This window comes from Arachis hypogaea, chromosome 9, assembly GCF_003086295.3.
Source record: "Arachis hypogaea cultivar Tifrunner chromosome 9, arahy.Tifrunner.gnm2.J5K5, whole genome shotgun sequence".
Classification (NCBI taxonomy): Eukaryota; Viridiplantae; Streptophyta; class Magnoliopsida; order Fabales; family Fabaceae; genus Arachis; species Arachis hypogaea.
The window spans coordinates 97503795-97575883 of NC_092044.1; the positions used below are offsets into that span (position 1 = coordinate 97503795).

Genomic DNA, 72089 nt, shown 5'->3' on the forward strand with positions numbered 1-72089 from the left:
AGAATTGCATCCACGAAATTTTATAGGGTAAGTTCAAGTTCCATCCCCTCCATACTTTTTACATCTGCCTGAAAATCTTCAAAGTGGAGCACATAATGAGATTGAATTATCTCAGTTTAAGTTCAGTTTTGCTAAATTCGTGACAAACTCGGATATGCAATTTCAACGATTGGTAATATATTTAAATTTTCTTATTTTAAGTTATTCATTATTAGAATAATTTTATAACATATTGTGATTTTTTTTCAGAAATTACCGACTTTTTTTTGTATGCATGCAATGCCATTGAGAGGAATAAGGGTTAGTTTGGTTTCTCGGTGTGGCAATTCTATACCTTACCGCATTGCATAGATAGCGGATGATGAAGCTTATTTAACAAGAGGATGGTTTGAATTTGCACGAATTCTAAATGTTGATATTTACGATGATATTTCAGTTGGTTATCGTTACGAGAATGACTCTATATTATACGTGACTAAGAACTAGAATAGATTCAATATTGTTTAAGGTTTTAATATTAGTATTTGATTAAATTAAAATTAGAAAATTTTAAATTATTGCTTCAATTTATATATTATGAGTATTTTTTGTGGATGTACTATTTTTAAATAATTTAATAATTAATAAAATGAAGTGGTGCCAGATATATTATTTAAGTTTATTTTTATCCTTTATTTCTTTATTTGTATTTTCATTATATTTGACAAAAAATCTCTACCTAAATATATAGTTTTCGTTGACCTAAACACAATTTAGTTGCCAATAAAAATCGATTTTATCTATAAAAAATAATGAAACATGTATTTTTGATATTATATTAATATAGTAAGTAGACATTATGATATAATAATATCTTTAATTGTATTATAATTAGCTCATAAATAATGTATGATTATATTATTTTAGAAAACTTTTTTCATTATAATTATATCAAATCAATATTTAATTATGATAAAATATGTTAATTATAATTATATCATAAAATTATAATAATTACGATAGTTATGTTATATATTTTAATCATTTATGTAAGTAAATAAACTAGAAAACAATCAAATCAAATCATGACGGTAAATAAATAATATAGAATAATATTATACATTTAATTGCATTATAATTAGCTCATGAATAATGTATGATTATATTATTTTAGGAAAATATTTTTATTATAATTATATCAAATTAATATTTAATATATTATTTAATTCTATTTTTTTATATAACAATAATATTATATATATTTATATATCACTTTTTTAAACTCATTCTTACAAATATTGGCATATAATTAATATAGATAACATATATACTTAATAAATATCTTTATTAAATTAATTATAACGATTAATACAAGATAATCTCATAAGTATAACCAAATTGTAGCAAGAATTTTCATAAAAATAATTGACTATTAATTTGAATATAATTGATATAGTTAAATTGATATAACCGATAAAATTGAGATATGTAGCAATTATAGCAATTATTATATCAATTATAATAATATATAATTCACGTGACTTCATATACAATAATTTTTGAATTATAATTGTCACATAATTATACTTAAATATTATTTAATTTTAGATGTTTTATAGGTAATATTCATTATCACATGAATTATCATCATTACTCAATAATAATAATAATAATAATAATAATAATAATAATAATAATAATAATAATAATAATAATAATAATAATTTGGAATTTATATAATTAATATAATTGATATAGTTCTAATTCTCATTTTTATGTAATAATTTTATTAGTATGTATTCACAGTTTTAATCAATACATAATAATAATAATATTATATGGACATAAAATTAATTAGTTAACAAATTGAATTTAGCTTATAAATTTTTATTTTCTACTCAAATTTTTAATTATTTTGATTGTTTTTTATTTTATTTATTTACAGTAAATTAAATTTGATATAATTATAGTAATATAGAACTGCTTCATATATAGCAATAATATTATAAAAAATATTATTGCACGATTGTAGAATAAAAAATAATCATATATATAAAACGAAATAATTATAACAAAAAAATTAATACATGTGATTTACATGTTTTTAATAGCTGGTAACATGGAGTTTAACAAAATATAATTCATATATTTTTTTATTTATGTATATGTATATAATTATATATATATATATAATTATTTAACAAAATTAATATATACGTATATATAAATAAAAAAATTATTATAATTTCTGAAAATTATACATGAATTTTTTTCTCAAATAAATTTATTTTAATTATATTACAATTAGCTCATGAATAATGCATGATTATATTAATTTAAGAAAATATCTTTATTATAATTATATCAAATTAATATTTAATGCGTTATTAAACTACTTATAAATCATCGATATTTTTAATCATTCTAATTTTATCAATTGATATAGTTCTAATTCTCATTCAGGTGCAATAATTTTATTAGGAGATAATTGATGCACACATTAATAGTGACCCATTTAATTTGTTATCAATTAGTGGATAATAATAATAATAATAATAATAATAATAATAATAATAATAATAATAATAATAATAATAATAATAATAATAATAATAAAGTCTACATGGTACATGCATTATATTTTAAAAAGGTAAAATATACTTTAAAAAATTAGAGTATTAATAATCAATTATGATTAATATCAATATCAATAATTAATTTTTATAATTATTTTTTGTACTACTAAAGACTACATATAGTGTTTTTCTTTTTTGTAGAATAAAAAAAGTTGTGATTCATAACATTTTTGTAAAGTTATATCGTATGGATACAAGATTAATTAGATAACAAATTGAATTTTAATTAATATGTTTTATTTTCTGTTCATATTTTTTTATTAATTATTTTACTTTTTATATTTACAGTAATATTGAGTGTAAAAAAGAAAAAAATAATATTGAATGTTATCTATTTTATTTATTTAGATTCATAATTAAATTTGATATAATTATAGCAAGTATCTAGGATTAATAATAATATGATAGTATAATTTTAAGTTGTATAACATAATAAAAAAATGTAGCAATTTATGTATGCTTCCTATATAGCAATAATATTATATATATTTATATATCTCCTCTTTTAGCTCTTTCCTAAAAATATTGACATATAATTAATGTCGATAACATATATATTGAGTAATTACCTCCATTGAAAATATTTGTTAACTATTACCGTATATAATTAGGGTGTGTGTGTATATATATAACGATTAATAGTGAATTGTTACAATTATTTATCATCTAGAAAATTCGTACCTCAGATATAGAACTTCTTCTGTTTATTATTTTTCATACCTAAAGGATACTAACTACGATTCTATCAACAGTATTACCTATGATAGATTATGTAATGAAAAAGTTTGAAAAATAAAAGCAAGAATTATAAGGTTATGAAAAGTCTCATCCAAATTTGACAAGAACAACACGACTTATATAGAAATAGTTCTTATGGATGATAAGGTAAGTTGATTATTTTTCATGATTCTTTCAAGTGATGCTAGGTCCATTTTATAAATATTTTTTGTTTATATTTTAAGTTTATTTGATAAATAAACCCTTGCACGAATTAAAGACAGTGCGATTTTATGATTTATAAGTGCGTGCCAATAGCCTTTTTATTTAATTTGCTTTAGAGTGTGATAATAGGCAATATGTTTCTGGGTAGATTTAGCTATTACTATATTATTTATGATCACATTCAGTATATATGTCTGATTTATTGAAGAAAGTAGATTATTAAAATCGATTAATAACTATTTTAGAGTTAATCTAATTAATACTAAATTAAAAAAAACAAACAATGCATAACATATTAATTTTTTATTAATCAAATTATTATAATTTAAATTAATTTTAAAAAATAATTTAAAATTATAATTTCAATCTTATTCCGTACATGGCACGGATAATTACACTTGTATATAATAAAAACGAGAAGTTAAAAAAAGAAGTCAACAGCTCCATTTTTGTTTCTTTTTTAAAAGATCTAGATTGACAATCAATAATACTTAAGCTAAATGGTGTACATTATTGGCATCTCTTATTCAATGACTAAAAGTTGATAGATCCTGTAATAAGAATATTTAACATGCTTTGAAATTTTGTCTTTGGAATCAGTAAGTTGAACATATATTTGTGAACGCACTATCAACAAATGAAAAGCTTAAATCGCAAATATATAAATACATATAAAATAATTTATTATATATTTTTAGAGATGATATATGTGACAATTATAACCACACTTTATATCTTTTGTGGCTGAAATGTATGTATCATGGTTTAGAAGATCCAGAATATCTGCAAAAAATGGAAATGTTCCTTTCCCTTTCTGATCTCAATCAATTAAGACGTTTGTTGTGTGGCAATATCATGGGAGTATAATTTGAAATTTTTTTTAAAAAAAAAATGCTATATTCTACATGTTTATTTTCTTTCCAAGACTCTTAGATGGAAGATCTTTGAATGCAAGTGGTCTCTCCTTTCAAATGCATCATATCGGCACTGATATTCTTTGTTTGCTAATCTCAAATAGTGAATTTCTTTCACTAACATCGTCGGCATATTCAAAAAGAATGAAATTAAAAGCATTCAGTATATATAAAAGAGAAATTAAAGTACAGCAAACCAACTTTTAGTTAGACATATATATTAGTCAATTTTAATATTTAGGTTTATAATTTAGAATTTAAGATTAAATATTTATAATTTAAAATTTAAAATTTAAAATAAATAAAACAATTTTAAAAAAATTAATTAATATTGGCTGAAAAAAATTGATAATCTAATCTTATTCTAAATAAAATAATTTAACATATGGATATGGGCCGATTTAATTTAATATAAAATAAATTTTAAGAATAGACAATTCTTAAGTGCCTTTTTATTATGATATCGAACTTACAGAATTTATCTTTTAAATTAAAGGTTAAATTATTTGATTAATTCTTATAATAATTTTATTAAATTTATAATTAAATTTTTATATTTTTTAATTAAGTTTTTAAATTATTTTAACTTTTTGAATTAGATCCCTATTAATAATAGAGAATAAAAAAAGATTTACAAGTTATAAAATTATTATTATAGCCAATTATCCGGCCCATTATGCTTTCATTTTATATAACCTTCCTACTTACGGGAGCCTAATCTCTTTCACCTTTTTTCCTTTCTCCTCTTCTTCTATTTCCTTCTTAAATGTTGTTAACTTGCTTCTGAAATTTACGATTATATACCATTTGTTTCTATACTAGGTATTCTGTGGCGATTATGAAATTTAATTAGCATTTTAATGAAGCACTACTTTTATAAATAATAATAAAATACTACAACAAAATACTAAATACGGTCGGACGTTAGTAGCAAATTTATCAATGAATTTGATAATAAATTTATTGAATAAAAAAATTATTAACAAATTCAATTATTTTACGGTAAAATTGCCAGTAAGATTGAGAGGTGAGAAAAATTAGTGCGATTATTATCGTGATAAAATTTAATTGATGAAACGTTGCGTTTTGATCACGCGTAATATATTACTGTTGGATTTATCCATCGTAAATTCAACAGTAAATTTGTCCTAAATTAAAATCTCGCGTCCTTTTCTTTTATTTTGAAAGGCTCTCTCTCTCTCATATATATATATATATATATATATATATATATATATATATGATGGCCCCCTTTGTTAACGCCGACGATACTAATAACCTCTAAAGACTGCATAGACTCCTTACATCACGTTAGTCGTTTTGTCGTTGTTGTTTTTGTTGCCCTTGCAATTGCTGCCACCGCCGCTACTACTATTGTTGTTTTCTGTGTCGCCAGAACTCCCTCCTTCCTCCCTCCAGGTAGGTTGTCCTCCTCCCTCTCGCTATTATTTTTTTGCAATTTATTTAGAAAAAAAAAACATAATGCAACTTGCTGGTTGGCCACCGCCATCGCTACTGTGCCATCCGTGCTACCATTGCGTCAAAAAAGTTCTCTGTGGCACTACTATCTCTGAGTAACTCACTCACTAATTAGTTTATAGTAGTTAAACTTTAAATCTTAATTTATGGTGTATGTCTCTACTCCTGTTTTATTTTGATTTTGTTCTATTTTTATTGGATTTTAGGATTTGTTCTGATTTTTTTGTTTATTGTGATTTGAATTTTAGGATTTATTTTGGATTCATTATTTTATTTTAATTTGAGAATTTTTTTATTTCTGAATTCATTATTTTCTGCTTTGATTTGTTCTTAATTTTTTCTGTTTCTTATTTTTGTTATGATTTTTAATTTGTTCTTTATTTTTGGTTGAGATTTTTTTTGTAGTTCTCCATTGTTCTCCAATTATCGCTTGCTATTCTTGGTTCTTAATTTTAGTTATGCTTTGTCACTGTTAGAGTTTTTCGTTGTAATTTTTTTTGTAATATTTTTGTAGTTTGAGTGTGAGAACATTAATGAATAGAATTGTGTTTTGATAAGATATTGACGAGACTTATATCATTATTTATTTAGTTTTAATCTACTTCTGTTTAGAACTGACATCCATATTGGCTTGGTAGTGGAAGCTAATGTTCGTTGATGGCTGATCTGCTGATTTGTGTATTAGAGCAGTGGCAGCGACTTTAGGTTTAATTTATTTCTTTGAGTTATTCTTAGTTTGTTAATTTTTCAAGTTAATTATTGTCTTATTGTTGTTAATTTTTTTAGTTTTTTGTTGTCTGAGCTAAGCGTCTTCTAATTTAATTAGTTGATTGTTGTTAATTCTCTGAGTTAATCTTATCTTGTTAATTTTTTGAGTTAATTAATTATTGTCTTATTATTGATTATTGTTAATTTTCTGAAGTAATTGTTATCTTATTGTTGATTGTTGTTAATTTTTTTGAGCTTATTGTTATTTGAGTTAATTATTTTTTGAGATAATTAGTTAATTGTTGTTAATTCTCTAAGTTAATATTAACTTATTTAAATTATGAGTTAATTATTGACTTATTATTTATTATTAATTTGTTAGTTTATTATTATCTTAATTAATTATTTTTTAAGTTAATTAGTGTTGTATTTTCTGCTTTAATAGTTTAGAAATTATTGAATTTAAATCTTTACAATTATATATTGAATTTTTAAACAATTTTTTTTTAAATTTAATTTAAGTTTACCGCCAGATTTACCCTTGGTTAAAACGGCCGATAGTTACTAATTTAATTATAATTAATAATATATACTGTCGGATTTATCGGGAGATACATCCGACGGTAAAAATTACTTGAAAAAAATTTTCGACAGTAATTAATGGCGGACGAAAAAATCCACCGACAAATAATTACCAACAAGGTTTATACTGTTGGATTAATTTTGACACTAAATCTAATGGTAAACATATTACTGGAAGATATTTTTGGTAAATTCGACGGTATCCGACAAATTTTTGTAATGAAATATTGATAGAGAAAACAAGTTCTTTTGTTCTCAAGTTAAGAAATAGATGGAAACAGTGTTTTTGACTCGAATCAAGACCCAACTTTAAACATTAGTATTTTTGATACAGTGGTATCGGAGATGATTTCTCGATCATGGCGGCAAAAGTCAGAAGGGGAGAACTTGCCATGGGAAGGAAATATGTCACCAAGGTGGTGGTGAAGGACGCCTTTGCTCTTGTGAATGGGGATATTATTGGTTGTGATTTTGAGGCCACTATAGACTTGCATTTTTTCGGAGTTATATGAGTTCAGAGAAGGGGATGTAGAGGAAGACAAGGTCGAGAGAGACGAGATTTGCTCGAGTTGGTGGCACCGATGATGATGATGACCTTGTCCTTGCATTGGTGAAAGGATGTGTCCATGTAGGGGGAGTGGGGTGTGGTTTTAATGATATTGGATGCGAAAGAAGAGGGTGTGAAGAGAGTGTAACAATGGTGGCAAGGTAAGAGTGAGAAAAAGGAGAGAAGAGAGGGTTATTTTATCATTCTGAAGAGAGAGAATAGGTCACTCTACCAAATTTTTTTGTCACCATGAAGATTTAATTAATAATATTTACACTATAAGAAAAATACTGAGTACCGTTGGAATATAAATAAAATTCGACAGTAACTAACTTACTGTTGGATTTATCATCGAAAGGAAACAGACAGTATAAACCTCGCCGGTAAATGGTTATCAACAGATTCTGCAATGGATTACCTGCCAATAAAACTATTTGGTTCTGGCGGCTTTTTCTGACGATAACATTAGCACCACAATATGTTATTTTTCACATTATTACTGTCGGATTATTTCCTCGATAAATCCGACGGTAATGTTAATATTTAAAAAAAAAAGTTGTGACGCAATTTTTTTAATTTTTCCTTTTTAATTTTAATTCTTTATTTAAATTTAGTTTTTATACAATTAATGGTCAATTTATAAATAATAGAAACTAATTATATAATATTAAATATAAAATATTCAAATAAATTAAATAAATACAATGAAACAATAAAAAAGTCCCAATCATAATTAATGGTCTATGTGCCACCAGCAGGGATGATGCCAATAGCACACATCTTATCCTGGTACACCTCCATCTGAACCTCCATCCGCTGAAGCCGCTCTAAGATACCTTTCCCGAGTCTCGGTCAGCTCCTATGCTTACTCGTGAAGGCTGCGGGTGAGCTCCTGCATATGTAGCCTCAAATCAATGCCTTCCTCGGACTTGACGGCTCGACTGGTGGCAAAGGTGGACGATGACCTCTACATGGAGGTGTGGAGACTGCTAGCAAAAAATGACTCTAGGCCGTATACGCAATTCTTGTACGGCGCTGAGGCAGTCTCGCGCCAAACTGCATCGGGATCGACGACTAAAGCAGTAAAGTCATCGGCATTCTCTCCACTTTGCTGAGATTGCTGAGTCGCGACCTCTAATCTATGTGTGTAGCACTCCTGTGTAACACATGTTATTATGATTAACGTCCCATATAAAATTCAGCTGCACAAAGAAACTTTAAAATTAGTTAACCAAAATACATCGTATTAAACAAAATCAAAGATACAAACAAGCTGAGAAGGTTTCAAACTAAAAAAAATTAATTACCACCCACTTCTAAAACTATCATTCTCTGGTCTCAGAGGGGGATCTTCTTGTAGCTCAGCCATACATGGTCGTACATTAGTTTGATTATGTTGGTTATCTCTTAAGTACATGCGTTGTTGTTTGGTGCAAACCTATCAACAATTCACAAACAAACCAATATGGCAATATAAATTAAAACTTCAGAAGCAAATAACCATAATATATAGAGATTTTTTTAGAAATTTTGACAGATTTTCATCCATAACTAGAATGCGCCACAAACTCTATCCATCAACAATCAATGAACAACAGACAGTAATCAAGAAGAAACATCCATAAATCTACTAAATCCACAAAACTAGAATCAATAATCAGAAACTTTTAGTAATTCAATAATCAGGTAATACCAAAGATTTTCAGCAATTCAAACCTTCAACCCTAAATCCACTAAAACTAGAATTAACTATAAAGAATCACTAATCACGATATATCAAACACTTTCAACAGTTCAAATCTACAACCCTAAATCCAGTAAACTAGAATCAATAATCAGGCACTTTAGCATATAGAGCACTTAAAGTGGTACTTACGTTGTTTTGCCATCAGGATTAATCATCAACCAATGATGGGAGGTGGTGGAGGAGCATCAGCTGGCTTAGTTCCATGAGAGAATTCTGGGGCCGCAGTGTCCGTCGCTGGAGGCGACGTTGCCGAGACATTGGGCTACTAAGCGGATGGAGGCGCATCATCGCCAAACACAGGGACGTAGTTAGGTTAGGGATCATGATGAAGGGATGGTCTGATAAACTCGCAACCTGTGACATCACTGGGGTAATCGAAACAGAGGGAGAGGATCCAAAATTTCCAGGGGTATCGGGAGAAACCCTCCCTCTATCACGACCATGACCAGTAAGCTAATCCGCAATATACCTCTACCTGTCGTCATGTCTACAAAGAGCATACCAATTAATTACATTAAACTTAGTTCAGAAATCCAACAAAGAAAACTAAATCAACACAAATCAATAATAATCAACATAATGATCAACAATAATAAAAAATTTAGAACAATAAATCAATCTTATAAATTATAATAACTAGTTCAGAACAAAGCAATAATAATCAAAACATATTTTAATTAGAATAAAAATAAATCAGACCTAAATAAAGAACAGAAATCAGAATATGTTATAATTAAAATTGAAATTAAATAAGTTCAGTATCCTAAATTCATAATTTTAGAAAATTCTAAATTCAAAAAAAATTCAGTACTCACAGTTCAGAATTAAATAAGGAACGAAAACCAGAACAAATTAATTTCAACATTTGAAATTTATTCCTAATATAACCCAAAACCAATTAAATATACAAAGTTGACCTAATCGGGTTAAAAAGGACCAACTTAATTAACATTGTACTATTAAATAAATACCTCAATCATCTAAAAATTCAAAAGTTTTGGTCATTAAAAATAAATCAAATTCCATCATCAATGCATAATAACAATCATAACATGCAAACGAGCATTGCTTTTCAAGAATTAGACCAAAAATTGCATTAAAAGCTCTGAGGCATATTGACGAACACTTGGCATGCACAAACATTAAACATGCAAAATCAAGATCAAATAGCAATAGACATGCTCAATTTCAAATCAACAATCAACAGCAGCAACAAATAATTCAAAACCACCAACAACTAAGTATAAACCAAATAATCCGAACGTTTTTCAGCAATTTAGAACCTAAAAACCTAATCTAACCTATTCTAACCACTTAAAATCCACTAACACAAATTAATTCTAACTAACTAACCAAAAATCAGATTAATAAAACTAAAATTAAAAACAGAGTAGTAACTTGCATTGCCAAAACAAAACAGAATAAAGAAGATAAAAGGAGTTGCAGCGGCACTATGATGTTACCGGTGCGAGAAGTGGCAAATGAATGGTCGCCGGAGTTAGAAGTTAGCCAGAACGAACTAGGAACAATGGCTGGGTGACACGGGCCGAGCTACATTGGGTTAGAAAGAGAAGGGAAGAAAGAGAAGGGAGAGGGGACGACTTAGGGTGGCCGGTGGTGACAGGGAAAGCGAGAGGGTTAGAGAGAGAAGGGGCAAAGGGGTAGAGGGGTAGAGAGATAGGGAGGCAAAAGGGTTAGAGAGAGAGAGGAAAATTTGAATGAGGAGAGAAGAGGGTTCGCGCTTTGAATTTACGGTCTAGTTACCATCAGAATAATTCGACAGTAAACCATTGTGGGTCACCAAAATGCAGCGTTTCACTAAGTGGGTTTGTCGTCGAATTTTTTTGACAGTAAATTTAACCCTAAAGGACACGCAAATTTATTTTTGTTTTCCCCTAAATATTGTCGGCAAATTTACTGTCGAAAACATAAATCCGTCTGTAATTACTTAACCTTATAAATTCGACACTGTTATCGCTGGTAAATCTACTGTTGTTCTGCAATTCTAAAATCCGACTGTACTTGTTTTTCTTGTAAATTGAAAGAAAAAAATATATGGATCTAATTATAAAATTTGGTAAACGATAAAGACGAATAGAATAATTAAACTTAAAATAAATATAAAATATCTAAAAATTAATTGTTTTTATACATTTTAAATTAAACTAAATATTGACTTTTAATTTTTTTTAACAAATTAAACAAAAAATTTTAAAAGACATATCAATCATTTTAACGGATACGTTGACAAATTATTTTAAGAGTAAATAAATAATAGTAGTACACACTAAAGATTATGAATAGGAGAAAAATATAACAAAATCTTTTAAATATTCCTTTATCTAATCTTCAGCTCGTCTAACATAAAGTTACAATTATGTATTTTTTAATCTTAAAATCATTTTTGATTTGCCTGCGTATAATTTTTATAATATATTAGACATTTTTCTAATTTTTTAGTATTTATTTTTATCTCATTTATATTTTTTTTAATGTATGTTTTTTCATTTACTCTTCTTTTAATAATAAATCATATAATTGTTTTCTATTTTGACGGATTTATTTATAATTTTTTAATTAACTTATATAATACAATAAGGTATTCAAATTTTTTATATCAAAATTCATTCAAATATTTCTATTTATAGTTTTATTTTATGGACATATTTTCTTTAGTTCTACTCAGAAATCAACTTTTCTTTTGTTAACAATTAGGTGATCAATATAAAGAATGCAAAAAATTAAAAGAAAAGGACAAATCGATCCGTGAGTCTAATTTGTTCAATTTTAAAGACTCTCTCACGTGTGTATCCGTATCAACCAGATCAGTACAATCTACAATGGGAGTTATGTTTGATTTTTTGGTTGAGTTTGACGGACCCAAGTGAATATGAGAGATCAATATGTCTAGATTTTGAAAAAGTCAAAGATTTATTTGTCTTTTTTTTTTAAATTTAATAATTTGAATTGTTATTGTATAAAGAGAAAGAGAATGAGAAATTAAAAAAATAAAATATTAATTAAAAAAATAATTCATAATATTTGTTTGCTTTTTGTTATTTCATGTGATTATTCATTTTGTTTTTGGAATATAATTATATAACTTTTAGTTAAAATTCATAAAGATTATTTCTATGCCTGTTTACTTAAAAATAACAATTCATATTGAAAATACTTAATAATATAATTACTTCTGTTATTTAGTGGTATTTAACAAAAAAGAAATTATTCTAAATAATATACCATAATATATTTATTAAGACTGTTCTTAATGATTGATGAATTAATTTCAATTTTTTTAAATAAAAATAAATTTTTGTACATGACGTAAATGCTCTTGTTACTTTTCAATTATCTTCTATTATTTTTGTTCTACTTTATTAATACATCGTAAGAAGTACCAAATATTCGAGTACTAATAAAATCTGTAATAGTTATATCAGTATTTTTAATTTATGGAATCATTCCCTTCTTAGTTATTAGCTTTATTCTGAAGACGATAAAACTAGCAAAACATCTGATATCCTCTTCCACATGCCATGGATACTATGTAGTCGTAAAAATCTATAGTTCAATAACAAGACTGAAGATTATTTTGTAAAATCAACAACAATGAAAATCACCTGCTTCTTGAAGAATAAGGTGAAGAACACCTAGAGCTATCAAAGAATAGGCTCTGTTAGATATAAATAGATTTCTCCGGCAGTTTATGTATTACCTGTACTCCAATAGTATTCATAAGTATTCCCAGAATTTGTGAAATCATCCTATATTCATCTATACGTGAGAATCATTTAAACTGATTCACAGTTTACTATTATGTAAGAATGTCTTTTAAGATGCGAATATCATCCGATAAAAGTAGGTTGTGATTTATGTTACTATCAACTTTTATTTATTTCTAATTTTGCATAGTATATTGAGAAGAATAAATTGAGCATAAAGTATTAGATTAAATACTTAAAATGACTTTTCTTATTCCAGCATGTTTACTAATGATCCCACATAAAATAACTGCTCAATTATCTAATTCTGTCATAATACGTTAAAATAATAGATCAGAAGTGACAGAAAAAATTGATATCTTATCTATCCAGTTTACATTCTTTTTAGTGCATCACAGTATTCCTAACTAAAAAATGTAAAAAGAAGAAACACACCATTTATTACTTGATTCTATTCTAAAAATTTCGTGTATAAACCTTACTAGGACAGAAAGTTAACTGTTACACCTCCAAACAAGGCTAGTTCTATGGTGGGAAAAGCATAATGTGGTCCTTTAAAGATCTGAGAAGTTTTATTAAATAAAGAAGTAGTAGGGATTGATTCAAAATTTTTTTTAACCAAATAATTTTAAAAACAAATTGACTATAAATAATACTTTTATAAAATAAAATTATTTAACTACAAAAATTTCACTAAAATTAAAATTACTATGTTTACAATAACTAATTATTTTATTATTATTATTATTATTATTATTATTATTATTATTATTATTATTATTATAATAGACACTTTGCTTGAGAGTTTTTTTTGTTTATACTTTTGTTTTGTGAGTTTTAATTCATAAACTATTAACGTAATAATTTTTTTTACTTATGTCCAATATTAATTTTATATATAAAGCTGAAATTGTTAGTTCTTTTTACGGATATCTATCAAAAATCCAAGTTGTAAAAAGTCCAAAAATCTAACCTCTCCCTAATTACATCCAAATAAAAATTCTTTCATTAATGATTCAGACTTTTTTGTAATTATTATAAATTTTGAATGAAAATATAAATTTACAAACTAATTTGTATGATTGAATTACAATCACACATTTAGAATCATTTTAAGAAGTCCTTTAAGAACCATTTTATACTTTCTCTACGATAACCAAATCCTCTAAACAAACTAAAACTTAATCTTTTAATACTGTAGAATATATCTGATATACAAGTCAATCTATTTATAAAATAACATTATTTAGTATTTTAAAATAAAATTATTATGTCAAATAAAATTATCCAAGTTAATTAACAAACAATTCATTTATTCTAAAATTAGATGAATATCTCTTACTTTAATATTGTTAATTTAAACGTTTCTAATTTTAAAAACAAAAAATATCATATATATCATATGTATATTATAAATCAACCATCAAATTATTTATATATAACTACACATGTTATTTTCTATATATTTTAATATATATTTTATATAAATAATTTATTTAGTAGTTTAGTGTATATATAATATACTTGCTCAAAAATAATTTAACAACTAATATTTTAAAAAGCTTCAATGGGCTAATTATGCAATTAATTTAACAAATTATCCAAAAAATAAAAAATAAAAAAACATCAACTTCCTGAATCATTTGAACAAATAAAGAAATAACAAACCCTTTTGCACCAAGAAAAAAATACTAAACAGTTTTATACATAGTCATCTTATATTTACAATAATAATAATAATAATAATAATAATAATAATAATAATAATAATAATAATAATAATAATAATAATAGTTTTTATTATTGGTTAAAGATAATATTTTGTTTTGGTTAGTTTTATTTATTTTTTCTCTAAACACATCTGATCTTATGCACATTATTAAACACTTAAGTAAATAAGACAACATCATTAGTTTTATTTTATATTTGAGTACACAAACAAACCAATTTGATTCACAGTTATCTTTCAAGTTCATTCTTTGCATGGTATTATTATCTTAACAATTGTCTGAAAAAAATTTTAATATTGGAGGCTAAATTATTTTTTATTTAAAATATTATTTTATAAATTAAATTTTAAATAATTAATTCATAGTATCATTATTTTTGTTTTTATTAGAATATAAAGTATGATAATACTTGTATAATTCTAGAATATATTTAATTATTTATGCTTTCTTCTAGAAGTTTATCCTTCTACAAATTTAAACCATAAGTTGAGTTAATTAAAAATGTATAAAATAAAAATATATGATAATTGCTTTTTTACTTTTAAATTTCTTAATGATACTAGAGCAATTACTTTTTATTTTTTTTTAGAATAAGTAACTGTATATATTATTATAATCATTGAATTTTTTTATATTAAAAAAATATATAAGTAAAAAAATTATCATTCAGATAATTTTTTTTACTCTAATTATCCTTTTAATTTGGTTTTTTCTCTAATGTAATGTTCTTTAATTTCATAGATAACATTAAATCTCATGCATAAATTATAAACTCATAGTTGATTTATGTGTGGCATGTATATACACAATAGTAATAATATCATCATATCTTATATATGAATGCTAGCACACATGATAGGACTACATTATATATATAAATACTTAAGATTTTATAACTCTATCATTGATAGGAGGTAATTCTAAATAAGGATAAGATTTTGGTTGATCTAGACCTTCATAAGAGGAAGTACTCCTAGTTATTAAAGTTAAGTAACATGCAACTGAAAAAAAAAGAAGAAACCATAAAGTATAGTAAATATTAATTGTTAATGCTTGAGTGCTCAATTTATGCTAATCATTTTCCCTTCTTTTTCTTGTTCAGCTCTTCAGACTCAAGAAGATCCTCCAACAGCTTATTATCATAGTACTCAATCTCAAAAGGAGGACCATGGTTAGAACCAGAATTAGAACTTCCACCAGCATGGCATTGAGGTGAATAAGAAGAAGAAGAAGAAGGTGATGCTAAATATGGTGGATATGGTGGTGAACCCCTTATTTGAGAGTAATACTCATTTGGGAAATTGAGGATTGCAAGGTGACCCCTAAGGTTGAAAGCTGCACGATCATAAGCTCTAGCTGCGTCCTCAGCTGTGTCGAATGTCCCCAACCACAACCTTGTCCCTTGCTTCGACGGATCCCTTATCTCAGCAGCATACTTTCCCCATGGCCGCCGCCGCACACCTCGGAACTTGACCTCTTCCTTTCCCTTCTCCTCCTTTCCTTGTTTCCCCTTGTGGTGGTCCTCCATATATATGAGGTGATGAATTTATGTATTTGCTAAGGTTAAATTGATAGCTTGTTTCTCTAGGTTTTGATAACCTACACTTGGCTTGTCTTAATAGAGTGTAGTTAATTAATTTCTTGGTTTGTTGTACGGTGAGCTTTGTGATTGCCTAGCTCCTTATATAGATAGGGGGAAAATTCTTATGTGCTAAAGTAGCACTTGTATTATATGCTCTCAAAATTCGATTCTTCATAAAAAATATTTATAGTTATTTAGTTTTTATGATTTATATATTTTTAAATATTATAAATAAAAATAAATAGTTATAAATATTTGTATTGTAAACATTAATATATTATATTTCGTTCTAAAAGGTATACAAATATTTTTTTAAATAGTAATAATTTATATCTTAAATAAAATCATTTTCCTATTACTTAAAGTGTATATATGCATAGTGTTTCATGAATATTATATATGAAACTATTGTTTTTATCTAACAACTTAAATTTTAGAATAAATAGTATTAGTCATATAATATGAAAATTTTATAACACTTTTTATAGTCTTATATAAAATTTTGGTGAAAGCATCAAATATAATTTTTACCTAGCTAGTAACCTAAATTTTGAAGAGAGGTGAATGAAGACTCAGAGAAAAAAAGAACAAAAAAAGTTCTTTAAACAGAGCGTGTGTGTGAAAATGTCTCACGTATTATAGGAAAACTATAGTAATTTGTTCTCCTCATTAGCTCTATTGTCAATCTAGGAACGTTGATGCATTGACCAAGATTTGGCTTCGGAGAAGGTTCCCTGTTGGAAATGAAAGTGTATAAATTCGATCCTTCGACTATGTCTATGTTTTTGTCATGACTTAACTCATCAACCGGAACAAAACCCACGTGGAGAGGGTACAAATCTTTCTCATCAAATATGCAACTTGGCAAAAATCTTTATTTTATTACATATTATGTTCCACTAGGTGCAAAAATTGGAATCATGGATTTTGTATGTGACACTATAGTTTGAGCCATTAGTAACATTGGGTTCTCTATTCATGTTTTTAGAATAGCACCATTTCTTTGTCTCATGGTGTATCTGATGGGGTGTGGCATGTGGTGGATATAACTTTATGCTCCATATATAGATTAACGAGAATCCACAAATCCACAATGCTACATATACTAAAACTATTACTATGCTATATATTATTTATGGATCAAATAAAATAACATATAGCTTTGATGTTAATAATTTTAATTCAAAAAATAGATTGACGACATAAGCTTGAATTTTGACCACAACTTTTTTCAATTATCTTTTTATTGGCATAACTTGTTATAGTTTAGTTTATTATTGATGATGACTACTCGATGATGCATCTAAAAAGAAAACTATGACTGAAACTAAGTGGGACGCTTATATCTACATGGGAATATGATGGGATTTTATTTTAAAGTGTTTTTAAATAAATGAACATAGTCTATTATTATATTCCTTGAATTATACTCCCTCTATTTTAAAAACCAATATAGATATATATATTTTAAAAAATAATATATAAATTTTAGTAATACTTGAAATTATATGAATAGAGAATATATATTAGTTTTAAATAAATAAGTATATGTAACTAATATTTAGTAATACATGAAATTATATGAATAGAGAATATTATTTTTAAATAAATAAGTATATGCAATTAATATTTGTTAACTATCAAAAAATGTAATTAATATTTATTCTATTATCACAATTAAATTAAATTTACTATTAAAAACGATAACATCAATTTTTTAATTTTTCACAAATATTTTTAAACAAAAAATATAATATTAATAATACGTAATTTTATTTTTATTTAAAGATTATAAATTACTATTTTTTTTTCTACGAACCTAAGAAGACAAGCTCAAAAGATACTATAAGTTGGAAAGAAGAGAATATCACGTAAGGAGCAAGTAAATAATGACCATATATTCCTTCTCTGTGGCAGTTAACTTTTGATGATGGTTAGAGATATAATTATTTATATTATTTTTTATTAATTTTAATTTTTGAAATAAATAATTTTATGATATGATATTAAAGTTAATATCCTAAAAGTTTAGAATTAATTTTGCGTAAATTTTAAAAATAAAAAATAAATAACATAAGAGTATAAGACAAATAAAAAAAACTAAAAAAAAAGGCTTGTACAAACATTAAACAAATTCAAACAAGTCTCTTAATTGAAAAAAAATGTTAAATATTAAGACATATAACTATTTATATTTTTTTATCAATTTAAATTTTTTAAAATGAATGATTTCGTAACAATCATTTCAATCCTAGCAATAAAAGAATATTAATCTTATTATTACCTAATAATATCATTTCAATCCTGCTATTTTGATATTATGTGATGTTCTATACTTCAAATTTTCTGAAGACATTGTAACGTGGATTCTATGGGAGCATATATAGAGTAGGCAAATTTTGCTTAGCATCAATTAGTTATTAGCAAAGAAACAAATTAAATTTGTTCTTTCCTTTGGTTTGTTGGTCGCATTTAATTTCTATATTTCTTTAATTTATATTGCCAAAAGTCTAATTAGAAGAAAAACGGTGACCAAATTCAAACTTTAAAAGTGGAAGCAATTGACTAAATTAATCATATCTATTATTCTCCTGTAACTCTGTAAGGACAACTAGAAACTACCAGTCCATGGAAAAAGAGAAAAACAAAGTGTTTTGGTATTAGTGAATACTAAAGTCCCTTTAATATTTGAAATCTATCATATTTATTTACTTCTATTTTAAAATATTCATTTTACGCAAACCCTTTCTATACTTAAAATTTGAGTAACATTTTTTTTACGAGTGCAATAAACATAAAGACTCAAAATTATATTTAAAAGAATTGTGAATTCGAGGATTTTGTTGTAATATTTTACAGTTATATAATTACATCTGTTTTTTTGGATGACTATTTACGCGGTCAATATAAAAAATAATTATTTTATTGATATAGTGTTATATAATTGGATGCACGTATAAAACTATTTTATACTGACAGTACATCAAAATTAAATTCTTATTTTTGAAGCTATTAAGGATCCTACTAAAAAAATGTTAAATTATAATTTAAATATATCTTTAAAGTAATTGTTCAAAATTTATATTTATAAAAGTTTTTCTCTATTTTTTATTTAATTCTCATACAATATATGTTAAACTCAGAGACTCATGAAGGATATAGCGAATATCATCAGTTTTTAAAAAAGGAAGAAGAGCATCCATCAATGATGGTCTTTTTTATTCTATGATAATGAATTCGTTGAATACTACCCATGATGTCTTCGAAGTAACTTTTTATCCCAAAGTTGATGATGAATTTGGTGATGTAAATTTTGTGGCAGAGGTTCTGATATTTTTTATTTCCTGGATTATTTAGGTGAATAGGTGTTGAGTTTTATCAAATTATTATTAATAAATCTTTCATCTTTCAAAATCAAGATTACCCATTTGTTCAACTGTTAATAGGAATTATATAGCGCAACCAAGACACCAATCGATGTGAAAGTTGTATTTTTTAAGTCATGATTTTTGTTTTACAAAATAATACAATTGGTTAAAAGAGAAATCAATTAATTATTTAATAAAAATCTAATCAGTTGAAAAAATCATCATCCAATCAATTATTAGATAGAAGAAAAATTAAATTGCTCTTTTTGTTTCATAAAACCAATCAATTTTATATTAAGCCAATCGAGCTACTGTAGCAATTCAATCTATTAAGTCTGCAGTGGAATTTTAATTTTTAATAGATATAAAATAATATAAAATTGAACATTATTTTCAATAATATATTTATTATATAGTTTGTAAAGACAAAAAATAATATGAAAGATTTCTTCTAACTAACTCTATAAGATGATGTGAATAAGGATATTGTTATTGTTATTGACTTCAATTACAATTCTAGAGGCGTATATATAGTATTTCTATGCTATAACTTCAACGAATAAAAATAAAATTCTCCGAAAAAACTCCTTACTAAACATTTTGAGTTCTCTCCTATTAAAACTCATTTATTTTACTTCCTAAAATTACTCTTATCCTTCTTTTATTCTCACAATTTTCCACCTCGATCACACTTTGAAATCTACTCAAATTTTGGACGATCAAAATATAGTATTCGTATCTCCATGCCTAATATGGAACAACATTGAGCAATTTCAAACAGTGTTAAAACTTGCTTCCTGACACTACTTTAGTCAGCATGTCTGCGGGATTTTCATCTGTGTGTACTTTTACAAGAGAAATTTTGCCTTTCTCTATAACATCACGCACGAAGTGATATCTTACATCAATATGCTTGGTACGAGTATGATGAACCTGATTTTTAGCCAAATGAATTGCACTTTGACTATCACAACTCAGATTCATACAATCTTGCTGAAACCCCAAATCATCTAGAAGACTCCTTAGCCATAATGCTTCTTTTACCCCTTCTGCTACTGCTATGTACGCAGCCTCTATAGTAGATAGTGCCAATGTAGCTTGTAACATCGATCGCCAACTAACTGGAGCACCTTATATTTTATATACATAACCGGTTGTAGAACATCTTCTGTCTAGATCACCAGCATAATCAGAATCAACAAAGCTGCTGATTTGACATGATTTTTCACTAAAGCATAAACCTATGTCAATGGTACTCTTCAAATACTTTAATATTCACTTGACTGCTTCCCAGTGTGTCTTACCTGAATTTGCCATGAACCTGCTAACAATACTGACTGCTTGTGAAATATCTGGGCGTGTACACATCATAGCATATATTAGGCTACCGACTTCACTAGCATAAGGTATATTTTCCATGTAAGCCTTATCTTCTACTGTTGTAGGAGATTGTTTACCAAAGAGCTTGAAATGTGGAGCCAACGGTGTTACTACTGGCTTAGCATTTTTCATTTCGAACCTTTCAATAACGTGCTCAATGTACCCTCTCTGGCTCAAGAACAATTTTCGGATTGATCTCTTTCTTTTAATTTTCATGCCTAATATTTTTCGTGCAACACCCAAATCTTTTGTTTCAAATTCTTTACCAAGTTGAACCTTTAACCTATCTATCTCCATCTTGCTCTTAGAAGCAATAAGCATGTCATCCACATACAATAGACGATAGATATAATCACTTCTAGAAAGCTTATGAATCTATACATAACTATCATAATTACTTTTGGAAAAACCTTATTTTAACATAAAGAAGTTAAATCACTTATACCATTGTCGAGGAGATTGTTTTAATCCATATAGCGATTTTTTTATGCAACCTACTTAATTTTCTTTACCCTTAACCTTGAAACCCTCAAGTTGATACATGTAAATTTCTTTCTCTAAGCCACCATGTAAGAAAGCTGTCTTTATATCTACCTGTTCCAACTCAAGATTACCCTTAGCAACAAGACTCAAAAGCACCTTTATGGAAGTATGCTTCACCATAAGAGAAAATATCTCATTGTAATCAACACCTTCTTTTTGTGCAAATCCCTTTGTTACTAACCTAATTATGAATCTTGTACCATCTGACTTAGTAGGATCTTCTTTTCTTTTATACACCCATTTACAACTAATTGCAGTCTTTTTCACGGACAATGGGACCACCTCACATATCTTGTTCTTATGGAAAGATTGCATATCTTCTTCCATGATGACCAACTAACTTTCTCTATCTTTTGTCTTTGATAGCAAGTTTGAAGGTGACCGGCTCATCATCCTCAACCAAGAGTGCATAATCTAACAAGTTTACCTGCTCATAATGTTTCAGAGGCTTATCTGACCCAAACTTCTGAACGAATTTATAATTTTTCTTTGGCCTAGTGGATGCCAAAGAATCTTGCTGCTGCTGTTGTAATGCATGTTTATTTTCTCGCTGAATCTCCTCATGATCAAGTTCATCTTCTGCATCATCTCGAATAGCATTAGGATGCTCCACCTGAACATTATTAGAATCTATTTGTTGGTATTTAGACTCTAACTCCACCACTTGATTATTTGAAGTTTTTCCAACATCAGCATCATCTGGCATCGTATCTTTAGACAAAGCTACCATAGATCGTTCATTAAAGGTAACATCCCTACTAATTACAAATTTAGAATCATTTACGCTCCAAAGACAATACCCTTGAACCCCTCTTGGATACCCCAAAAAGATTACCTTTTTAGCTCTATCATCAAGCTTATTATCTTTGACATGATAATAAGTTGTGCATCCAAAAACTCTGAGTTTCTCGTGATCTACATTTTCCCCTGACTACACTTTACAAGGTGTGTCTCCATCTAGAGAAGAATGTGGGAATCGGTTCACTATGTAGCAAACTATAGCAACTGACTCCGCCCACCACTCTCCGCCTAACCCATAATTAGAGCGCATACACTGTGCCTTCTCAAGTAGCGTACATTCAGTCGTTCAGCGACTCCATTCTATTGTGGTGTTTCTCTAATTGTCCAGTGTCTTACCATTCCTTCTCAATCACAGAACTCCTTCAAAGCCCCATCCATGTACTCTGTGCCATTATCTAATTGTAGAGTTTTCAGCTTTCTACCTGTTCGGTTTTCAACCATTGTTCTCCATCACTTAAAAGTGTCGAATACCTCATTCTTATGCTTGAGGAAGTAAACCCAAACATACCTGGAATAATCATCAACAAAAGTAACAAAATACCTGAAAGCATCCTTGGAAGTAACTTTAGACGGGTCTCAAACATCAGTATGCACGTAGTCTAACAACCCTCTACTTTTGTGCTTGCTTGTAGAAAACTTCACCCTGTGTGCCTTTTCATACACGCAATGTTCACAAAATTCCATTTGTGGTTTCTTCATATTCTTCAGCAAACTTTGTCCACAAAGCACTGATAGACCTTTCTCTGACATATGTCCAAGCCGCATGTGCCATATTCTTGTGCAATTTGTTTGATCTCTACTTCCACCGATTTCAACTGCTAACTGACCTGTGACTATTGTCCCCAAAAGAGAATAAAGATTACCGTGACGAACTTCCTTCATCACTACCAAAGAACCACGAACAACTTTTAGTACCCCATTTTCTGCAACTATTTTGCAACCATTTTTCTCCAACAAACCTATAGAGATAAGATTCTTTCGCAAGTCAGGAATATGTCTCACATCCTTTAAGGTTCTTACTATTCTATCATGTATCTTGATTCTTATAGTACCCAACTCCACAGTTTAACAAGCATGATCATTGTCCATTAAAACTGTGCCACTATTTATGCTTTAATAGGTAGCAAACCACTTTCTATTTGGACACATATGGTAAGATGCTCCTGAATCAAGAATCCACTTATCGAAGATTTCATCAGATTGTTCTGTCACAGAGTAACAGTCCTCCTCATCATTTGAGACGTAGCTTGCTTCTTGCTTTTTTTTTTAGTTGTCATTGTTCTGTTTCTTGAAATTTATCTTCTTATTTGGACAATTTACTTTGAAATGTCTAGGCTCTCCATATTTAAAGCATGTTCTCTCCGCGTGAGGTCTAGATTTTGCCTTAGACTTTCCATGTTTATTACCTTTTCCTCTTTCATTAGTCCTTCCTTTTGCCGCAAACAATCCTTGTGCTTGATCATTATACTCTCTTCCATTTGGAGATGACATTACACTTGTAGCAACCTTACATAGATCATCCGCTAAAAATGATGCTCTCGTCTCATCCATGGTCAGAGTGTCACCTACCAGCATCAATGTCTGCACCAGATTTTCATAGGACTTCGGTAATGAAAATAACAATATGAGTGCCTGATCCTCATCATCAACCTTCACATCTATATCCTTTAAGTTTGATATAATCCTATCAAACTTATTGATATATTCTCGGATCGAGGTACCTTCTTTCATCTTGCATGTATACAATTTGGATTTTAAGTAGATCCTGTTAGTTAGAGTCTTTGTCATGAAGTTACTCTCTAACTTTGCCCAAACGCCTGTTGCAGTTGCTTCTTCATTTACCAAAAAAGCAACATCCCTCTCAAGGCATAAGATTATTCAAGGCATAAGATTATTGCAGCCTATGCCTTAAGATCTAATTCTTCCCGATCTTCATCTTTCATTTCCTCCGGCTTTTTCTCTTTTCCTGCCAGTGCCTTATGTAATTTTTGTGATATAAGTAGATTTTTCATCTGCATCCTCCAATAAGAAAAATTATTTTTTTATTAAACTTTTCGATTTCATATTTTTCTACTTTGACATTACCACTAGTAGAAGCCATTATATTTAAAATTGAATTTTATCACGCAAATAATGAATAATATAACGTTGGCTTTTGATACCAATTGTTGAGTTTACAGCAAAATTTTGACTTCTAATAGATACAAAATAATATGAAATTGAACATTACTCATAATAATGCACTCACTATATATTTTGTAAAGAAAAAAATAATATGAAAGATTTCTTCTAACTAACTCTATAAGATGATGTGATTAAGGATATTGTTATTGTTATTGACTTCAATTACAATTCTAGAGATGTATATATGGTATCTCTATGCTATAACTTCAACGAATAAGAATAAAATTCTCCGACAAAAAACTCCTTACTAAACATTTTGAGTTCTCTTCTATTAAAACTCATTTATTTTACTTTCTAAAATTACTCTTATTCTTCTTTTATTCTCACACAATCAAATAGATGTAAAATAAAGAATTATTGATTATATACCAAAAATACTATTTTATAGTTTATGAATAATTTTAAACCAATCCAAAATATGGTAAAAAAATAAAATAAATTTTTTTAAAAGTGTTGGACTAAAAGGATGAAATCCAACAAAAATACTTTGAAAACTTGAATTTCTCTTTTAGTGAGAATTAAATTGGTGAAAGTGAATTAATTGGATTTTAAGTGTAAAAAATATCATCTAATTAGAAATGAATCAAATTAGATGTCTATTCACTTATGTCACATGTTATGAGCACCCATTTATTTGCACACCTCTTTGTCACGAACATTTCGAACAATGTTAAAATTGCTACCTTAATTTGTAGAGATAAACTTTTTTTTTATACTCATTTTTAGTTAAAGAGACTTAAAATAATGAGAACATCTAAAAGCATCTTTTGCTAATTATCCTATTTAGTAACAAATTATAAGAAAATGGATAAACTAAATATGACATTGTAATCATTGTCCAATGTACTCTCCTTTAAAATGACTTGAGACTATAAAAAGATTCAACTCATTTTTTTTAAAGAAATTTTTCTGAAATTTTGAGATCATGTTTCCTATGTTCTTCTCTAATTCTTTTCATTGTTCTTCATTTTATTCATAACTTTAAACAAAAAAAACTTATAAGATTATCATTCAAGTGTTTCAGTAATAGACCTGACAATCAATTTTACTTAATTCTTATCCACATTAAAAGAGTTTATTTATCCTCTCGTAATATTAGTAAATATCACAATACTTATTTTTTACTATTATTTTTTATTTTTAATTTTATTTTATTTATTTGTTACTAATAAAAATATTTTTTACAAGTTTATTTATCTTTAATTTTTTTTAATCTTTCTTTACTTTATCTATTTTTATAAAATTATACGCGAATCAATTATGTAGCTCACAGAATTATAACAATTAATTGATGTTATAAAAAAAACAATTGGCATGCAATAAACCATTGTTGGAGCAATCCAACTGATGAGTTTGGCAAATAGCACTTCACAGTTCACATAACCACCATACCAACACCGGCAGAAAAACATTGCTAATTTGCTACGACGAGCCTATGATACGCAAAAACAACCTCTTGAAGGAAAAGAGTACTTGGATAGATGTAATGATCATAGAATTTCAAGAATTAGTAAGAATTAGGAAAAACTAAAGTTTTTAAACCCAAAATAGAAATTAAGGAGATTTAGGATGAATACATCTAGAATATGAAATTGTTAATGATAAGATGGTAAATAAAAGATGAATGAATAATGAACAAATAAATAAATTAAAAATTAATTTTAAATTTAAATAATATATAAAGAATTACTTAATAAATAAATTAAAAAACTCTTTTACAATTATTAAAAAACTTGTGAAACGTGTTTTTTTTTTTAAATTAAGACGGATGAAAATCATAAATATTTTAGAACTATTTAAACTAAAGTCTTAAAAAATATATGAATGATTATAACTAAGATTATGAAAATTAAACAGATTGTCAAACTGATAAAGTTAAATATTAAAAATTTAACAAAGACTCAACTAAAATTGATTTGAATATAATAAAATAATATATTTATAATTGTCGAAACCATGATTATAAATCTAATATACTTGCTTGCATAAGAGCTTTTTTGCACTTGATTGTACATAGGTCTTTTTTCTTTTTTTTTTATAATATCATTTTGTTTTATGTTATTTTTTTGTTTTGAGTAATAAAGATTAGATTCTAAATCTTTTGATTATTAAAATATTTTAATATATATCATGTCACAAAATTATTTATATATCTTAAAAAAATTAAGCTAATAAAAATAAATAAATAAATAAATAATTGTATTTTTAAGAAAGTTGAAATGACATGTTACCAAGAGTTTAAGTTTGACTCTCAACTGGATTTTATCATGGCTAAAGTTTATGATATACTAATGCAATAGTTACAATAAATTTTTTTATAGTTATTAGCATAGAATTGCCCATTTTTTTTTATCACATCACTTAAATTATTTCCTGCCCGTGAGCCTGGAATTCAACGCAAGAAATTATGACTATATGGTCAAACATGCATAAGATCTATGTCATTTTAAATTGCCTTTTCGTTAGTAGGATCCTATTTGGTATTTAGAGTAATCCATATTGTATATTCTTTCTTAAAATTGTCACTTTCATATGATAGATTATCTATAATCTTAATATTGAAAAAAATAAGATTAGTATTTAAATTAAAATAAAAATTTAAAAATTAAAGATAATATTTTAAAGATAAGATAAATGAATAATAAAATAATAATTTATAAATACGAGGAGAAAAATTTAGAATAGCTTAACATATAACACAGTGCACAATTCAATTAAATTGGATAACACAATCAATTGATTGAATTGTAAAAACTCATATTATTTTAAAGATTTCAATTGATTGGTAATATAAACACTCGATTGAACAAGAAAAAACTCACATTTTAAGCACAATTCAATCGATTGTATAACAATTCTAATCGATTGGATTTTGAGAACCCATATTGCCGTGTAAAAATCAATCAGTTGTATTATACTTCCAATCGATTGAATTCTGAAAAAAAAACATACTGTCTTGAAACATTCAATCGATAGTATTGTACGTCCAATCGATTGAATTGTCAACAAACACCGATTTCACAAATCTTTACGAATGTAACGGATCAAAAATAAAATACTAATTGATTAGGATTGCCAAAATATTTATTACGATTAATGAAAATTTAATTCTGTAACACCCTAACTTTTAGCACGTCATGATCGTGCCAAAAGTAAGGCATTACTAACCTGTTTTCTTTATTAACTACTTAATACTGAGCCTTTACGTCGATATCGCGTTTCAGTTTATAAGAAAATACCATAAAATTATTTTTAGTAATTAAAATCACATAACAAAAGGTCTTCGAATAACAATAATCACATAATTATTAATAATAATAGATGCCTTACAATTAAATTCAATGTAAAACTCAAATACAATACCTATCCCTCTGGACAAAATAAAAATCCTGAAGCAACGAGGGTGAGGGAACTCTATAAAAAAAAACAGGAACCACAAATAAATCTACTACTCGTCTGTAGCTTCTTACTGAATCTCCGAACCTGTGTCACTGAAAGGGTGAAAGATTTTCGGGTGAGAACAAATCACGCGTTCTCAGTAGGGATTGGGAATGCCGTAAAAATAATGAATTCAATGCAAATAATTAACTTACTCAGTAAAACTATTTTGTTAAACCTTTGGAAATACTTTTATCTCTACTTCAGATAAATAATTACTTTTCTTTAAACTTCTTAACTCAAAATAGATTTCAATCACAAAATTAGTCATACTAACCATCTCTCAACCACATGGTCATATTTCAACCACAACATCTCATCTCAATACATCCGTGAACTAACAGCACAAGTAAGGGATTCAAACCAACATACAAACAAGTCAAATAGCACAATCACAGAGAAGTAACACAAGAAAACACAACCAAATATAAATGTGCAAACAACATGATGCATGTCTGTTCCTAATGCAGGCCATGAGCTCATGTGTCGGTTGCCTACCCGCTCCCGACATTACCCGGGCACAAGTCCCAGATATGGCTTTCCAGATGCATACAGTGTGCTTATAAGTCGTACGGCTAGGCCGCATACAGTGTGCCTTTAAGTCGTACGGCTATGCCGCATACAGTGTGACTTTCCAAATCAATAAGCGTACATCTGGAAAACAGTTCTCAGTGCGTGGGCGTCCCCATTTTACATTTGGCACTAAGGCCCAAACAATGTCACATCTGCTCTCCTGTGGCAATCATTTCATGAATTAATATTTTCCTTAATCTTTGCTCTCTGCTCTCTTGTGGCAGAGGTCCTTTTAGTTATTATACTCTTTAATCTTTAATTCTCTGCTCTCATGTGTCAGAGGTTCCTTTAATTATCTTTCTTTCCTTTACTTTTTGTTCTTCTTCTTCTTTTCTTTCTTATCGAACCGAACTCAAAACATAACTTAGAGCAAAATTTCTTTTCAAAAGATTGAATTTAAAACATTATACTTTTCTTAATAAATCAGTTTGAAAATAAAACTCTTTTCGTAATAAATCAAAATCAAGTAATATTCTTTAATTAGATTTTCTTTTAAATAACACTTTAAATAAAGTCTTAGAGTTTTATAAAAATTTGATAATATTTCCTCTAAAATTCGGGTTTTGCCACCCTTCAAGGGTCCCAACCTAAACCACCTTCTTGCATATTTTACCAACCCTTCATCAGCACCTATTCACCATCATACTAACACCAAAATCAGTTACCATCCACTTCCATAACCATAAATTTCAGCATCAAACATAGTCTCAATTCAAATCCCATTCATAAACTCAAATCACATTTCAATTTAACAAGCAACACCAAATTGACCAACACTCACAATTACAACCAATTTTCATCAGTTAGACATACAAAACATGTATAAATTATTTACAATTACTCAATAAGCTTTTTGGCATTCTTAAATTAAAAATTTGTAATTTTAAAAATAAAGTCCCCTACCTCCGTATGAAATCAAAATCAACGAAAGCTCCGAAAAACTTTTTGACCGAGCTGTTGAAGAGGAAAGCATCAGAAATCATCTGTGCCTCCTAGAACTCCAGTTGACCGAACTCAAGGGGCAGGAGAGCTACGTCACCGTTGACTTCCATCGATAAAAAATAACGCCAATACGTAGAAGAGGAGGATACGAACACTTTTATTGGATTAGATTTTTTATTGGAGTTACGGATCGCAAGAAATCGAAACTAAAAGTTTTACCGTGCCATGGTTCCTCTCGTTCTCTCTCCCGGTTTTCTTTCTCTCTCGGTGCTTTCTTTCCTTTTCTTTCTTAACGCTAAAAAGGGAGAAATGAGATGCTGAAGATGATGATTAATAAAAATTAGGAAGCTTAGGTGTCGTTAGTTTATACATATATAAACAAATATGTGTCATGAAAGGAATATCATTGGTTTTATAATATAGATGCATGCATGCATAAGCCATGTGTTGTCTTTTCTTAACTTTACTTTCTTAATGGCTTCGGTCATTAATATAATAATAATAATAATAATAATAATAATATATATATATATATATATATATATATATATATATATATATATATATATGGCTAATTTTGTGATTGAAATCTGTTTTGAGTTAAGAAGTTTAAAGAAAAATAATTATTTATCTGAAGTAGAGATAAAAGTATTTCTAAAGGTTTAACAAAATAGTTTTACTGAGTAAGTTAATTATTTGCATTGAATTCATTACTTTTACGGCATTCCCAATCCCTACTGAGAACGCGTGGTTTGTTCTCACCCCAAAATCTTTCACCCTTTCAGTGACACAGGTTCGGAGATTCAATAAGAAGCTGCAGACGAGTAGTAGATTTATTTGTGGTTCCTGTTTTTTTATAGAGTTCCCTCGCCCTCGTTGCTTCAGAGTTTTTATTTTGTCCAGAGGGATAGGTATTGTATTTGAGTTTTACATTGAATTTAATTGTAAGGCATCTATTATTATTAATTATGTGATTATTGTTATTCGAAGACCTTTTGTTATGTGATTTTAATTACTAAAAATAATTTTATGGTATTTTCTTATAAACTGAAACGCGATATCGACATAAAGGCTCAATATTAAGTAGTTAATAAGGAAAACAGGTTAGTAATGCCTTACTTTTGACATGATCATGACGTGCTAAAAGTTAGGGTGTTACATTATGGTATCAGAGTAGTTTGTCCCTATTAGAGCCTTGGGAATGGATTGACTATGCTTTACTGCATACTCTGAGTGTTTGTCATGCAGTAAGACTTGTCCCACTGACAAGAGTTTGAGTTTCAGATGCATGATTGTCTATTGATTAATGCTGTTAGTCGACCGTTGCATCTCTCATGGTATTAGGTCTGGCCAACTTAATACTAATAATTTATGTATATGGAAACCTTAATGGATTATCATAGACGAGATAGAAGTAATAGGTAACATGAATCGTGGGTTTTTTGGGAACGTTAGGAGTTAATTTCTTGATGTTACTCCGTTACATATATGTTCTTTCAGGGTTTGCCTTGAGGTTCTAGTTCGAGATTTCTTTTCTGAAGAGAGCTAACTGATTATTCTCCAACCCTGTTTCTTCGTTCATATTCTTTCTCATTTGATCCTGATTGCATATGTCTTCTTAAATTTCTTGAATATCTGCCTTGTATTGTTTAAACTCCTCTTCTTGACTTATATATTCATTGATGTAATTTGGATTTGTTTAATGCATCAAAGTAAATCCTTGAAATCTTTGTGAACCTTGTCCAAGTTGCTTGTCCTTTCTCTGAGACCCTGTATCTTTTTGAGTGACTTGAGATTAGATTAGTGTGTGGACGTTAAGCACGTCGATTTAACCCCATGCATGTTTTATAACCTTTCGTTATCTTGCCTTACCATCACATGATTAAACCATGTTATCTTTTGCATCGAATCTCCCTTGTTACTTTCGCTTGCAACCACGCTTTTACCTTTATATCTTTATGCCATATGACTATTAAAGTATTTAAAAGTTGTATATATGTATGTATACTGAGATATTTTTGCTTCTTCTTTAAATGGGTTTAAAAAAAAATGAAGTGATATGAAATATCTTTTGTTTTGTATCAATTTTTGAGGACGAAAATTTTTATAAGGTGAGTGGAATATAACACCCCGAATTTTTAAAAAAATTAAATAATGGTATATTACTTTATTTAAAAAATATTATTTTTCTAAAAGATTAAATTAAATTTTATGATAATTTGAGTTTAAAATCTATTAAAAATTTTAAATTATTTTTATTATTATAATGTCGTTAGTCTATTATTGCATATTTCATAGTATTAAGTTTGGCCAGTTTAACACTAATGATTTATGTATATAAGAGCACTAGTGGGGTATCATAGACAATATATATATTATAGATAATGCAAATTGTGAGTTTTGAAAACGTTAAAAGTTGTTTCTCGAGGTTACTTGGTTACATATCTTGTTCTTTCATGGTTTACCTTGAAGTCCTTATTTGAGATTTCTTTCTTGTAAAATAAATTGATTCTTTTCCAATCCTATTCTTTGTTCATATGCATTCTCGTTGATCTTAACTGCATATGTCTACTTAAAATTTCTTGGAATTTCTGCTTTTCTTGAGATGTGGTTTAGTTCTTTTGCTTTATGTCTTGCATCTTATGTATATCTCTATCTGACTGTATTCTTGGTACCTTCTTGAAGTTCTTGTTTCAACTCTCTATTGAAAAAGCTTTGTATTTGATTTGTTCCCTGCTTGATTTTGTTCTTAACCATTTTCTTGAATTCTGGTGAACCCCGTCCATGACTCTTGTTTTTTCCGTCCTAATTTTGGTATCTTTTTGAGTAACTCAAGATTTGTTTGGTGTTATGTGCGACCTTTAGACATAGCAAGTGATATGTTAGTTCTTTAGGACATAGTTGGTGAATGCAGAAGATGAAACTTGTAAGTGGGCGAAGTCACAGGAAGTTGTAGAGCTTTGTTTCTCGCGAAAGAGTTTTATGGATATTAGGCTTGTGATCGGTAAAAGGTTGCGAAGTGATTGATGAGGTTGAGAATCCTCGGATGAGATGTTCGATAAAGCATGGTTGGGAATCATGAAGGTACGTCAGGCCGAAGTTCTGAAATTGGTAAAAGATCAGTGCATAAATGTTATCCCATTGTTTTAATACCAACCTGTTTTGTAACTTTTCGCCATATTACACTACCATCGCATGTTTGAACCACGTAAACTTTTGCATCATGTAACATCCTAACTTTTAGCACATCATAATCGTACCAAAAGTAAGGCGTTACTAATCTAATTCCTTTTATTATCTATTTAATATTGAGCTTTTACGCGTAAATCTATCGATGGTTTTACTAAAACTTATAACTTTTTCAATAAGAACAAACAACACATATTCACATACTTAAAATTAATAATACATTGTAGTATTACATACAAAACCAATTACAGAACCTACTCCTCTGAATAAAACTCTAACTAACAAGGCGAGGGAAAAATAAATTCTAACAACTTAACTCGTAAACATATTCCTTTGTGCTCCTGTAGCTTCGCAATAAGCCTTCGCACTTGTAGCTGAAAGGGAGTGGAAATAGGGAGTAAGAACTGGGGAGTTTTTAGTATAGTCGGGATTAGCAGTTAAGTTCATTCTATATATACTTGGTCAGCAATAACAGTCAATAGGGTACCATATAATTCAACAATTAAAGAACGCAAAATTCAAACAGTCATTTAGCACACCCACAATCACAGAAAATGCACTCACAAACAAATATGCGCAAACAAGTATGATGCATGTCTATCCCAAGTGCATGTAATAAGCTCATCTGTTAGCTTCGACCCGCTCCCGACGTACTTAGCAACCTTTGTTTATGTTTGGTTTCCAGTGCCATAACCTCTGTAAGCAACCTCTGTCTTACAAGTGCGACTCTTTTAAGCCGATGTATGCAAACATAACCTCTGTAAGCAACCTTGGTCTTACAGGTGATGCTCTCTCTGGCCTATGTATGTATTGATAATCTCCGTAAGCAACTTGTGTCTTACAAGTGCGACCATCCCCTGGATTGGCCGATGTATCTCTGGAAAGCAAATCTCGGTGGACTCACCACCATATCTCTGCTCGTTTTTAGCAGTAAGTAATCATATCTGCTTATCTCCTTTTCGTTTTGTTCTTTCTTTCTTTCTTTTCTTCTCTATTCTCTACTATCCTGTGGCAGAAGTTCTTTAGATTCTTTTAATTTTTTGACTCTCTGCTCTACTGTGGCAGAGGTTCTTTAATATTTTTCTTTGCTTTTCTTTTCTTTCTTCTTCTTTTCTTTCCTATTATTCCATAATATAAATTATCTTCACATTATTCTCTCGTCTCTCCCTAAGTGTCTTATAGAAAAGAATTATAAAGTTCTTTAATTAAGTATGCGTTCTCTACAGCTTTTAAAATTACTTTGCTTGCTTGCTTTCTCTTTAAAATTACACATTATAATATTCTTATAAAATAACATCTTTGATAAATACTAATTTTAATAATAATTTATTTTAATATAAATGAGTAATTTTAAAGAAGTATTTAAAATAATATTTATAATCTTCTTTTAAAACTTAGTTTTTAAAACCTTATTTTTAAACTTTTATTAATTACTTTCTAAATCACGAACTTTTTAATATTCTATTTTCAACCTCAATATTTTATAAAATCATATTTGAAACCCTCATTTATTTTCATATTTATAAAAAATAACCCTGAACTTTTATAAAATGCCCATTTTTATCTCCGTACTTTATTTATTACCCAAAATACCCGAAAACTTATATAATTACAAATTGTACCTCAATTTTTATATACAAATATAATGTTACCCTTTAGAAATAAATTTTAAATATTAATCTTCCTCTTATACCCAAAATCGAAACCCTTAGCCATTTCCGTTCAAAATATTACTTGTATTTTAATCCGTTTTCGAGTCTTTCAGTTACCGATTTTTCTCAACTTTTAATTTAATCTTTCAACCACTAAATATCATCGATTTTCTCAAAATATCACATCAAAACAGTCCCCAAAATCATTAAAATAACAACAGCTGAGCTGTTTCTCATAGCCAAACCAACAAATCACAAGCAACAACAATAATTCAGCATAAACTCATTCAAACTCAAAAAATAATCAACCAAATCAACATTCACTTATCAAATTTATATTTAATTATTATAAAATTATCAAACCCTACCTCTGTACAAAATCAAAAACAAAGAAGCTCTGAAAAAGCTTTTTGACCGAGCTGCTGAGGAAGAAAATGTCAAAAATCATTTGTGCCTCCTAGAACTCCAATTGGCCAAACTCAAGGGGAAGGGGAGCTACATCACCGTTAACTTCCACCAAACAAAAGTGATACCAACATGTAGAGGAGGAGAATACAAACACTTTTATTGGATTATATTTTTATTGAAATTATGGGTCACAAAAAATCAAGGCCGGAAGTTTATGGTGCCAATATTCTCTCATTCTCTCTCACTCATGACTCCCTCCCTTTTGATTTTTCTTGGTCCCATCGAAAAGAATTGAAAAGAAAGGAGGAAGAAGATTATATGATGAGATTATTAAAGTGGCAAGTGTTTATTAGGCCACGTGTCACTCGTTTAAACTGCTGAGTCAGAGATTTAAATTATAAATATCTTAAACGAACAACTATGAAAGCTGAATATATTAAAATACAAATAATATATATATATATATATATATATATATATATATAGAGAGAGAGAGAGAGGAATAAATATAAATAAGTTACTAATATAAATGACATTAGTAACAAAATAATAAAAGATATACGATGAAGTATTAGCAAAACTAAGTTCACTGAAGAGTACTGATATTTACTCATACCGACAGATTTTAAATTTGATCATGATAATAATATTAACTAAACTTTATTTTTAAATTAAAAATATCAATTACTTAATTAAAATATACATATAACCTTTATTAATTATAAATTACTAGAATTATAGTTTTAATTATGTAAAATATTTCATCATAAACAAATGTATATATAAGAATATGAATTTGATTAAATTCAAATAGTCATAAAATTAATTTAATTACTTATAATAAAATAATTTTAAAAATAAGGACTTCAATTTATAAAAATAAATTTTAACTTATTTATATTTATATTTTTAAAATTGTGGATCGTTACATCCTAACCACCTTACAAAAAATTTTGCACTCGAAAATTGATACAACAAAATAAGTTCGAACTCTACAAAAAGAAACTAGATTCATGAGAAAAATACAAGCAACATCAAGGATGAACACTCGAAAAGATTCAAGTGAACAGATAGGATCATAATCAGACAAAGATATACATGAACGATAAAGTGTGGTTGAATGAAGTAATCAAATCATATTTTAAGGAGGGAAATCCGAGACAAAGAATTCCAATGAAAATAATGAAAGAAGAGGTGGCACCAAGTCACATACCACGAATAGAGAGTATATGTCGAATCGAATTCAATCCTTAAAACATAACTTCTAATGGTGCCAAACCCCATGATTCGCATCACTTATTAATTCTACTTCGTCTATGACAATTCATTAGTTCTTTCCATATAGACAAACAGTATTAAGTTGGCCAAACCTAATACCATGAGGGATGTAACAGTCCACTAACAACATTAATCAATAGACAATCATGCATGTGAAACTCAAACTCTTGTCATTAGGACAAGTCCTATTGCGTGACAGACATTCAGAGTATACAGTAAAGCATAGTCAATCCATTCCCAAGGCTTTATCAGGAACGAACTGCTCTGATACCATAATGTAACACCCTAACTTTTAGCACCACATGATCATACCAAAAGTAACACGTTATTAACCTAATTCCTTTTATTATCTATTTAATATTGAGCCTTCATGCGTAAATCTATCGACGGTTTTACTTAAACTTATAACTTTTCCAACAAGAACAAACAACACATATTCACATACTTAATATTAATACATTGTAGTATTGCATACAAAAGCAATTACAGAACCTACCCCTCTGAATAAAACTCTAACTAACAAGGCGAGGAGAAAATAAATTCTAACAACTCAACTCGTAAACATATTCCTCTGTGCTCCTGCAGCTTCGCAATAAGCCTTCGCACCTATAGCTGAAAGGGGTGGAACTAGGGGGTAAGAACTGGAGAGTTCTTAGTAGGGTCAGCATTAGGATTTAAGTTCATTCTATATATACTTGGTCAGCATTAACAGTCAACAAGGTACCATCTAATTCAACAATTAAAGAACACAGAATTCAAACAGTCATTTAGCACACCCACAATTACAAAAAATACACTTACAAACAAATATGCACAAACAAGTATGATGCATGTCTATCCCTATTGCAAGTAATGAGCTCATCTGTCGGTTTCAACCCGCTCCCGATGTAACTCAGCAACCTTTGTCTGAGTTTGGTTTCCAGTGCCATAACCCCTGTAAGCAACCTCTGTCTTACAGGTGCGACTCTCTTGAGTCGATGTATGCAAACATAACCTCTGTAAGCAACCTCGGTCTTACAGGTGAGGCTCTCTTTGGCCTATGTATGTATTGATAACCTCTGTAAGCAACCTCCGTCTTACAAGTGCGACCATCTCCTGAATTGGTCGATGTATCTATGGAAAGCAAATCTCGGTGGACTCACCACCATATCTCTGCTCGTTTTCAGCAGGTAAGCAATCATCTCTGCTTATCTCCTTTTCATTTTGTTCTTTCTTTTTTTCTTTTCTTCTCTATTCTCTACTCACCTATGGCAGAGGTTCTTTAGATTCTTTTAATCTTTTGGCTCTCTGCTCTTCTATAGCAGAAGTTCTTTAATATTTTTCTTTCTTTTTCTTTTCTTTCTTCTTCTTTTATTTCATAATATAAATTATGTTCACATTATTCCCTCGTCTCTCCCTAAGTGTCTTACGAAAAAGAATTATAAAGTACTTTAATTAAGTATGCGTTCTCTAAAACTTTTAAAATTACTCTGCTTGCTTGCTTTCTCATTAATATTACACATTATAATATTTTTACAAAATAACATCTTTTATGAATACTAATTTTAATAATTATTTATTTTAATATAAATGAATAATTTTAAAGAAGTATTTAAAATAATATTTATAATCTTCTTTTAAAACTTAGTTTATAAAACCTTATTTTTAAGCTTTTATTAATTACTTTTTAAATCATGAACTTTTTATTAATTACTTTCTATTTTATAAAATCATATTTGAAACCCTCACTTATTTTCATATTTATAAAAATAACCTTGAACTTTTATAAAATACCTATTTTTACCTACGTACTTTATTTATTACCCAAAATATCCAAAAACTTATATAATTATAAATTGTACCTCGATTTTTATATACAAATACAATGTTATCCTTCAAAAATAAAGTTTAAGTATTAATCTTTTTCTTATATGCAAAATCAAAATCCTTAGCCCTTCCCTTTCAAAATATTACTTGTATTTTAATCCGTTTCGAGTCTTTCAATTACCGATTTTGCTCAGCTTTTAATTTAATCTTTCAACCACCAAATCTCATCAATATCCTCAAAATACCATATCACAACATTCCTTAAAATCATTAAAATAACCACAGTTGAGCTATTTCTCATAGCCAAACTAACAAATCATAAACAACAACAATAATTCAACATAAACTCATTCAAACTCAAACAATAATCAGCCAAATCAACATTCACTTATCAAATTTATATTTAATCATTATAAAGTTACCAAACTCTATCTCCGTACGAAATCAAAACAACAGAAGCTTCGGAGAAGTTTTTTGACCAAGCTGCTGAAGAAGAAAACATCAGAATTGTCTATGCCTCCTAGAATTCCAATTGGCCGAACTCAAGGGGAAGGAGAGCTATGCCACTGTCAATTTTTATCGAACAAAAGTGATGCCAATGTGTAGAGGAGGAGAATATGAAAACTTTTATCGGATTAAATTTTTTATTGGAATTACGGATCACAAGAAATCGAGGCCGGAAGTTTACAGTGCCATTGTTCTCTCGTTCTCTCTCACTCACAACTCCCTCCCTTTTGATTTTTCTTGGTTCTGTTGAAAAGAATTGAAAAGAAAGGAGGAAGAAGATTATATGATGAGATTATTAAAGTAGCAAGTGTTTATTAAGGCCACGTGTCACTCGTTTAAACTGTTGAGTTAGCGATTCAAATTATAAATTTTTTAAATAAATAATTATAAAAGTTGGATATATTAAATAGAAGTAATAATATATATAGGAATAAATATAAATGAGTTACTAATATAAATGACATTAGTAATAACATGATAAAAGATATACGATGAAGCATTAGCAAAGCTAAGTTCACCGAAGAGTACCGATATTTACTCATACCGACAGATTTTAAACTTGATAATAATAATATTAACTAAACTTTATTTTTAAATTAAAAATATCAATTACTTAAATAAAATACACTTTAATTTTTGTTACTTATAAATTACTAGAATTATAGTTTTAATTAAGTAAAATATTTCATCATAAAAAATGTATATATAAGAATATGAATTTGAGGAAATTCAAAAAGTCATAAAATTAATTTAATTACTTATAATAAAGTAATTTTAAAAATATGGGACTCCAATTTATAAAAATAAATTTTAACTTATTTATATTTATATTTTAAAATTATGGATCGTTACACATCAAGCCTACCTTGTAGCTTCTATTTTGCATCACATTTTTTTTCTTATATTTTGTTCCATATGAATATCCTGGTATTTGAAATTATATATACAAATGTATGCTGAAACTTTTTGCTTTTTTCATAAGATGTTTTAAAAAAAAGTGTTGAAACTATGTAATAGTTTGTGTATTATGTTAATTTTTTAAGACGAAAATTTTTATAAGTGGGGTAGGATGTAAGACCCCAAATTTTCAAAAATTAAATAATAAGTTATTTTTACGATTTATTATGTTTATTTAAGATTATATTTTCAGAGATTTTTATATATAAGTTGGGCAATTTTTATTTATAATTTAGAGATTTAATAATTTAAAAATAATAAAAAATTTATGTGTTTTAATTTGAATATTAAACTTTTGAACCTTATTTTATAAATAAAGGAGAATTAATTTAATTATCTCCAATTTTTATTGAATTAGTATTTATTTGAAAATAATCTGTAAATTGATGATAAAATGGTATTTTAAAGGTAATTATTTTATATTAATTTAAATTTAATTATTATTCTATCCATTTATTTTTATTAAAATTACTATACTACCTAAACTCCAAAATCTCCAGAAAAAATCCTAATTTACACAACTCCAAACCTTAATTATAATCTAACTCATACTACCCTCACCCTCACCCACACATTACTACCACCAACCCCCCTTACCCAAGCACAAAAAAGAAAAAGAAAAGAGGAGAGGGAGAAACGAAGAAGAAAAAGAGAAGAGGAAGGGGAGGGAGGCTGCGTCGGCGCCGATGGGTCCTGCCGCCGCCTTGGAGCTCGCCGTCGAGCAACTTCACGTCCTCGCCGTAGGAGAGAAAGGGCGTCACCGTCGAACCAGAGGAAGAAAGAGAGATCTCGCGGGGAGAGAGAGAGAGAGAAAGAGAGAGAGAGAGAGAGAGAGAGAGAGAGAGAGAGAGAGCTCACACCGCCAGCTTCGTCGGATCTTCGTCGTCGTCGCTGCACTTAGTTGTCGCCGTTAGAGATTTGGCGATCGTGCCCGTCGCCGTTCGAGGAGCGTTGCCGTCACTGAGAGGGATGCCGGGGAACTCACAAAGAGAGAGAAACCTAATGGAGCTCTACTACTGTTGCCATGGCCGCCGCCATGTTGCCGTCGCTAATCTGCTTTCCGTCGAAGCCTGGCCGTCGTCGCCGTTGAGCTGTACCCCCATTGTTCTGGTCACTGATGTGGCACTATTGTCGCTAGAACCACTGTCGGAGCTACTGCTATTTAGTTTAGTCGATCAACCATAGTTACGATAAGCGTTTTCATTCTAGAACCATTGAAATCAGTATTTTGTTATAATCTGATAAAGATTCTAAGATGTTGGTAACGTAAGATTGAGTTACGTTGTAAGAACCCGTGTTTTCGCGTAAAACTGTTTTAATAAAATAATTTTAGTGCCCGGAATATATTCAAAATTTAGAAGTTTTAATTTGAAAATATAAATGAGAAATTTGGTTTCAGTGAATTTTCTGAGTTGGAAAATGTATTTCTTTCGAAAAGTTTTTGTAAAAATGCGTACTGGTGATTAAGCCGGCAGTACTGGATCTGGTCTGTCTAGTACTGCGTATTTTGAAAAATAATATTTAGAAAATTGATTTTTTTGTTTTGAAAGGACAAAAATAATTTTATAATCGAAAACCGGACATTAATCTTAAAGGTTTTGGCCCCAAACGGACCAAAAACGCTAACGGGTTGGACCGAGCCCAAACCGGGCCCAAGGTCCAACATATAGATGCTCATTTAATGAGCAACTCAGCCCATTCCACTTTATTTTGGAAGAGGGGCGTAGAATTGAGAGAGGGAAGAGGAGTGGGGGTTTCACTATTCATCCTCCAGTTCTGGAAGCCATAACTTGAGCTACGGACCTCCGATTGACGAGCCATTTACAGCCATGCGAAGCTCTTGTTGAGCTCTACATCTCTATCTAAAGAAATCTGGTAAGATCTCTCTCTTCATGTCCAAGTTTCCAGCCCTAGATTCTACGGGTTTTCATGTATGATTTATGAGTAGATTTTATGGTTTTGCTTGTTTAGGTGATCTCTAGTAGCGGGTAATTGTTGGATTTTACCTTTAATCTTGTTGGATAAGGTAAGGTTCCACTAAACCCTTGTGTTTAGTTGTTTTGTGTATCTTAGATTTTGATTTTGATGATATATGTGTTGTTAGTGTGAGCCTTGGTGTTTGTTGGTGTTGGTTGAGGCTTTGGATCAAGCTTGGTGGTTTTGTTTTGGTGTATGGTGCATTTGAAAATCGGCCAAGGTATGGTTTCGGTTTCCTTTATATAATATGTAATGTTCATGGACACTTAGGCTAGTGGCCCATAGGATAGGATTGAATTGGATGTATGGTTGTTTAAATTAATATTGTGGTGTATGCATGTTGATAAGGATTGAAGAAATTGTATATGTTGAAGTGAGAATGATATTAATTGATTATTGATAATGAATATTGTGGTTAATGAAGATTGTTGGAAATTATTGGTGTTAATGAAATATTATGATGTGGGTTGATGTTGATGAGAGTGTATATTGATAATGAATGCTAATATTGACGTTATTTGATGATTATTGTTGAAGGATGAGAATTTTATGAGGATTTGTAGTGATTGTTGATGTTGATGATGGTTGGTGATGATTATGAGTGTTTATGATGGTTTTGAACATTGATGATTATTTTGATTATTGGTTATTATGGTTCATGTTGAAATTAAGTGAGTAAGGTAGTTTGATGATTTAAATGGATTGGATGAGGATAATGGAATAAAGGAATTGGTACTTGTAGCATTGATTAATGTTGAGAAGTTGAATAGTGGTATTAAGAGAATGGGATGAGATATTAGGTTGGACTTTTAAATTGTTGAATGGTTTAGAAGGTTGTGTGATTGAGCAAATAGTTGAGGTAGTGTTTGTATGAATTTGGGCTGTTTTGGGTATGGTTGAAATGTGATTGAATTGGTTTTGGATTGAGGTTTGGTTAAAAGTTGAGTTTCTGAGATTTAGGTAAAAATAGATTTTTGGTGATCTTTGTCTGATTATAACTTTTGCCTCGATTTTCAAAATTAGTTGAAAGTTATTTAGAATTAAAGATCTTTGAAAAACCTTTAGATCGATATAAAGTTTGTGAAATTTGGACTTTTGTAGAGGAAGTTATGATCATTCAAAGTTGGTGTTGAAAAACTAAAATACTGCAAGGTTGCAGAATTTCAAAATTTTCTGATATATGCGGATGCACGGCCTGGTGCGCATGCACAACTCTGCGAAGATCATGATCTGTGCGGATGCACAGACCTGTGCGTACGCACACGCAGAGGCAGGCCTTCTGCTTGCAGCACTAGCACAGCTTGTGCGCACGCACATCAAAGAGAAATTGCAACCAGTTGTGCGTACGCACAGACCTGTGCGCACGCACACGTTAGGAAGGCCAGTTTGTTGGGGGCGCTAGCACATCTTATGTGAGCGCATAGATCTTATAAAATCTTGTACTTGTGCGTATGCGCACTTTGAAAATCTTCCTGGGCGTGCACACGCACACGCGCTGTTTCACAAAATTAAGTTTTGTTTTCAACTATTTCACCTTCCCAACAAGGTTGTAAGCTTCTATAACACCACTTTAAAACTCTTGGGCTTATCTTGAGCATTGAAACATGGGAGAAGATCTTAGGAGAGATTATTTGGTTTTTGATTAAAAGTTTAGTGAACGGAGGCTTAGTTTATGGTGTATTGAGGATGAGTTTGGTTGAGAGAGAAGGAAGAGTAGTGAACTTGATGATTGCGGACAACGAATTGAGTAAGTGATGAACTGGGGAATGCGGAATGGAGAATCATGAATTAATGATGGTTGTGATGAGTCGAGGACTTGAAGAAAAATGATGATCTTGATAGATTTTGAGAGTGTGCCAGGCACTATATCCTTGGGTTAAGCATGATTGTGTGCATTATGTCCTCAGGACTGAATTATAATTGATAATCTTTTCTGCTGCAAGAGTGTGTCAGGCACTATATCCTTGGGTTAAGCATGCGAGTGTGCTCGGCATTATATCTGTGGGTGAATAGGGTGTGCCCGGCACCATATTCGTGGGTCAATAGAGTGAGCCTGGCACTATATCCAAGGGTGCGGCAGAAAAGCGACATCCGAAAGGATGTGTCGGGTTGGAATTTATGGATCGACAAGTGATATCCTGAGCCAATAGGATAGGCATTCATCATATGCATCTTTTATGTGATTGTTTGCTTTGATTACGTGAGTTTGCCTGATTGTATAACATGCCTATTTGCTTACTTGAACTACTTGCTTTATATGCTGCTACTTGTGTTTTATTTGTTTGCATTAACTGTGATTGTCTGGTACTGAGGAGGTTAGGTAGGCGGTGGCAATGGGATCGCACGGAGGTAAGGTTAGCAAAGGCTGTGGGATACAGCGGTGTGATTAGTATTAGTTAGAATCCCCATAAGTTTAGATAACCCAGTCTACGGTTTAAGTTCTTTATATATTTACTTATTTTGTTCTAAGCTTGAATATCAGTATGTGATGTGGAGTTCTAGGATTGCCTTCGGTGTCTCGGGGCTTTACATCTTACATCATTGGGCAATGTTACCATACTGAGAACCTCCGGTCCTCATTCCATACTATGTTGTTGTTTTTCAAATGCAGGTCGTAATCTACTTCGATGAGATTGCGGATATGGTGACAGAGCGGAGTATGGTTCCTCCTTTGTTTAATTTAGATTACTTTGTTATAGTTACTCTCACATATTTTGTGTTTTAACTTTATGGCCTTAGAGGCTTACTTGAGAGATAGGTTGTATAAGCTGTTTTAATTCTAAAACTCTGTATAACTCTATCTGCAACTAGTCGGCTTAAACTCCGCAAGCTGCAGCTAGCTTTCTATGTTTACATTACTATATTTATACCCTTGTTCTATTCTCTTGCACCTATATCTTGTATCTTGTGCATTGGTTTCGTGTGAACGTTTCGCGCTTCTGAAATTCTGTTTTTTGAGCTTACTTCTTCATCAGGCTTCTAGATTATATTATTTTCTTTCTACATACGTAAATATGTATAAGCCTTAGAATTGTCGTAACCTCTGATTAACCTTTGCCTTACGGCTAGAGGTAAAGCTTAGGGTAATTGGGGTGTTACATTTAGTGGTATCAGAGCGGTTCGTCCTTGTGAGCCTGAGGAATGGACCGATTGTGCTTCATTGCATACTCTGGGTCATTTTTCTTTCATGCTATTTAGGTTATCTACTTGATATTTGATAGCATGCTTGTTTGTGAGTGCCTTTTTGGGATAATTGAAGCACTAGACCTTTGATATTGAGACTGATCACCTTGATATCAAATATTTGGTGTAGAAAAGAATCCTAATGGCTACTCATGGACGAGGTCGTATGCGTTCACGAGGGAGAGTAGGAATGAGCGACCGGCCGATAATCCTACCGAGTTCATGGCGGCAATGGCGAATCTTGCAAACATCATGGGGACTACCCCTACTGCGATTCTGTAAGCTGTGCAGAGGTTAGACCAACCGGCCGAAAACAGAAACAGAAATGGTGAAGAAAATGCGAATGAGAATGCAGGAGGAAACAGCGATAACACGGGAGGTGCTCCGATGATCTTGGGACCTTTCTCAAGATTCATCCTCTGAGTTTTCGAGGTTCAACCAATCCCACGGAAGCGAATAACTGGTTCCAAGCTATGGAACGCGCGCTGCATGCGCAGCATGTCCCGCACAACCAATACGTAGAGTTTGCTACGTATCAGCTTCGGGAGGAGGACCAGCATTGGTGGCAAGCCGAGTGCTGCTTGTTATAGCTTCAGAACGCCGACATTTCTTGGGATGTATTTCAAACGGCCTTCTACAAGAAGTACTTCCTTGAGTCTACAAGGGAAGCGAAGGAGATGGAACTGATACAGCTGAAGCAAGGTTCTTTGTCTGTGGCAGATTATACCATCAAATTTGAGGAACTTTATAGGTTCTCTAGAGCGTGTCAGGGTTCCCCAGAAACCTATGAAAGTTGGAAGTGTATCACGTATCAAAGGGGTTTGAAGTATGACATTATGACTGTTGTGGCTCCTATAGAGATTCGTGTTTTCTCTGATTTGGTGAACAAGGCAAGAGTGGTTGAAGAATACACGAAAATGGTAGCCTCGTCAAATGAGACTTCTAGAGGAAATAATAGTAGGGGGCGTGACGATCATCTTGGACCAAGTGGACAAAACTTTAAAAGAAATGAGCACACTCCTCAACATCTGCGAGGTCAAGGGGATCTCAGAAAGAACAACAATGCTCAGTTCCACATGGCAAAGGGAGATGGTCGATGCTACACTTGCGGATTACCAGGGCACCTTGCTAAAGACTGCCGTAGAGGGAGGAACCGAGGTGTAGATAGGAGTCATCGCCCAAGTCAAGATTCCATTTTGGATGCATGTGACGCGACGGGGTCAGATCCTCCGACGAGAGGTAAGCGTATGCTTTGAGTCTTATATTGCCAAGACCTGAGGTTAGTTTGGTTCTATCTTTTGTAAAGTCGTCGTTAGAATTTCAAGAGCTTATAGTTTTGTTGGAAGTAAACCATGGGGGAAAGGAGGATTCTAGAGGCGGTAGCCAAGGATTTCGTACTTGTGATGACGAGCGATTCGAGTTGGCGTGCCGGAATGGTTACCAGGTATGACTAGAAGTCTTGGCGGTTTCCTGCATGGGCGATGGGTGCAGTTCAGCACTAGTGGCAATGAAAATAACGACTAACGTGCTTGCAGTTTTTTTTAACTATGATTTTTACCGTTTTAAGATTTAGAGTGATTTTCAAGTCTGGTTTGGAGCTTTGGTTTAACTGATTTGGTTTTGAAACTAGGATTTGAACTTTTGATCAAACGATACTATTTTAAAAGGAAAGTGAGACCTAATATTTTGTTGGCTTGTGATTTTGGTTGTAAATCTAACTTATGAAATGGATTCAAATTTAAAGGTTTTGATTTAAGGGTTTCAAGGAATTTAGGCACCGGATTCGGTGGTCCCAGAACGTTTGGACCATTAAATGGTCCCATAACAAAACATATTTTTTAAGTTTTTTTGATAACTGCTAAATAGTCCTTTTTTAAATTTAATTACAAATTAACCCCATATATTTTATTTAATTATAAAAATGATTTTATTATTTTATAAATAATTATTTTATCATAAATCCATCATGTTTATTAACAATCAAGAACAAAAATAATAACAAATTAGATCTTTCATTGATCCTAATAAATTTTTTGGCTATTCCAATCGATTAAAAGATTAAATTTGATCGGTGACGTTCGTGAGGAATCATAAAATCGTGTTTCCTTGAAATCCAATCGATTGGATTACAGTTTATCACTAAACAATCGATTGAAAATTGCAAGGAAGCATGGTTTTCGCATAAATTAATCGATTGGTTATATTAACCAATCGATTGAACGATGAATTAAATGTGGTTTTTTATAATTCAATCGATTGTTTAGAATTTCCAATCGATTGAATTTTTCAAAACAACCTGAGGTCTCACAATTCAATCGATTGAATTTACCAAAACAATATGGATTTGCCAAATTCAATCGATTTGTTTTGGTAAATTCAATTGATTGAGTAACAAAAGTAATCGATTGAATTGTGAGACCTCAGGTTGTTTTGAAGAACTCAATCGATTGGAAATTCTAAACAATCGATTGAATTATAAAAAATCACATTTAATTCATCGTTCAATCGATTGGTTAATATGACCAATCGATTGATTTATGCGAAAACTATGCTTCCTTGCAATTTTCAATCGATTGTTTAGTGATAAACTATAATTCAATCGATTGGATTTCAAGGAAACACGATTTTATGATTCCTCATGAACGTCACGGATCAAATTTAATCTTTTAATCGATTGGAATAACCAAAAAATTTATTAGGATCAATGGAAGATCTAATTCGTTATTGTTTTTGTTCTTGATTATTAATAAACATGATAGATTTATAATAAAATAATTATTTATAAAATAAAAAATCATTTTTATAATTAAATAAAATATATGGGGTTAATTTGTAATTAAATTTAAAAAAGGACTATTAGCAGTTATTAAAAAACTTAAAAAACATGTTTTATTATGGGACCATTTAATGGTCCAAACGTTCTAGGACCACCGAATCCGGTATCGAAATTTAGAAAAATCATGCTTTAAAATGATTGATTTACCAATAAAAGGGTTTTGACTCTTTTGATAAGGTTTTAACAATGGTCTCAATTAGATTGGACTTGTTTTAAAGATTTTGAAAAGTATTACAAAAATCGGTATTTTGGTTTAAAAAGAAAGGATTTTTGGATTTCTAGTGACGATAATCAGAGTGACGTAGCGAAAGTTGTATGTCAAGTTGTCGAAGTGTGAGTTCTGGAAGGGAGAAGTGAAGCTCTTAGGTCATGTGGTGAGCAAGGGAGGAATGACCATAGATCCTTATAAGGTAAAAACAGTGATGGGATGAGAAGGACCGACAACGGTGACAGAAGTCAGAAGCTTCTTGGGTTTAGTCGGATAGTACCAGAGACTCATTGAAGAATTTTCTCAGATTTCATTACCAATGGCTAGGTTGACAAGAAAGGAAGTGCCCTTGTTTGGATATCGGAGTGTGTAGAGAGTTTCCAGACTTTGAAGTAGAAGTTAACTTCAGTACCTGTTTTAATCTTGTTGGAACTGCTTGAACCGTTCGAAGTATACTATGATGCTTCTCTGAAGGGTCTAAGTTGCGTGTTGATGCAACACCGAGGTGTGGTAGCTTACACATCGTGTCAGCTGGGACTGCGTGAGGTGAACTATTCAACTCATGATCTGGAATTAGCGGCGATTGTGTTTGCACTGAAGAATTGGAGGCACCACCTGTGCAGAGTGAGGTTTAGCGTCTTTTCTGATAATGAGAGTCTCAAGTGTGTCCTTGATCAGAAAGAGCTTAAGATGCGTTGGAGAAGACGGATGGAGTTACTAAAGGATTATGATTTTAAACTGGGTTATTACCCTGGAAAGGAAAAAGTGGTCGCAGGTGCGTTGGGTCGAAAATCTTTAACAATTGCTTGGGTGAGAAATGAGGAAGAGGAGTTATTGGATAAGTATGTAGATCTTAAGCTGGACATTGGTGAGGTGGCCGGAAGAGTTTGTTTGAATCAGTTGCAGATTTCAAGCACGTTTAAGACGGAGATTTAGAAGACTCAGTAAGATGAGTTGAAGCTTCAGAAATTGTGGCAACCAGTTGGTGATAAGAGGCGTCAAGAATTCACTAAAGATGGTGAACGATCGTGGAGAGATAGGGGGAGAGTTGACAAACAGAATGTCAGAAGTTTGAGACAAGACTTGTTGTTGGGGGCTCATTACGGTGGATTTCCTGTAGGACATCGACACGATAGGATGATGATGAACGAGGAGCCTTGGCAACTTGTTGGATTAGTAACATTGGAAGTAGGATGCTTTGTGGGGAATATATGTATATATATATATCCCATCGCGTGATTCCGATTTTCGAAGGCAAAAATCTTTTTAAGGTTGGGGAGGATGTAAGAACCTGCGTTTTCATGTAAAACCTTTTTAATAAAATAATTTTAGTGTCGGAATAGATTCAAAATTTAGAAGTTTTAATTTGAAAATATAAATGAGAAATTTGGTTTCAGTGAATTTTCTGAGTGGGAAAATGTATTTCTTTCGAAAAATTTTTGTGAAAATACGTACTGGTGATTAAGCCGGCAGTACCGGCTCTGGTCTGTTTAGTACTGCGTATTTTGAAAAATAATATTTAGAAAATTGATTTGTTGTTTTGAAAGGACAAAAATAATTTTAGAATCAAAAACAGGACACTAATCTTAAAGGTTTTGGCTCAAAATGGGCCAAACGGACCAAAAACACTAACGGGTTGGATCGGGCCCAAACCGGGCCCAAGGTCCAACATATATATGCTCATTTAATGAGCAACTCAGCCCATTCCACTTCATTTTGGAAGAGGGGCGCAGAATTGAGAGAGGGAAGAGGAGTGGGGGTTTCACTATTCATCCTCTACTTCAGGGAGCCATAACTTGAGCTAGGAACCTCCGATTGACAAGCCGTTTACGGCCATGCTAAGCTCTTTTCAAGCTCTACGTTTGTATTTAAAGAAATCTGGTAATATCTCTCTCTTCACATCCCAATTTCCAGCCCTAGATTCTGCGCATTTTCATGTATGGTTTATGAGTAGATTTTGTGGTTTTGCTTGTTTAAGTGATCTCTAGTAGCAAGTAATTATTGGATTTTACCCCTAATCTCGTTGGATAAGGTAAGGTTCCACTAAACCCTTGTGTTTAGTTGTTTTGTGTATCTTAGGTTTTGATTTTGATGATATATGTGTTGTTAATGTGAGCCTTGGTGTTTGTTGGTGTTGGTTGAGGCTTTGGATCAAGCTTGGTGGTTTCGTTTTGGTGTATGGTGCATTTGGGAATCGGTCAAGGTATGGTTTCGGTTTTCTTTATGTAATATGTAATGTTCATGGACACTTAGGCTAGTGGTCCATAGGATAGGATTGAATTGGATGTATGGTTGTTTGAATTAATATTGTGGTGTATGCATGTTGATGGGGATTGAAGAAATTGTATATGTTGAAGTGAGATCGATATTAATTAATGATTGATAATGAAATACTATGATGTGGGTTGATATTGATGAGAGTGTATATTGATAATGAATGCTAATATTGACGTTATTTGATGATTATTGTTGAATGATGGGATTTTTATGAGGATTTGTAGTGATTGTTGATGTTGATGATGGTTGGTGATTATTATGAGTGTTTATGATGGTTTTGAACGTTGATGATTATTTTGATTATTGGTTATTATGGTTCATGTTGAAATTAAGTGAGTAAGGTAGTTTGATGATTTAAATGGATTGGATGAGGATAATGGAATAAAAGAATTGGTACTTGTAGCATTAATTAATGTTGAGAAGTTGAATGGTGGTATTAAGGGAATGGGATGAGATATTAGGTTGGACTTTTAAATTGTTGAATGGTTTAGAAGGTTGTGTGATTGAGCAAATGGTTGAGGTAGTGTTTGTATGAATTTGGGCTATTTTGGGTATGGTTGAAATGTGATTGAATTGGTTTTAGATTGAGGTTTGGTTAAAAGTTGAGTTTCTGAGATTTGGGTAAAAATGGATTTTTGGTAATCTTTGTCTGATTATAACTTTTGCCTCGATTTTCAATATTGGTTGAAATTTGTTTAGAATTAAAGATCTTTGTTTAGGTAGGCGGTGGCGATGGGATTGCACGGAGGTAAGGTTGGCGAAGGCTGTGGGATACAGCGGTGTGATTAGTATTAGTTAGAATTCCCCTAAGTTTAGATAACCCGGTCTACGGTTTAAGTTCTTTATATATTTACTTATTTTGTTCTAAGCTTGAATATCAGTATGTGATGTGGAGTTCTAGGATTGCCTTTGGCGTCTCGGGGCCTTACATCTTACATCATTGGGCACTGTTACCATATTGAGAACCTCTGGTTCTCATTCCATACTATGTTGTTATTTTTCTAATACAGGTCGTAATCTACTTCGGTGAGATTGCGGATATGGTGACAGAGCGGAGTATGGTTCCTCCTTGGTTTAATTTACATTACTTTTTTATAGTTACTCTCACATCTTTTGTGTTTTAACTTTATGGCCTTAGAGGCTTACTTGAGAGATAGGTTGTATAAGCTATTTTAATTCAAAATCTCTGTATAACTCTATTTGTAACTAGTCAGCTTAAACTCCGCAAGCTGCGGCTAGCTTTCTATGTTTATATTACTATATCTATACCCTTGTTCTATTCTCTTGCACCTATATCTTGTATTTTGTGCGTTGGTTTCATGTGAACATTTCGCGCTTCTAAAATTCTATTTTTTGAGCTTACTTCTTCATCAGACTTCTAGATTATATTATTTTCTTTCTACATATGTAAATATGTATAAGCTTTAGAATTATCGTAACCTCTGATTAACCTTTGACTTACGGCTAGAGGTAAAGTTTAGGGTAATTGGGGTGTTAGATATATGTCTTGCTTGCTGAGTTTAATGGTTGTTGCATGCAACATCAAGCTGTTGTGTCACTGCGGAGCTCTCTACCGCTGTTCTGCTTGCCGAAAGTTGTCACCAGAGCTGCCATTGTTCTGTTCTCTCACTTATTCGTAAGTACAGTAAGTTGTTCTTTGTTCCAAATCTCTATAGTCGTTGTTCTATTATATATTACTAAGGTTCTCGCGATGTTAATATCTCAGGGTCGAGTTTCTGTTGTGAGTGGTGCTTTTGTGGCTGTTGCGAAAAATAGTTGGATTCGATGCCGTTGATTGCGAGCTGAGGAAATAGGGTTTTTAGACAAGTTTGGTTTTATGGGTTTTGACAATTCAAGGTAGGTTTTTTTCTTAAAACTTGTTTTATATTACAGAATTGTTATAAATTGATATTGATGCAAGAAATATATTTTTGGTGGTTGTGTGTGCCTTATGGATTGACTGAACTGCTTTTGGATGAATGTAATTGTTTGTCTAATTGATTTATTGACTATTTGAGAAGGTTGGGTATTTTGGTTTGTTGGCTGATTTTGTTGAATTGGTTATCTTGATATTGGAAATGATTTAATGTTTAAAATGATTGGACATTGGAAATAATTTGATATGGGAACTAATTTGATAATTAAAAATGGTTGATATCAGAAATGGTTTGATTTATTGAAAATAATTTGAGATTTGAAAATGATTTGACATTGGAATTTGTTTGATTTATTGGAAATGAATTGAGATTTGAAAATGATTAGTGGAATTAGTTTGATTTTGAAAATAGTTGAGAAGAGTTTGAAAAATAGTTTGGTTGGGACCCGAAGAGGGTGGCATAGTCCTAATTTTAGAGGAGATGTCGCAAAAAGTTTATGAGAAGTTGAAAGTTTTGTTTTGGTTAATTTAATTAAAGAACTATTTTATTCGATTTTGATTTTACTAAAGAAAAGAGTATGTTTTGTTACGTTTTAGAGAAGTTAGTATATTCGAATTTGATTTAGCGAAACGGAATGATTTTCAAGTCTATTGAAAATGTTTTCAACATAAGAATAAAATCAAAATCGGTTTTGAGAATTTGGTTCAATCAAAAATTTGTTTGATTGATCTAATTACAGAGTTATGCTTTGAAGACTTTAATGAATTTAAAATAAAGAGATTGATTATTCAAGGTTAAACAAGAAGGGGCTCAATTACTTTTGTTTATTTGAGAAATTACTTTATGATTTTAGCTCATTTAATTTTGAGATGATAGTTAAAGACCATACGAATACTTTGAATTAAAATTGGAAATTATGAAAGTTGGCTCGTTAGCCTATAAAGTGATTATGATTAATGATAAAAGTGATTATAAAGAGTTATGAATTTGATTTTGCTTTTGATTATGCATTGAGTTTGATTGTGATTGTGAATAGAATGGGATTATGATTGATGTTGTAAGGACGGAGGCGTTATCCCGCTCAGAGATTTGGCATGTTGAGTATGAAGGATTCCCTCTCTTGTCGTGGTATGGATATCGGAAAGGTAGAAAGACACTCTCTTTCATATTATTTTCTCCCACATCTTTTTCTAGTTGCAAGGTGGAAAGACACACTCCTTTGATGTGGAAAAGCACACTACTTTGTAATTCCTCTAAGAGAAGATGGAAAGGCACACTCCTTCAATGTGAAAAAGAACTCTCCTTCATTTGTATTTTTTCTGGGGATGCGCAATCTAGAGACCATGTCTGGGTTAGCAATTGGATGTGTCGGGTTCTGGCAATTTAACCGACACGTGAGCTCATGGCCAGTAGGACAGCCATGCATCATATTGCATCTTTTTGTCATTGTTTGGGTGTATTTTTTGTCTTTGATTTGTCTATGTGAATATTTTTGTTTAACTTCTAATTGACATATTTGTGGTAATTGTTCTTGATTATGTCTGAACTTAATTACTTGTAATTGTGACTGGATGGTTCGGATTGTGGTGGTTGAGTGTTGATTGTTTTGCTTAGGCCGAAGGCCGTGATTTGATTGTATGTTGGGTCGGAGGCTATGATTTAATTGTATGTTGGGCCGGAAGCCGTGATCTGGTTATGTTTTGGGTCAGAGGCTACAATTTGGTAAGTTGGAGAAAATTAATATAAATATCGACTCATGGTCGTGTGATTAATGATTTTGGTTCTAAATAAATGATTGTATGATTTTGAAATAGAGATTGAGGTTTAGTGAATTAATGAATAAGAATTGGATGGGATTGAGAATGAAATAATCTGAATAAGATAAAAAGATTCATAAGGCGAGCATTGATCACCGCTGTTGATGAACTTTGATTATATATATATATATATATATATATATCTTTTTATGATAATTCTAAAATTTTTTTGTTAGACCGTGTGGTTGGGTTTTCACCCCTTACAGTCATAGTTGTCAGAATTGAACCGATAATTAAACCGGTCAGATTACTGGGTCACTGGATTACTGGTTCAACCGGTAGGTCATTGGTAGAACCGGTTAACCCGGTATAATTAAATAATTATATAAAATTTAATTATTTTTTCTTTATTATAAGTACTTTTATTTTAATTTTATAAAAATAATTATCATTTTCAAATTTTAATACTTTATTAATTAGTTTATATTTATTGTATTATTATATTATTATAAGTAAAAACTTACATACAGTTAATTTTCATGTGAAGTTGATATTTAAGAACAGTTAGATGATTTGACAAGTTTGACTAAATATAATCTAACGATGTTCAACTATCAACTTCATATGAAAACAACTGCATGTGAGTCTTTACCTATTATTATATACTACAAGTATTTATTGAAAAAATAATATTAATAGATATCATATAATCATGAAAAGAAAAAATAAATTGTGATTAATAATTTTTTGTTTATCTTTTTAATATATATATATATATAATAAAATTTATAGTTAAATAAAATATAATTGATTTAAAAATGAGTGACTTTAAAATTAAAATAAATTGAATATAAATGAAATAAAAGATTGCTATATGTATTATAATTTGTATATATATTAGTAAGAAGCAATCTAGCTTGGTGGTATGATTGTCTTCCTTGTCTCCCTTGAGGAGTTTGAACCCCATGACAACCATTTTGGAAAATTTTTCAAAAACCACAAGCTTTGACACTTGGCAACGCTAGAGCATGGTGTACTTATCCAGATGCATCGTAGTTTCGCCTTCAATTGGGAACGAGAGGTTCGATCCGGTCTGATTTTCACCAAATTTGATCGGTTTTGGCCGGTTCGTTTCGATTCTTTGTCTTAAACGGTCTTAACCTTGGACCGGACCGATATTGAATCCAGTTTATCGATTTTTTAGTCGAACCGGCTAGTTTGGTCCGGTTTTAATAACTATGCCTACAGCCTTATCTTTTCAGGAAGACAGACGAGTAAGCCGACGAGAATTTTGTTGAGAAATTGATTGTACTTAATTGTTGTATTATCTTATATATTTTTCCTCGCTTTTGTTATCATTATTTATTTTTGTAAAAAAGGATAAGAGTTGTGATTTTATGATATGTTTGTATATTACTTGATGATATATTCTTATATGTATAAAAGTGCGGTTATGATTTGTATGTATGTATGAATATATGAAATGAGAAAAATGTACTTTCGGTTTTCAAAAAAAAAAATATATCGATAAGGTTTTCAGTTAAAGGCTCCTACTTATTATTGTGAATATAGCAAAGTGGTCGTAATACCACACTATCAGAGTAGCACAGCCGGAAGCGTGACATTATGATAGTAAGGATATTACATTTTTAACCACAGAGATAATATTTTAAAAGTGGTAATGCTAGAGAGACAAAAAAATAACGAAAGCTTGTCTTATTTAACATTCATTAATTATAACAATTAATAAATACTAAATAAGGTAAATTCCAACTGTTTTTAGCTAATTCTTTTTAGTTACCAAATATTTTCATTTTAGAAGAGTCATACCCATGCATTTAATATCTTGAATCCATGAATGTTAGTTTTGGTCTTTTTGATATGTCGTGGTTTTGCACATGATATATAAGCTACATATTCATTATCAATTATCTTCACTTGATCGGTGTATTTAAAAAAAATAATTAAAAGTATTTATTATGAAAATATGAATTAATTAACCCATGTATATGTTATTGACTATGAAGCATGGATATTTCGCTGAATTGCCGCGTGTCTGCGTGTCGAATACATTTTGAAAACGACATTCACCGATATTCGATTGACATTTGTGTTTGGCTGTTCGCTGTGTCCAACCGTATCTTAATAAAAAAATATAAAATTTTTCTTCGGACACACCTGGACACACTTGGACACACTTAAATACCATCACGTGTTAGCGTGTCTACTCTTATTCTAAATATATATTCTTGAAATAAATTTAGATATAGTATATATTATTATTTATTAAAACAAAAAATATTTTAAATACTTGACATAATTAAAATAAGACATTAAAAATAAATTAAAAAATTATATTTTAATATCAATAAAATGTCAAAATATCATTGAGATTTATCTAAAAAATACTTTATATTTTATATATATACGTGTCCTCGTATCTTATAAGATTTTAAAATTCGTGTCAGCGTGTCCCGTGTCGTATCGTATCCCGTACTCGTGTCAGTGTCCGTGCATCATAAGTTATTGGACTTATAAAAGTAATAGAAGGTTAAAGACTACTCTTTGACTTTTTGTTTCCATGAACCCATATGTATTTACAGACCAAAAGCTACAGAATATTTTCATAATTTCATTTTCAATCAATTTCAGTTAAGCAATAAGTCATGTAATTTTTGTTGAAATGTTGATAAATCATATTGAATGTGAAGGATATGGTTTTATTGAATGAATAAATTTTCTATTTTTAGTGTCATTTTAAATGTGAAGGCCATAAGAATTTGGTTTTGATCATTATATATTTTTCTACTGGTATTTTTAGTATGTTATGTGAAGTACTTCAGTTATTGTTAGAAAAATTTAGTCATGTCTTTTATTACTAATTTATAGGCAAATGAGTTTTGTTTTTAATTAATTGGGTGTTTTATATGTAAAAGTAAATTTGATGATTTATAGTATTTTAAATTTTATAATAATTTTTTGCTATAATAATTAAAATTTTTGACATTTTGATTGTTTGAAAAATGTTTGCATGAATAATGAATTTTTAGAATTTAAAATAATTAAAACAATTAATAAACAAACGTATTAGTATTTAATTGCATATATTTTTTATTATTAAATAAAACAAAGACATCAAATAAAAATTTAGCCAAATTATTAAAGTTTTGCTTAAAGAAATAATGTAACGATTCAACTTCTAACGATTTTAACGGTAATATCCATGGCAGCAATCTCTTTGTCAGCAGTTCTAACAATAGTGTGGAGTTCAGTGGTGGTCACGGCGGCAGTAGCATCACCCTCCACTGCCTCCCTCATCGCGTTCTATTCATTGCGTCAGCGATGGCGGCTCTGACCACACTAGTAACAGTGGCAACGGCGACGCTGCTACCTCAACGATGATGGCGATCTCGACGGCGGCTTCTCTCTCTCCTCCGTGCATTGTCCGTGTTCCCCATTCTAGCGACAGGTGTGGCTACAATGACTAGGGTTCGACAGTGACAACGGTGGCGTCTTCAACAGCGATGGCTCCCAGGGTGGTGATTGGACTCGACGGGAATGACGGAACAACACTCCCCTTTCTCTTCTCCGCCGCGCTTTCTCCTCTACCTCTCTGCTTTTTCTTAGCGCGATCGCCCTCACTCTCCGTCTCTCCCTCTCAAGCTAATTCTTACCTTATCCATTAATTTGGGGAATCAAATCCAAACTTTTGAAATTGAGGAGAGGAAGACTGAGTGAGAAATTACAAATTTTTTACCTCTTTGTTCAGATGGTTTTAAAGAGCTTGGCGTGATGGTCACATGGCCGAAAACAATGCGGTAATCGGAGCTCTGGATTGAGAGATATGGGAGTTTGAAGTTTGAGAAGGGGTTAGAGTTCTTGATTTCACCCTTCTCCCAAATTTTAGCATGCCCCGTGTGTTTTGAGGGAAAGGAAGGCTGAATACATTTTATATGTTGGGCTACATTTTATATGTTGGGCCTTAGGTCCAGTTTGGATCTGGTCCAATCGGTTCGATCTGTTGGTTTGTTTTTGGGTCAAAATTTTTTAAATTAATATCAAAATTCGTATGTGTAATATTTCTACTGCTCTAGATTATAAAAATTTAATTTTCTAATTTTTTGAATAATTATTAATTTATTTGCTAATTATTTATTAATTTTGTAGGATTTACATTAATTAACTAAAACTTAAAGTATTTATAAAATCAATTTAGTCTTTCTTAATAGATTATTTTCTAAAAATAAGAAACTCGAATTAAATCATAAATTATTCATAATAAAAATTACTTAAATTAAATTATATAATTCTTTCATTACAAAATTTTAATCTCTATTATGAAAAATATTCAATTATAATAACATTACTTAAGAATATTGAATGATTTAAAATCAACGTATCTCCTAATCTATTTAATTACTTTTAGTAAAATAATTTTCTTAAAATAAAATCCTCAACAAATATAATAAATCATAGATAACTCATTTAATTTTACAAAAGTTCAAGTTGTTGTATTCTACCCACTTTACAAAAATTTTTGTCCTCGAAAATTATTATAATAAAATAAGTTTGAACACAAATCAAAGAAAATAGGATCCATGAAGAGAAATACAGACAATAACAAAGATAATATTTGAAAAGAGTCAAGTAGGAAATTAGATTCACAGACAATTAAAGGTATACAAGAATAATAAGGTATGGTTGAAAAATATTTGAAACAAAGAATTCGCTACAAGTAATCAAATAAGAGATAACACCAAATCATATTGGCATAAATAAAGATTATACGTTGAAACGAGGCTAACTTCATAACCTTTCCCGTGATCCGTGTCACTTATTATTTCTATTTCGTCTATGATAACCCATTAGTGTTCCTATATACGTAAATCATTAGTATTAAGTTGGCCAGACCTAATACCATGAGATATGCAATGGTAGACTAACAGCGTTAATTATCAGATAGTCATGCATATAAAATTTAGACTCTTGTTATCAGGACAAGTCAGAAAATATGACAGACACTCAGAGTATGCAGTGAAGTATAGTTAGTCTATTCTCAAGACTTTAACAGGAACGAACTGCTCTGATACTATATTGTAATGATCCAACTTCCAGTGACTCTAACAGTAATACCCATAGCGGCAACCTCTTCGTTAGCAGCTCTAACAACCGCGTGGAGCTCAATGGTGGTCACGGCAGTAGCATCACCCTTCGCTGCCTCCCTCTTTGCGTTCTGTTTATTGCGTCGGCGACAGCAGCTCTGACCACACCAGCGACAATGGCGACGGCGAACGCTACCTCAACGACGACGGCAACTCCTCTCTCTCTCTCTCCTTTGTGCATCGTCCACATTCCCTGTTCTAGCAGCGGACAATGGTGACGTTGAAAGCTTCCAGCGACGGGCATGACTGCGATGGCTAGGGTTCGACAGCGACGACGGTGGCATTTTTGACGACAACGACTCCACAAGTAGTGACTGGACTCGACGGGGATGACGGAACGACACTCCTCTTTCTCTTTTCCGTCGCATGCTCTCCTTTGCCTCTCTGCTTCTTCTTGGCGCGATCACCCTCGCTCTCCCTCTCTTCCTTGCGAGCATCGATGGCGATGGCGGTTTTTAGCCCTGTCGGCATCGTCTGCTTCTTCCTTCATTTCTTCCCTTCTCCCCGAGCCCCTCTTCTCTCTTTTCCTTCTACTCCGTGTGTGTTATACATTTTTGGGTTTGTGTTAGAGTTAGTGAAATTAGAGTTAGGAATTGGGAATTAGGATTTTTTTATTTGGGAATTTAGGATTAGAGTTAGAATTTTTATAAAGGAATAAGGTTAAAATAGACATTTTAATAAAATTCAAGGGTAGAATAATAATTTTAAAACTAAATGTACTCCATTAAAAATATTCAAGAACACTCTTTATTAATATATCGCTAAGTTTAAATAATTATTTTTAATTTAATTTATAAAATAAACATATTAATCACATTCTATAAAGTACCGTTTAAATTCAAATATCAATTATCTAAATTAAATCATATAAATTATTTATCATTTTTTCATCATCAGAAATCTTAATTTGAAACTATATAAAATAATCAATTATAATAAAATTATACAAAAATATTAATTAACTTAAACTCAAAATATTTATAAATTTAATTTTATCATTCATAATAGATTAGTTTCTGAAAATAAGAAACTCGAATTAAATCATAAATTATTTATAATAGAAATTACTTAAATTAAATTATATAATTCTTTTCTTACTAAATTTTAATCTTTATTATGCAAAATATTCAATTATAATAAAATTACATAAGAATGTTGATTGATTTAAAATCAACTTATCTCTTAATCTATTTAAATACTTTTAGTAAAATAATTTTCTTAAAATAAAATTCTCAACAAATATAATAAATCATAGATAACTCATTATTTAATTTTACAAAAATTTGAATTATTACACTAACACAAATAATAAACAAAATTTAAAATCTTAAATAATATATGTTCTTTTAATTGAATTTTACATAATAAAAAAGTTCTATTTATTAAAAAAAAATATATAATTTTTAAAAAATAATGATGAGTGAACTAATTGGATTATATACAAATACATCATGGATGAAGAAGAGCTTACTAGGTATCACGATATTAAAGTATTTTTTCTTTTGTTTGAAAATTTTGCTATTTGAATATTTTCTATACTCTATATTGTCATTCATCATGGAAAGAATTGTGTCTAATGAAATAGAAACAAATGAATTAAATATGTACTAAATAATTAAATATTAAGTTAGAATAGTTATACAAATAAAAAATAATAATCTAAATACTGAATGAGTATAGTCTATTAATATATTGAAGGAACAATTTTAATAGTCGATTTTACTTTTATATAATAACAAATTTATTTACTTATTTAACTTTTTTTATTAGTTAAAATGTGTTCTAAAAATAAATCTAATAATTTTTAAATACTTACTTTTTTTAATATGATTAAATATCAATCAATTATGTTATATGTACACTAAAATTATCTATTAAAGTCAGCTATTAGCTAGAATAAAATATATATTAAAATATAAAATACATTAAAAATAAATCAAAATACATATATATTTATATATAAATATATTGATAATTGATTTTGTTGTACAAATAGCATTTTTGTATATCAATATAATCAAAAGAGATTAATCTCTCATTCCATATAACATGTAAAAAATTTTATTGTTCATGTATAAAATTCATTATTCATAGGTTTAAAAAATTTTATTGCTTATGTATAAAATTCTTTATTCATAGATTAAAAAGATTAAACGATGAAATAGATTTAAGAAACACATTAGTTTAGTATTTAGAGCAACCCATATTATATGTTCTTTCTTAAAACTCTATCACTTTCATATGGTAACTATTTTTTTCAGCTAAATTGGGTTGATCTAGTGGTTAATTTATTAGTCCACTTAAACAAATATCGAAGATTTGAATCCCGTCTTGTGTATGTAATAATTCATTGACCAATGATAAACCCTTAAATGGAGTTAATAAAAAGAGTCACATTAATTTTATTATCTATTAATTCAAAATTCTTCTCACCACATAAAGATAATATTTTAGAAATGTTAGGACTTAGGATTTTGGTTTTTTAGATATGTCGTGTTTCTGCACATAATATAAGCTAGATATTCATTATCAATTATCTTCACTTGATTAGTGTATTTAAAAAAAAAACAATTAAAAGTGTTTATTATGAAAATATTGATTAATTAATAACTAATTTTTTGTTGTCTGAATTGTTAATATCTTATTCATCTATGAATACAATATCCTAATTCCCAGGTAAAATGTGGTCCTAAATATCCTTGCAGGAAAAGAAACTAACCTTTTATTTTTATTTATTTAGGTCTAATAAATAGTGTCATGAAATTACTTAATTGTTAGAAAAATTTAAACCGATACAAAAATATATAAATAATTATATCTCCAATTTTCTTATTTTAAATCTTATGGTTATAAAAATTCTGATCAAAGTTACAAAATTGTTTGTCCTAAAAGTATCCCTAACAATTAGTAGGCGTAAATTTTCAAATAGTTGGAAGATAATGAATAATCCCTGGTTCTGCTAGCTACCAGAGCTAGTAGGGGATAGGTCATCCTTGTGCTTCAAAACTTTATTTGTTTCTGTCGAAAATGTGTGTGAGTGACAAAAAACGTGTTTTTTTTTTTTTCAAAGACAAGAAACCTGTTTCATCTTATAATTTGTTTTTGGACGTATCTTAAAAGAGAGTGTACAAGAAGTCAAGGAGACGTTTTTTTTGGTCATTCAAGGAAGACGTTACCCAGGCCGAAAACAAACGGAAAAAGACAGAGGCGGGCTTCTCCAACATTGTTAAAACAATTGTAGCATAGATGCCCTTTTCTGCAAGCATGGAAGTTTTCAAAACCCATTTGAGTTAATGACTAACAAAAAAAGAGTCATTTGGTTTCGGAGCACCGTAAGGCCCCCAAAAAAACAACTAAATAAGTAACAACTCATTTGGTTATAGTCTTGGAAGTCTTCTGGACTAAAGAAGAAGAAAAATATATATTTCTTTAGATAAATTAGACTTCTTTTTATTTTAGACATTATATTACAAACTCATTCACACTGCACATTTATGTACCTAATATTTTTAAGAGTTCTTATTTTAATGGACTAAAAATTTTTTGTTATGGAGACAAAAATATACTAAAATAAATTTCGTTAAATATTGATATATTTATATTTTAAAACTAAAATCATATATATAAGTAAAGAAGGATTTAAAATTTCTAATATAGAAGTATCAAATTTTAGACGAACTTTATAATTAATTTTTATTATATTTTTTTATTCCATACAAATAATTTAGACATAACATTGAGTTGGTTTTTAAAAAATTTATCAATATATAAATTAAAAATTTTATAAACTCTTTTTTATAATTTTTTTTAACATGAAAACTATATAAAAGAAATATTACAATATCAATAATATATTATAAAATTATAAAATATCAATAATTTATAGTGTATTTAGTTAAAAAAATGATCACATATCTTATCAATTAAAATTAATTCTTTTAAAAAATTTTGAAAAATTTAAAAGCAAATTATAAACTATTAATTATGTGAAAGATACCGTGTCCTTATAGAATATATTTTTTTTAACAACGTAAATTTAAAAAAAATGAGTATTTTTTATAAGAAAAGAACATCTAAAATACACAATGTGATTACTAAAACATAATTACACAAGTCATTATTAATATTTTATATAATAATATAAATGTTAAATATATTAATATTAAAAATAAATGAATTTTTTTAAAAAAATAGACATAGAGATTATAAAACTTAATATATATATATATATATATATATATATATATTATATAACTTAATTTGAAAAGTATAAAGATTTGAGGGTATGATATTAAATTAGTTTAAGTAAAAAATATTAGCAAGTTAAATAATTGAGATATAAATCCATCACATAGTAAAAACTAATACATATAAAATTATAACACCCTAGGATTTATATCCTTATGCTCGAATCTTAAATCAATGATAATAAGGTGGTATGACTCAAGGTGGTATGACTCAAGGTGGAGTTATAATACATGTATATTTAGAAGGAATTAATAAATAAGAAACCTGAAAATAATAAAAGAAAATCGCTCGCGAGCGCGCACACACATGCTTATCGAAGAATATAATGCGTTTGGATAAATAAGGTAAAATAAAAACTTAAAGGTAGAATAGAGTGAAGACAAAATATATATATATAGTCACTAGTCACGACTCGTGAAGTTTTGGTCGGCCAAGGGTATAAAAATAAAATAGTTGATAACAACATACAATATAGCCTCTATAGGCAAGTTCCAAAATAAATATACATACATATACACCGTTAAAGTTTTCTAAAATAAAGATGGAGAAAATTTAAACAAAATAAAACATAGAACTCAAGATAGCTTCACCGTCTTTCAAACGAATTCTAGCTCAATGTGGAGCACCAGGACCTATATTTGAAAAACAGTGGATAGATACGGAATGAGAATTCCCGACCCATGGATTCCCAGTACAGTAAAAATGTCAAATAGATACAATATAAGGCAACAGAAAACTCATTAAGCAATCTTAAACTCCAAACATCATTCTTTCCATCCTAGGTTCTCACTAATCCGAAATCAGGAAACTGCCATAAGGGTTCTAATCTAATTCATCTGTCTCCAAGTTCCACAATCTTCCAATCTTTAAATAAAATGACGGGCGAAAAAATACCGATTAAGAAATTTTGGTAAAAATCAGCGTTGCGAGTACAGTTTTCAACTGACGAAAATTTCACTATCAATTTAAAAAGGGTGTCACAATTTAAATAATTAATTGGGAGTAGAATGTTCAGTTCGTTTCCCAACAAGTTGACAAAAGGGTGTAATTTATTAGTCAAGAATTTTCTGAGAAATTTTTTATGTTTGAAAAATAGAAAAGTGAATAACTGAAAATTAATGCAAGGAGCAATTAATAAGAGATATTGTGTATTTGGAATAAAAGATCTTGGCTAGGAGAAGATTAATTGGAATTTCTATCCTTGTTGGTTTTTCCAAGTATAATAATAAAAGGTTATTACTTCTACTTAGTTATCCTCTAACAAATACGGAAAAGTTAAAAAGGTAAGACCAACTCTAATTCACAAGTTCTAATCACTTCCCAAGAAAGGATTAGAGTTAGTGAAAATCCAGTTGACAGCAATTTCCAATTACATATTATCACTTGAGTATTTCAACTCAAGGGTTTCCTATTAATCAACTCCAAAACCAAGTTGAGAATCTACTCCATTAACATGAATGTCATTTCCACAAACATGTAAAGGGAGTAGATATAAGACATGGTAATTAAAATAAATTAATAAAAGAAAATTTTGAAGCTGATAATTAATTGAAGAAAATCAAATAGAAAATGGGATTAAATGTAAAAATTGTTCATTGCATTAATAAATCCCAAAATTAACAATATCTATATATGACCATGAGCAAATTAAATAGAAAATAAAAGAGTAGAGCAATAGAAAGGCAAACTATAATGAAGAAGTCTCCAATCGAAGGTAATAGTAGCTCTCTCAATATCCAATCCAAAAGCATAAAACTAAAATCTAAGAACCCTAGGAGAAGTAGTGTTTTTCTCTAAGATTTAAAACTAAAAACTAAAACTAAGTGAATGTGAATGGATGATGAGTCCCAGCTTGCCCCCTGCCTCTAGTTTGTGTTTCTGGGCTTGAAACCGAGTCCAAAAGCAGCCCAAAATTGCCCCCTGCGAGTTCTGATTAGTGCAGCACGTGACGCTTGTCACGCGTACGCGTCGCTGAAAATGCGCCAATGCGCGCGTAAGCCATGTAAGCGCATCGATCCTTGCTGGTCAGCTCCTTTGTTTCTTGTGTTCCTTCCAATTTTTGCATGCTTCCTTTCCATCCTCTAAGCCATTCTTGCCCTATAAAGCCTGAAAACACTTAACACACAGATCACGGCATCGAATGGTATAAAGGGGAATTAAAATTTGTTAATTTAAAGGCTTAGGAAGCAAGTTTTCAAGCATGGAACAAAATTAGGAAGGATTTGTAAAACCATGCAATTTGTATGAATAAGTGTGCGGAGCACTAATAAAAATCACTCAATTCAGCACAAGATAAACCATAAAATAGTGGTTTATCAATCTCCCCACACTTAACCATTAGCATGTCGTCACGCTAAACTCAAGGAGACCAAAAGAATGAATGAGGGAAAATAAAACTCATGCAATGCAACCTATGTAGATGAATGCAACTATATGCTAAGATGTTTCTACCTACTTGGTTAAAAGTAAACAAGTTCTCCAAGACAAACATAAATCAAATTCCACTAATTCAAATCACATAATAAGAGACAAGTAAACTTGTAAGAAGAGAGCTCATGAAAGCCAAAAATACAGAATCAAGCATTGAACCCTCACAGGAAGTGTATATGCACTCTATTCGCTCACGTGTCTAGGGTTAATCCACTCTAATCTCTTCTAGTCATGCTTTCTAAAACTTTGCTCTTCATCTAACCAATCAACAAATATTTAGTGTACAAATGCAAACATCATGAGGGCTTTTCAAGGTTGTAATGGGGCCAAGGTAAAGGTGAGGATATATGTATGGCCAAGTGAGCTATAAATTGAATCTTTGACTATCCTAAGTTCTCGCCTAATGATGAGCGGATAATTTGTACGCTTTTTGGCATTGTTTTTAGTATGATCTAGTTGGTTTTTAGTATATTTTCTATGATTTCAGGTATTTTCTGGCTGAAATTGAGGGACCTGAGCAAAAATCTGATTCAGAGACCAAAAAGGACTGCAGATGCTGTTGGATTCTGACCTCCCTGCACTCGAAGTGGATTTTCTGGAGCTACAGAAGCCCAATTGGCGCGCTCTCAACGGCGTTGGAAAGTAGACATCCTGGGCTTTCCAGCAATATATGATAGTCCATACTTTGCCCAAGATTTGATGGCCCAAACCGGCGTTCAAAGTCACCCTCAGAATTCCCAGCTTTAAACGCCGGAACTGGCACCAAAATGGGAGTTAAACGCCCAAACTGGCATAAAAGCTGGCGTTTAACTCCAAGAAGAGTCTCTACACGAAAATGCTTCAATGCTCAGCCCAAGCACACACCAAGTGGGTCCGGAAGTGGATTTTTATGTCATTTACTCATCTCTGTACACCCTAGGCTACTAGTTCTCTATAAGTAGGACCTTTTACTATTGTAATTTCATCTTTGGACATCTAGTTCTTAGATCAGATCTTGGTTCTTCTGGTTCCCTCTCTGGGACCAAAGCCAATGATCATCCTTGTTCTTATGTATTTTCAACGGTGGAGTTTCTACACACCATAGATTAAGGGTGTGGAGCTCTGCTGTACCTCGAGTATTAATGCAATTACTATTGTTCTTCTATTCAATTCCGCTTGTTCTTGTTCTAAGATACCACTTGTTCTTCAACTTGATGAATGTGATGATCCGTGACACTCATCATCATTCTCACCTATGAACGTGTGACTGACAACCACCTCCGTTCTACCTGAGATTGGGTGGATATCTCTTGGATTTCTGATACACGACGCATGGTTGATCGCCTGATAACCGAGTGCTCGCCTGACAACCGAGCCAGCCATTCCGTGAGATCAGAGTCTTCGTGGTATAGGCTAGAACTGATGGCGGCATTCAAGAGAATCCGGAAGGTCTAACCTTGTCTGTGGTATTCTGAGTAGGATTCAATGATTGAATGACTGTGACGTGCTTCAAACTCCTGAAGGCGGGGCGTTAGTGACAGACGCAAAAGAATCACTGGATTCTATTCCGGCCTGATCGAGAACCGACAGATGGATAGCCGTGCCGTGACAGGGTGCGTTGAACATTTCCACTGAGAGGATGGGAGGTAGCCACTGACAACGGTGAAACCCTTGCTTAAGCTTGCCATGGAAAGGAGTAAGAAGGATTGGATGAAGACAGTAGGAAAGTAGAGAGACGGAAGGGAAGGCATCTTCATACGCTTATCTGAAATTCCTACCAATGAATTACATAAGTATCTCTATCTTTATCTTTATGTTTTATTCGTATATCACCATACCCATTTGAGTTTGCCTGACTGAGATTTACAAGGTGACCATAGCTTGCTTCATACCAACAATCTCTGTGGGATCGACCCTTACTCGCGTAAGGTTTATTACTTGGACGACCCAGTACACTTGCTGGTTAGTTGTGCGAAGTTGTGTTTATGCCATGGTATTGAACACCAAGTTTTTGGGTTCATCACCGGGGATTAATTGATTTGTGAAAAGTAGTGATCACAATTTCGCGTACCACCTAACATATACACACTCTATATAATTCTAAAATCATGCTTAGCTATCCAAAGTCTCACTTTTGCAAAATTCCGCACACTCATGTATTAGTTTTAATTCCATCTCATATGCATTGATCTTTTTATTACCTTAACATTGGGGTAATTTTGTCCCCTATTCATTATATATATATTTTTTTGAGAGCATAATATATCAATGCGTATGGTTTCTCTAATTTCACACAAGTGAGCACCCAAGTTTTCAATATTTGTCAATAAGAGCAAAACACCTTCTCATCAACCATAGTTCCCACATTTCTCCACACTTAGTTGACACACACAATCCCTGTCTTAAGCTAACCAAAGATTCAAATAGGGTAATTAATTATTTTTCTGCTTAAGGCTAGTGATGTGGTAGTATAAAGAACGAATGGGGGTTAAAAAGTCTCAAAGTGGCAAACAAAGGTAAATGAAATGGTATGCTATTTGGGATAAGTGAGCTATAATCAAATGATGGCCTCAATCACATATATGCATGAATATACACTAAATAGTGGATATATAGAATGGAACAAACTAAAGATTACAATCATAGAGAAAAAAATACACAAGAAGAAAAATCATGGTTAAATAGTGTAACCATATAATTAGGCTCAAAGTCTCACAGGTTGTGTGTTCTTAACTTAAAAACCATGTTCCAAATTAAAATCTTCAAAGAAGTTTAACAAAAATTTTAATTCGAATTAGTGAAATGCTATAAAATAGTGTCTTGAAAAGAAAATCATTACTTCAACCAAGCAGTACATACATGCAAGCAACTACTACCATGCAATCTATCCTACTTAACAAAAGAAAAATGACATATTGGTGTTAAGAGAGAGATTACCTCCGAAAGTCAGGTATTGAACTCCCCACACTTAAGGCTTGGCACGGTCCTCCATGCCATCTGTGATTAGTAAAGTGGGGCTGGGAGCATCACTTCCTGTGTACAGCTTGTCATGGCTTTCCATGCTGGAATGTGAAGTGGAGTCCGGGGTATCTTTCTCTTCCGGAGGTGGGTGAGTACTAACAAGGAAGTCCTTCAAGTAGTTGTATCAGAGCTTGTTACGGCACTCTATTTGCTCAACCCGCCGGTCTTGCCGATCCAACCTCTCAAGGATCTGAAGAAGTAGCTAATTAGTGGTAGGTGCTTGTGGAGTGGGTGATGATAGAGCGAAATAAGAAGGGCCTTCAGGTCGGCTTACGGAGGGTACTGGAGGTCTGATATGCTTCCCATTCGAGACATACTGATCATCCCTAGGAATCATAGCCTTTGTATCCCCAGCTCGATAGGAGACTCCCGCCGTAGAGACCAAATCTGTAACCAACGCGGGAAAAGGAAGGTTGCCCGCTATCTGTACGTGTCCCATGGCCTGCCGGATGAGTCGGGGCAAGTTGAGAGGTTGCTCTGTCAGAATGCACTAGATGAGAACAACCATGTCAGCAGTGAATGTGGACTCATGAGTGCTCGAAAAGATGTAGTGGGATATAATCTGTACCCATGCGCGAGCTTCCAAGGTGAGTGCTTGGGCAGAGATACTATTGGGTTTTGCCCGGTGTTGTCCATAAATCCAACTGCTGTCAGGTTGTGCTATGACTCCTAGGATGTTGTCCCATTCAAACTGATATGTCTGGCGCTTAAGCTGGGCCTCTTGATAAGCATCTAACCCGTCTGAGCTAGGTGGAAGATCCAATACTCTCGGAATGGCACGTTCGGAGACAGGGACCTGCTTCTAGCGAACATAGACAGACTGCAAGGTAGGCGAGTGAAAGTTGGAGTAGAATTTAACTACCCAAGAGAGATTTGCCTCCCGCGGCTGCCTCCTTAAGAATCCTCACTGTCTCTTTTCAATGTGAGGCTCCACAAAGTCAACAAAATGTGTTGGAAGGATGAGTAGGTTCTCGTTGTTGTAATTCCTTTCTGCCAAGATCGGGAACATCCGCTCACAGAACGATTAGTGAACTATGCGGAGTCCCGTGCAGGAAATGCCTTTTCACCCGCTTAGTAGGTGGCTTGACGCTTGTAGAGGGTTGCGACTTAGCCGGTGCTCTTTTAGTTCCTTTCCTTGTCAATGTCTTGTCAGAAGCCTTCTCTTTTCCTCTCTTGGTGGCCATCCTGAAGAAGGAAGAAAGAGAAGTAATATCAAATATAGATAGCTAAAAATTGGAAGGAAGAAAGTCCAAGTAATAATGAATGCCAAAGGAATAGAAAATGTCTTAAATACATGGTAGCTACAACATGCATGGAAGACATCAATAAAAATCGTGAAGGCATATCATAACAAGTAGATGCAAGAGGGTTAAAGGCATGCAATCATAAGCATGAGAAGCATAGCTCAAGCATCTATAGCAACAATGATATGTAACAAAATAATGAGCACTTGTATGATGACAATTATGAATAATAAGCTCAATATACATGGATTACAAGGATTGTGAAAAATTAGCATTAAATGTAAGAATAAAATAGATGAAAAATCAAAATGCCATAAGAGCATTTTCACAAACACTTGGTGTACAATTTAAAAATAGGAATTAAAGTAATTAATCCAAGTGTATAGGAGACCCAAAATAAAATGTCAATTGTCAAAGCACTCCTTATAATATCCACAAGCTAAAATATAGCAAAATAATCACCCAAATAAAGCTCCAACACCAACATAAAAATGCAAGAAAAAATTATGAAAAGGAAATTAAAAATAACAAAGCTAATATAAAATTAAAAATAAATAAAATAATCAAATGCAATAAATAAAGGTAGAATGAAAAAGTAGAAGAAAGGAAGAGAATAGACCTTAAAGAGAAGATGGAAATAGGAAGAAGAATGGGAGTAAGAATGAGAGAATGTGAGTAAGAAGGGAAAAAGAAAAGAAAAGGAAATTGTTGCTGCCGGAGTTGGTTGTCTCCGATGGGTGTCCGCCGGTGGTGGTGGGGGAAGGGAGGAAGAAAGAAGGGAGAAGTAGAAAGAATGAAGAAGAAAGAAGGAAGAAGAAAGAAGGAGAATTAGGATTTGAAAAAGAAAAGAATAGTGAAAGAAGAAGATTCTGGGCGACGCGCTGGGTTTAGTGACGTGGCGCATATGACGCGCACGCGTCGCCCACGCATACGTGTGGGTTGGCCAAAATCCAGGGGACGCGTAAGCGTCAGTCACGCGTACGCGTGACCATGGTTGTGCTAGACACACGTTACCAGCACCAAGGCCGCACAACTTTCAGGTGAAAGCACTTATTTACGTTGATTTTCATCCCACGCGTACGCGTTGCTGACGCTTAAGCGTGGGTTGACTAAAATACGGGTGACGCGTGATGAGCGGATAATTTATACGCTTTTTGACATTGTTTTTAGGTAGTTTTTAGTAAGTTCAAGCTACTTTTAGGGATGTTTTCATTAGTTTTTATGTTAAATTCACATTTCTGGACTTTACTATGAGTTTATGTGTTTTTCTGTGATTTCAGGTAATTTCTGGCTGAAATTGAGGGACTTGAGCAAAACTGTGAAAAAGGCTGACAAAAGGACTGCTGATGCTGTTGGAATCTGACCTCCCTGCACTCGAAATAGATTTTCTGGAGCTACAAAACTCCAATTGGTGCACTCTCAATGTCGTTGGAAAGTAGACATCCAGAGCTTTCCATCAATATATAATAGTCCATACTTTATTCGGAAATTAATGGCGTAACTTGGCGTTGAACGCCAAGTACATGCCGCTGTCTGGAGTTAAACGCCAGAAAACGTCATGATCCGGAGTTTAACGCCCAAAACACGTTATAACTTGGAGTTCAACTCCAAGAAAAGCCTCAGCTCGTGGATAGATCAAGCTCAGCCCAAGCATGCACCAAGTGGGCCCCGGAAGTGAATTTATGCATCAAATACTTACTCATGTAAACCCAAGTAGCTAGTCTAGTATAAATAGGATAAGTTACTATTGTATTAGACATCGTTGGTCTCAGTTTTGTTTTATTCTTCATCTTAGGAGGCTATTGATCACATTCAGGGGGCTGGCCATTCGGCCATGCCTGAACCTTTCACTTATGTATTTTCAACGGTGGAGTTTCTACACACCATAGATTAAGGGTGTGGAGCTCTGCTGTACCTCAAGCTTCAATACAATTATTATTACTTTCTATTCAATTCTCTTCTATCCTTCTTCCAAGATATACGTTATACTTAACTTTGATGAATGTGATGATCCGTGACACTCATCATCATTCTCACCTATGAACGCGCGTGATTGACAACCACTTCCGTTCTACCTTAGGCCGGGCGCATATCTCTTAGATTCTCCAACAGAATCTTCGTGGTATAAGTTAGATAGATGGCGGCATTCATGAGGATTCGGAAAGTCTAAACCTTGTCTGTGGTTTTCCGAGTAGGATTCTGGGATTGAATGACTGTGACGAGCTTCAAACTCCTGAAGGCTGGGCGTGATGGCAAACGCAAAAGAATCAAGGGATTCTATTCCAACCTGATT

General features: G+C 31.0%; 1 protein-coding gene and 1 long non-coding RNA gene across 2 annotated transcripts; both read right to left on the reverse strand.

Annotated features, from left to right (window-relative positions):
* Positions 1 to 16064: 16064 nt before the first annotated feature.
* On the reverse strand, positions 16065 to 16517 carry LOC112713042 (ethylene-responsive transcription factor ERF098). The gene has a single exon (XM_025765821.3). The coding sequence runs from the start codon at positions 16515 to 16517 to the stop codon at positions 16065 to 16067; it is 453 nt and encodes a 150-aa protein (XP_025621606.1).
* An 11600-nt stretch (positions 16518 to 28117) lies between these two features.
* LOC140174994 (uncharacterized) lies at positions 28118 to 30084 on the reverse strand. The gene is made up of 2 exons (XR_011865164.1): positions 29762 to 30084; positions 28118 to 28338 (listed from the first exon to the last, which is right to left on the reverse strand). It is a non-coding gene; the product is annotated as an uncharacterized lncRNA (long non-coding RNA).
* Positions 30085 to 72089: the final 42005 nt, after the last annotated feature.

Coding starts and splice junctions, on each gene's coding strand:
- LOC112713042 (XM_025765821.3), bottom strand. CDS start 16,517: ATGGAGGACCACCACAAGGGGAAACAAGGAAAGGAGGAGAAGGGAAAG.